Here is a 72089-nt window from a genome sequence, read left to right on the forward strand (position 1 = left end):
GGAGGTGGCCGGGCCGAGCCGGCTGCCTGATATGCCGGTCCCTCCCCAACACCTGGAAAGAAAAAGTGGCAGGAGGAGGAGTGCCCTAGAGGAGGCTGCCATAGGCCTCTTTTGGAGGGCTACAGAGGCCCTGGGAGCACCACACACCGTGGAGGAGGACATTGCTGCCATCATTGCCTCAAAAATGCAGAGGATGGAGGAGGGACAACAACTCATGTGTGAGTCGCTCATATTGGAGGCTCTTAATAAAGGTATGAGGGGCCAAATTACATCTCAGACACACCTTTGCGAACTCACAGATGGTCCTCCTCCTCCTCCTGCAGGTCCTCCTCCTCCTTCTCCTCCAGGTCCTCCCAGTCCTCCTCCTCCTCCAGGTCCTACTCCTCCTCCTGCCACATCTCCAACAGCACAGCCACAGCCCGGAATGAAGCGTGGAAGGAAGACCAGAAAGTGAGGACCCTAGATCCAGTCTGGTCGGCCAAAAGATGCAGCTTCTTGTGGTACCACAGCCTGGGGACACAGATGTCATCTGCTGCTTTCCGGATCTCTGGGACTTCTGGACCAGACTGCCCTCCCTTACATATGTACTCCTCAGGCCACCAATTTTGATGTTCAAGAATTGATGTCTGCCCTGGGGGTCCCAGGCTTCGCTAATTTCTCATGTTTATCCAGTGTTGCCTCCCTCTTTGTTTGGTTCTGAGCCCTTAATAAAGGATTTTTGTTTTGAATTATACTTGCCTATGTGTGTTTTACTTAAAAAAGGACAGTTTGTTTGTGAGGATTCAGGTACATATCAAAAATACAATGTGAAATTAACAAGGGACACCAACAACAAACAATCTCCTTGAGATTAAATAATAAAAGATATCAATGGTGTTGTGGTAACTTGACACACAAAACACACACAAAAATAGTCTGGAGTAAAAAAAAAAAAACATTAAACAAAGATCAGCCTTGGAAAAATACAAACATAAAATCTAAACCAAAAATGGCTTTAAAGCCAAAAAAAAAAAAAAAAAAAACATTCTGTCAGATGTGACAAATAACAATATATTAAGGGAATCCCAAGAAAAAAACAAAAAAATAAGTTTGTGAGAAGTGTGTGTGAATATGAGCAGCAAAACTACTTAATTTTTGTCACATTATAAAGAAGAAGAAAGTGCGCTGTATTAAACCATTTTTAACATTGCAGCGTGACGAAAGTACTGTATCCATTGCGAACGCTAATTTTACCAGACCGAGCTTTTCCGTGTCGAAATTTATTCTGAGCATGCATGGCACTTTGTGCGTCGGAACAGGCCACACACGGTCGGAATTGACGCGAGCGGATTTTGTTGTCGGAAAATGTTATCTCCTGCTCTCAAACTTTGTGTGTCGGATAATGTCCGATGAAGCCCACACACGGTCGGAATTTCCAACAACATGCTCCGATCGGACATTTTCCATCGGAAAATCCGACCGTGTGTACGGGGCATTATCCTGAATGAGGTTAAGGGAATCAATAAATTGTACAAAAACCTGCACCACATTCTTTCACTGCTACCAAATTGGGTTTGCTGGGAGCTATGAGTAAGTACTCTTGGCAGTGTGAAACGCGTTAGCCTGTATTGCTTTGCTGTGGTTTGTACAGTGTGATCCTGTTTTTACAATAAAAGGCATAAGGAACCTTTTTTCATTGGAGTGCGGCTGTCTAGAGTTGTCCAACTATCTTCATTTGTTATATGCATTTACCAGCACCTGGGGCTCTTCATTCTAAGAGGAGAAACTTTCATTTTGGTGAACCTGCCTGGAGCGGTGGTATCTCTTATCTTTATCTGGGTTTGCTGGGAAGCTGTGATACACTTCACAGTTGAACCCAGTTCTAAAGGAGCACTTACTGGGTCACTATGACTCTGCAGATGCCCCTAATTCAAATTGTTGTGTTGCAAGTGATATAAGTAGCAAATGTCTACTAGGCTGCTTTTTAGTGCAAATTAAAAACTTACTGTCAGAGACTAGGAATTGCTGGAGGAGCAGATTTTACATTATTTGCTTTTTTTTTAAAATTAACCTAACATATGAACCTTTATAAACTTTTGTGTAACCCCTAAACATATCAATTGACCTCAACCTACCTCCTTAACCACATTCCTAACCAAAAACTCATCCCCTAAATCTAACCTTGTACCTGAACCTTATCCTTTGAAATTTTATTTGTAATCCCTTGTATCTCTTGACCTAACCAGTAAACTTCCTTTAAAGGAAACATGTCATAAGGGGAGCATCGAGATTGCCATTGCTGATCTTTCTTACTAAATATTATACCAGAATACCTTTGTGCTGTACACTGTTGCCTAATTTTTGTTTTTTTAGGCAGATAAGGACTTTTCTCCTACTTTCCTTAACTGTGTGCTTTTTCCCAATAGTGACTGAAGTATAGATGTGCAGAACAGATCATCTAGGGTAACCTCTGTATTTGCTCACATAACAGTTTACTTGAACCTGAAGATACTCCTAAACCAAACCCTTAAACTGGACTCCCAATCCTAGTATTAAAAGGATAAAAATAATATTATCACAATCAAAGTAATACTGTGAGAGTAATATCTGTGCTTGGTAAGAACAGCAACAAAAAGAAGCTAAGCACTATAACCCAGATATTAGGCACAAAATGAATATGTAATAAAAAGTGCAGCGCTATAAAAAATAAATCAGTAACTATTGTACAATATTCATGTAAATACAACAAAGTGCAAAAATAGGAATAATTTGAAATGCAAAACAAATGTTAGATGGAGTGCAAAATACATATGAAAAAGTTCATTGGTGATGAGGGTTCATAAGAAGAGATCCTCATAAGACATGGATCCAATAAGTGAAGTCATGTGAAGAGTGAAGTATAAACTTGACCACGTGAAACCCATCACCACAGACAGACAAGAGGCTCACTGGAGAGCCAGTGACCACCCTTATTCAGGGGGGTCATAAGGCGCTTTTTGGATCTGGGATCGTATGGAAAGATATCCTGGTCCTGGTGCATCCCCCACTGAAGATCCTCACAGATACCGAGCAATATTCAGATCCAATACGATAGCGTCAAAGCCAGAGTGCAAAAGTGCAAATATACAAAAAAGAAAAAACTCCAATAGTGCAATAATGTCTTTTAAAATTGCTTTAATGGAGAGAAATGCAATGCTGCATATAAACGAAGAGACCCACAGACGAGTCAACCGTTAAAAATGTATGAAAATGGAATTCCAAATGAAAATAAAATCACATGATAAGGTCAGGGATTTAATTTAGAGTTCTCACTTAATATGATGCCTACATGTAAATCTGTTTTTAACTTTTTGACTGTTGAACCCAATTGAAGCTGCTTTTGTTGTCTTGTAACTATATTGCCATGGTGTTGAAGCTTGTGTTCGTAACCCAGGTGACTCCTGTTGTTGTTTACCCTTGCCCTGTGTGGGGGGGGGTTGTGCTAATGCTATTGTTTGTATAAAAGGCCTTGGAAAGATTAAAGAGCAGCAGTCCATTATGCTGAGAACTTTGATACAGACATACTTTCTGACTCTGTGTCTTAATTCCTATATGAAGCAATAATTTGGCAAAGCAATATAAACTTAAGCAACTTATTTAACAGTTGCATTTAACATTTTGGCGCCTGAACAGGGACTCACCGATGATACTACAAGAGGTGGATGAGCTACGCTGACGGAACAAAAGGCAGGCATTCCGGGAACCACAGATCAAAAAACCTGCGCAGGTAAGAAAAAGCTTTATTTTTCTTATATTCTGTGCTCCCCTGATTTGTGCCTATCCGTTCTGTCAGTTACGGTTCTCCTGGTTTTAAAACACCAGCCTCTGTAGTGGTGAGTCTAGAATTACTGCATATTTTAGTTTATATTGCTGGAATTATTTGTTTGTTTTTGTTATCTGTGTTTGTCTTGTCTGTCTTGTTGAGAAAGTGAATGAGCCTTGTCAAGGATGGTATGAGTTAGAAGGGGATTGCCGAACTAAGCAACGGAATGCGCCTTACCTCACACGATTGGGAACCTGAGGGCTTGTGAGCTTGGGGGTCTGACGCTTATGCTTAACCTCACATCTAACTCATAAACCATAGACGGGTTGAGAGTATAAGCCCTGTCTGCTCCATAAAGCAGGGATAAGAGTGTATGAGAGGGATTCCCAGATACGGGGAGGGAATAAGGTCTCAACAAAGTCCCGAGATCTAGTCGGATACCTGGCCACTTAAAGGAATGCTTGTATATGTTGTAGCCGCATTTTTGTATATGTTGTAGCCGCATTCTGGTTTGTTATTGGGCTAGCATATAAAGTAATTATTTATTTTTGGGCTAGCATATAAAGTAATTCAGGTTTCAGAAATCTCATTCCGGAGAGGTTTCTAGAATTCTAGCACCCTAGGAGGAAGGCAACGAGGAACTAGTGTAACTTAGCTGGTTTGCTATTGGGCTAGCATATAAAGTAATTATTCATTCTTGTATATGTTGTAGCCGCATTATATTGTACACTAAGTGTCCCACACGCTACCTAGGCAGGACTGTTAGAATGGGCCAGAGGAACACAAAACCCCGTCAGGGAATTGTGGCGCACTATACGGTGCCACAGATAATTAAGAACATTTATGGGAAAACCGAAGCACAGGACTTAAAAGATGTCCTTCGTAAATTTAAGGTGAAAGGAGCAGCGGGCTTAGACCCGGATGTATGGAGTGAAATAAAAAGGGACAGACAAGGAGAGGTGTTAGAGAAGCAATGGATGCGTCAGGTTCAGTGCTTAATTAAGGTCTCAAATAGAGCGAAAGAAGAGGGGTGGAAATATAATCCAGATTGTGATGGTTGGGATATGAAAGATAGAAGAACAAAATATGTCGAGGCTCCCAGCTCAACCATCCCACCCCCATATACTGACATAGAACGTAAACCACACAAGATATGTCCTGTACTTAAGGGTAGAGAATGGGTTTTTTCAGGTTTGTGGAGTATAAGAATTTCATTCAGAAACTGTAGCTCCCGTACGCACTGATACATGCATTATAGTAAAGCCAGCTGTTTTTTTGTAGATTTGTGACACAGTTAATGAATACACATGAAGCGACCTGGCAGGATGGGGAGGATCTATGCAGACACAAAATGACTCTTACCCTGTTTAACCAGTTTATGACAGAAATAGGTCCACACAGACCTGCAGGACAAGTTGATGGGGATGGCAATTTAGAGTCAGACATATAGACTCAAGGGCCCCTTTTATTGCTAGATTAGAAGCTTTTTGTCAGGCAAAACAACAGGAGGGGGGGTCAATATCACCCATGAAACAAATTCCAGGACAGACTGTATCAGACTTTTACTTATCTATAGAAAGTATGATGGCAGATGAGGGAATGGATTTAGAGCTGCCAGTCACGATCTGAGCCTTCAATAGACAGTTTATGGAAGGATTAATTCCACAGATAAGTGAAAGACTGAAAGCTTGCACACCACCCTTAATTTGTTGCGATTTTTGGCAGAAAAAGGTTGCAAGGTTAATAAGAAAAAGTTACAAGTGTGTCAGGAAAAGGTTATCTTTTTGGGACATTGTATATCACAAGGTACAAGACATCTCACTGAGGAGAGGGTTCAAGTGATAAAGGGAATGTTACCCCCATGGAATTTCAAACAATTGCATATGTTTTTAGGTATCGTGTCATATTGTAGACAGTGGATACCACATGCTAGCGCTTTGATGCAGCCATTATACGATTGTTTGAAAATTGTACCGTATATGCTTACAGAAATAGCTTATGAGTCGTTTATCACTTTGAAAAAGTTGTTGATTTCTGCCCCGGCTATTGGTATACCAGATTACACCAAGATATTTAATCTGTACATTGCTGAGATCACTGGACACGCCACAGGTGTTCTGACACAGGCACATGTAAAACAAAGACCAGTCGCTTACTTTTCAGCAGCATTAGATCCAGTATCTAGAGGTTCACCGTCTTGTGTACGGGCGGTAGCTGCAGTGTCAATTATCATAGATAAGTCATCAGAGATTGTTCTAGACAATCCAGTCGTAGTGCATACCACACATGACATACATGCAATCTTGTCTCAGGTACAGCCCAAACACATTTCAATGGCTAGGCAATTAAGGTTACAGTGTACTTTACTCTTACCTCCAAATGTTACTTTTCAGCGCTGTACAACCTTAAATTTGGCCACCTTTTTGCCTCTTCAGTCACCAGATTTGGCAAGGGGGAATGATAGTACTAATAGTACTAGTGAGAAAAGAAATGAGGACACTGACACTCTTTTGTTTAAAGAAGTAGATCAGCACGATTGTTTTCAGCTCATGGAACAGGAGACAATGGGATTCCCACATGTTACAGATACACCGATTTTAAATGCTGAGCACACCTTGTATATAGATGGTAGTAGGTTTGCTGATGACAAGGGTAAATATCACACAGGGTATGCTGTAGTGACTGATACGCAGGTAATTGAAGCACAGGCCTTACCAGCCCACATGTCAGCACAGGAAGCAGAATTAAAAGCTTTAGAACAAGCCCTAGAATACTTAAAAGAACGAGAAGGGAATATTTACACTGACTCTGCCTACGCTTATGGTGTAGCGCATGATTATGGCCATATATGGAAGGCTAGAGGTTATCTGACAGCAGCAGGTACACCTGTAAAACATGGAGAAGGGATTAAGAGAGTCCTGAACAATCTTCAAAAGGTTAAACGAGTAGCCATTATGAAGATAGCGGCACACACGAGCGCAAAAACAATTGAGGCAAAAGGAAATGCATTTGCAGATTTGACTGCAAAACAGGCAGCTCTAGGGGAAGGAAGCCCTGAGACCTTAGCAGCGGTAGAGGTGAGTATCCCAGAACCAACATGGCAGCAGCTGAGTAAATTACAGGAGCAAGCAGGGGAGAGCGAGAAAGATAAGTGGGTCAGAATGGGAGCAGCACCAGACCTTGACAATGTATGGAGGGAAGGGGGCAAAATATGCCTGCCTGCCTCTCTGTACCCAGCAATGGCAGTGGCAGTTCACCTACCCACACACGTCAGTTCCAATTCCATGTATAGGATTGTGAACCAAGGATGGCTCGCCCCCGGATTCAGTAGCACTGCAAGAAATTACTGTGCAGCCTGCCAAATCTGTCTCCTGAATAACCCAGGACAGAGAGTAAAAACCCCACGAAGACACCAGGTCCGGGCCCAATACCCCTTCCAGAGACTGCAGATTGATTACATACAAATGCCTAAGAGCGGCCCTTTTGAATTTGTCCTCGTGTGTATCGATTTATTCTCAGGTTGGCCCGAAAGTTATCCAGTAAAATCGGCTACAGCTAAAGCCACAGCTAAGAAACTGATCACTGAGTTAATACCTAGGTTTGGTCTTCCTGAAACCATAGAATCAGATAGGGGGACACACTTTACAGGAGAAATCATGCAGAATGTGATGACCATGTTAGGGGTTCAACAAAGTTTTCACACCCCTTACCACCCACAGAGTTCAGGATCAGTGGAGAGAGTAAATGGGACAATAAAGTTAAAAATACAAAAAGCCATGCAAGAGTTAAACAAGCCTTGGCCAGAATGCCTGCCTTTGGCTTTGTTCTCTATAAGGTACACTCCAACAGGAAAGACAGGATTATCCCCATATGAGATACTTTTTGGGAATGCACCTAGATTGGGTTTATACTTTCCACAGAGTATGCAATTGCAATGTGATAGTTTGACTGCATATGTGATACAATTACAACAACGTCTAACTAAGATCCACAAAAGTGTGTATTCTTCTCTTCCAGACCCTAATTCAATAACAGGTACACATACTCTGCTACCAGGGGATTATGTATATGTGAAGAAACACACCAGAAAGACATTGGAACCCAGGTTTGAAGGTCCTTACCAAGTACTCTTGACCACAGCCACCTCAGTAAAGCTGGAAGGAAAACCTACCTGGATACACGCATCACATTGCAAGAAACAACCCGAGAAAACAACATGATGAAATATCTACTTACATATTTTTTGTTGAAGATTGTTGTTTTACAAATATATGCATGGACTCCTGGTATTAATGTACTTGAAGTAGAGGAAACAACAACTTTCAAATGGGCTATAGATGATCCTAAAGTAGCAAATTATTATTGACAAAGGTAGACTAGTACATCTTTGCTCACAGATACAACAGGATACTGCACCACATTGGTGGGATATATTTAGTGGAATGTCTTCTACAGCAACCAATACCTTTCACTGGTTGTTAAGTCCAATGGTAATTATTATTCTAATATTAATATCACTTACAATCACGAATATATGTGTATACAGGAAAATAAATAGGAAAATTAGGAGAATAGACAGGGTATACCGATAAATGTGTATTGACATCACCCTACTCCTATAAAACTCCTCTTCTTGAATTTTAAGATGTTGGTAATACCTAGGGAGATGGGTTCTACCCCTCTGACAACTCGCGGTCAGGAAAAGGACTCTGGGGAAAAACTGACTAGAACTTATTCATGAGGACCCAGGGGGAAGGAGAGGATGATGTCAAAGGGGGAAATTGATAAGGTCAGGGATTTAATTTAGAGTTCTCACTTAATATGATGCCTACATGTAAATCTGTTTTTAACTTTTTGACTGTTGAACCCAATTGAAGCTGCTTTTGTTGTCTTGTAACTATATTGCCATGGTGTTGAAGCTTGTGTTCATAACCCAGGTGACTCCTGTTGTTGTTTACCCTTGCCCTGTGTGGGGGGGGGTTGTGCTAATGCTATTGTTTGTATAAAAGGCCTTGGAAAGATTAAAGAGCAGCAGTCCATTATGCTGAGAACTTTGATACAGACATACTTTCTGACTCTGTGTCTTAATTCCTATATGAAGCAATAATTTGGCAAAGCAATATAAACTTAAGCAACTTATTTAACAGTTGCATTTAACACACATCAACATGTGAAGGCAATCGCGCATGTGCAGAGCGTGTGTGCGTAGCATCCTGACGATCGTTTCATCAGATATGACGTCATCTTGTCTCTCGGTTTCATGTGGTCAAGTTTATACTTCACAGGATTTCACTTATTGGATCCATGTCTTATGAGGATCTCTTCTTATGAACTCAAATCAACAATAATCTTTTGTATATGTATTTTGCACTCCATCTAATATTTGTTTTGCATTTCAAATTATTCCTATTTTTGCACTGTGCTGTATTTACATGAATATTGTACAATAGTTATGGTTTATGGCACATTTGCACTGTATTTCCAGTTTACACATATTTATATTATCTGATAAATTTTTTATAGCACTGCACTTTTTATTACGTAAAGTAATACTGTATTTATCATGTCAAAATATTTTGTGCTTAAATAAAGGACACAGAAAAAGTTTCAGCATAAACTTGAAAACTGTATCAATGCTCGAAAAGTCAAACAATTGCTGTTCAAAAATTGAACACATTACTTTAACATTGCTCATCATTCTGTTAGCACTATGTGCATTGTTTTCTTTATTTACTAAAGGCAATCATTCTTGCTGATAAAGCAAATAATTAGTCATACAAATAAATTAAATTTTAATTGGATCAGATGAAAAAATGTCCAATCTAATTCTGTGTTGAAAATTTAAAAATGTGCTATAAATGTAGAATAAAGGCAAAACAGGAAAAAATGACATTTCCTTTTATTTTACTCTATTGGTGTTCCAGTTTAAAAGAGGAATCTATACTTTTTGAATGAACTTACACAATAATTGTAGGTACTAGAACAAACTGATAAATTATGTCAGAGACGAACCTAAAGTTGGGATACTTTTATAAATGTATATGGCAAGGATACAGTCATATAAGTATTTCCATCAGTTTTCCCCAAAAACTTTTAATGATTTCTAAATAGTAATTATCGGTCTGAGTCCTCATAAACTGAGTGATAAAGCTGTTTTCTTGTAAGTTCTATTTGCTGAACTAGCGTTTGCACAAGCTAGGACCTAATGTGCTTATCATTAAAGGGGTGTTAAATGTCCATATTTAGCCCATTCGTTTTGCTATCACTGATTTGCTAGCAGGGCGCATAATCTTTTTAACACATTCGGCACCGGGGCATGTCTAATCTCCAGAAGGGTTAAGTGCATGTTGTTTGTATTTATGAAGCAGTCCTGGAGAACATGCTGATGACAAGCATTTAAAAGCTCTGTCTTTGTGTATCTAGAGGATTATGGGGAGAGGAGCCTTAAATGGAAATGCCAGGCACAGAATGGCACGGATAACTATGAACCCACAGTGAGCACAAACAGCTATTAGAGATAAGAGGAAAGCAGTGTGAATAGCAAAACATCAGGTGTGGAGAGAGATAGGGCCGAGTTATAGGTATTTAACTAATGAGCGGAAAAAGCAAACACGGGAAAATTAATAGTGTTCAATAAAAACAGCTTTCAGGCAAACCTTATCGCCTTAATAAAGATTCTGGACACAAGCCTTATTGTGGGCTCCCTTGATTTTCCCTTTATTTCTTCTTATCTTATGTTCTTGGTAGGCTTCATGCCTGTCTGCAACATTTCCCAGAATGCTTTACATCTGAAAGAGCAACATAACTTTAAACCCTTAAAGCAAATGACCACCCAGGAAAAAAATCCTTATAAAGCTCACTCTTTCCATCTGGACAGGGTTACCAGCTGGGCTAATCTGAAATATGAATTTTCCTCTTGGCTGTTTCTCATTTCCATAATATCCTCTTTTTCAGTTACTGAACCCATGCATTGGTTATGGTTTCAGAGGGCAGAAAGCACAAACTTATTGTGGATTGGGACTGCCACATACAGACTTGTATAATCAAAACCCCATGTAGCAATTACAAATGTCACAGTCACTGCTTGATGTTGTTAAGATTTGGTGTAATGGTTAATAGAAGTCAAGGAACCACGCTATTGACATAGTTTACTAGTGATGTCTCTAAACAAACTGGAGAAGTACCATGCAATCATTTTGTAATTTAAGGTCAAAGATGTAGCTATCCACTTCCTATCTGCAAAGATGATACCTAGGAGTAAGGATTGTTAAGACTGTAGTTGGGAACATGTGCTATAGTCATATCACACTAGAAAAGATCTGCTGTCAATCGGCCTCTATGAGTGGAAGAAGATGCAGTGAGATATTTCATGAAGGTTCTGGCACCAGAAATGGTGCAGAGAGTGTTATTTTATAACAGTGCCCACATTTCGGCCCATAGGAGCAGTGGCCCAATTAAGAAACAAGATTTAGTGCCTGATATATAGAGTAGAGGATGGCTGCAGAAAAATGCTGAACAGAAAAGGCAAAAGAATTTGAGGTTGAAATTGATACAAATAAACAAAAATTCCTTGACTTCCAATATTAATTTTGCCTGATATCACTAATCCATAAATGTAACCCCTAACACTAACCTCTAAACCTAATCCATAAGGTCAAATAACATCATTGCTTTCTGGTGCCATCATTTGTCATGGCATTCCACTGCACTATTACAATTGCGGGCATTGCACTTGCACGTGCCATGAGCTGTGGTGTGCTGCATTAAAAAAAAGGTCAGATCCATCTTTTAAGTTAAGTTGTGCTGCCAACCCATTAAAATGAGTAGGCTGTCTTAATGCTGCATTTTTAATGCACGATAAAGCACTACATCATCCCTCAATGCATTATCAACAAACATTTCAGCTGTGGATGTTTGTTTTAACTTTTACTTTGTCTTAAGTTTGACAATAAGATAGACTTTAACTAGCTCGCATTCAATTTTTGATCACTGTGCTGGAAGTATAACTTGTTTTCCATGCCCATAGCAATGTAGGACTCCTTTATCCACCTGGAATGTGTGCATGGGCGAATCCATTTGTTTTTTTGTTTTTTTGCTGGCAAATTAAAAAAAGATTCGCCTCTGACCAGTTTAAGACTGTAAGCAAGGAGGACTCACATCAGTAAAAGGCAGTGATGGGAGTAAGTCACACATGTGCAAGTCACAAGCAAGTCTCAAGTCTTAACCTTCAAGTCACAAGCAAGTCCCAAGTTACTGTGGCGAAAAGCAAGCAAGTCAAGTCGAGTCCCTGCTAGAAGTCAAGCAGGTCAAGTCAAGTCATTTATTTTGGTCAAGTCACAAATTAAGTCAAAATACTGATCTACCCCGAAGCCGGGACTCGGGGGAGCTTTCTTTTGTGGGGGGGGGGGGGCGGCTTTTGCCTAGGCCAAGACACAGCACTGGTGGTGTCAAGTCATTGCAAGTCATTGCAAGTCAAATAGCCCAAGTCAAAGTCTAGTCGCAAGTCATTAGGGACAAGTCAAAGTCAAGTCGAGTCATTTATTTAATTTTGTTAAGCAAGTCGCAAGTCCTCAAACAGGTGACTCGAGTCTGACTCGAGTCAAGTCATGTGACTCGAGTCCCCCACCTCTGGTAAAAGGAAACTAGTGTGGGCTTATGCGTGTATGCATATCTCTGCCCATACCTCTGTGCATAGGGTAAATGGCGGATGTACATCAGTGAGTGAGTGTGCACATTAACGAGTTTGTGTACCAAAATGAACGTGCACATTCGGCATTCGTGTTGTCACCCAGTGGCCTATTTAAACTGAAGCACTACAGAAGAAAGTTGCTGTGTGGTCTTTGGCTTGTCATTTTTTACCTGAGACCTGATCTACCGATTCTGCCTTACCATATATGACCCGGCTTCTTTCCTGACTTGCCTCAGGGCTAGGGCCTCTTTGTTGTGGTCTTGGCCTGTCTTCTGGACTCTGCTTACCACCTTCTGCTTTGTACTTTTTTTTTGCCCGAAACTTACTAACCTCTACTTGCTTCCTGGACTCATCTTTGCCTCCTGATTTGATACTATGCTTTCTGGCTCTGCCTCTCTTCCTGACCTTGACACGAGCTCCAGCTCAGCTTCTGTCTCCTGATCTGTTCCTATGCCTAGTTCTTGCTCCGTGATGCTCAGCTCCCTGCTCTACACATCTAGCTGCAACACAGATCTGGTATGGCCCACATCTTCAACACTTATGCCACACTGTGCCCTCACACTATCTGTCATCACCTTCAGGAGTGTTGGACAGGAGGTAAAAGAGGAGCCCCCCACTCTACTTGGCCTCTGCCAGATACATGAAAAAGACAATTGGTGTATATATGATCTGCACCTTAAAAGTCACACAATTGCTTTCTTGTTTTGGATAGCATATACGGGGGGAAGCAGTACACCTGATTAGAACATGTGGAATCCATTTATAACTGTTTTATAACAATTATTGAAACTTCTTATTTACTCAATTTAAAAAATATATATACTTATGAAAAATATCATTTTTTTTTCTGACCAGTTTTACTTAGATGTGCTGTTGGGGGTGGCAAAAATGCACAGTTGAGCTGCATTTTTGCCACCCACCAACTACCCTCCCCCCTCCCCCCCCCATTTAGCTGCAATAGCTGTTTACAAGCTTCAGGAACAATGCTTCATGCTCACAGCAATATGTACCCGACATCTAGCCCCCATAATCTACACCAGTGTTTCTCAACTCCAGTCCTCAAGGCGCACCAACAGGTCATGTTTTCAGGATTTCCCCCAGATGAAACGGCTGTGGTAATTACTAAGGCAGTGAAAACTGATCAAATCACCTGTGCAAAATAGTGGAAATCCTGAAAACCTGACCTGTTGGGGCGCCTTGAGGACTGGAGTTGAGAAACACTGATCTACACAATCAAGTAGATGGAAAAGAGCGGTATTGCAAGTGGTTGCAGTGTGTTTTTCAGAAAAAATGGGGTTAAAACCGGCAGTAAAGAGGCGTTGCATTGCTTCCTCACCTCCTCTCAGTAGCCCCTGAAGCGCGATCCGAAATTGGATGGGGTTTTGGAGGATAGAGAGATTTAGACACATATCTAAATCTACACTAATAAGCGAAGAAAGCAAATATGTACACAATCACCATACATTTCCTTTAAAGACCTATTTTGGGAAAACCAAGGAGGCTATCACTGCTAAACTTCTTCTAAGTATTTTCGTTGCCTGACTGCTTCTGGCTTTAGTACTTTCCTGACTGCAACAAGCAAAATCAGAACACTTGATCTGTGTGATTATTCCAGGCAAGTGCATCAGAATGCTTTGAGATTACTCGACCAGCTTAAAGGACACCTGTGCTGACCAGGAGCACGTTTTAAATGCAGTGGGACTGTGTGCAAGATCATAAGTTGGGCCCACCTGCCTGAGCCAATGAAAGTGTGCTGTGGCAACAAATCGGTGTAGTTCTTATTGTGCTGAATATTGGGTGTGGCTTAAAAAGAAACAGCGTGCAGGTGATTAGTAGTAAATTATGTAAAGTTCAGGGGTCGGTAGTAAGTGGTGCAAAATGCAGGGGTCAGTAATAAGTGCTACAGAGTTTAGGGGTCAGCAGTAAGGGTGCAGAGTTCAGTTGTTAGGAGTAAAGCCTAGTACACACTTTTTTCATTCAACCCAACTGACAGCTCCGGTCGAAGCTGCTGTACTAACAACCCGACGTTGAGCTGTTACGTTCTGACAGGGGGACAGCCCCCACCAGAACACTCCGATCAGCACTCTCAGCTACTGACTGAGAGCGCTGATTGGGAGCCGGACGGCTGCTGGTTTTCCAGCATGCTCCTCTGACAGAACCGGTGAACCACCTAACATACACATGGGTCGAAGGTCGGACAGTTTTTATTGAACCGGCCGATGTCTCCTAACATTTTGCCCATGTGTACTAGGCATAAGGCTGGCCATACATGCATCTGTTTTTTTTCTGGTCAGCCAGTAGAAATATATATTTTTTTAAATACAGTTCAGCAGGGAATAGCTCTACAGTAAGGTTTAAAGGGCAGAAATAAAATTAAACAATTTGCTCAAATAACATACTTGGGGATGCCTTGAAGTGGTACTAAGGCAAAAATTATATTTACAAAGAAAAATGAAGTAAAATTGCTGCTAAATGAAATTTCCAGGCTGCTTCATACTGTTTGTAAGTGGTTGGGATTTCCCTGAACATCCATACCAGACCCTTATCCTAGATGAGGGTCTGGTATGGATTGTAAGGAGGACCCCCAAACAAAACAATGTGGGGGTTCCTGAAAAAATTTCCATACCAGACCCTTATCTTTTATGGGTCTGTTATAGCTTTTAAGAGGGATGCCACGCAAAAAGAAAAAAAAAATCTAAAAAAATCCATACTAGAGTCCTAGCAAGCAAAAGCCATCTGTTGCTAGGATGCAGGTGGATGGCCCACACAGTTTCCTTGGTTGCTACAATGCAAACAGTCACCTGCATCCTAGCAACCAATGATGCTGTGCAGCAGCTTGAGTCCTAGCCACCAAAGACAATGTGCAGTCCACACAGTTGTTTTTTAGTGGCGGTAGCAATGCTGGCACTACATTAATGATTTTTGGCTACACTGGCATGAATGAAATCAGGCCAGTATTTTTGCTTTTTAGCAAACTGCAAGCAGTTGACGTTCACAGCAAACTTGAACCTCATTGTTAGTCCTTAGCTAATTTGCTTTTTATTTTTCAGGCTAAGAACATTTTAGCAAGTACAGAAAATACCTGTTCATGCCGTCGAAATGCAGTGTTCTTTCACTTTCTATCAGTTGAAAAGTAAGCATCCTTATCTTCCTTCTGTAAGCTACTAATCCTATCAGCATTATGTGAGATGAACAAAGGCAGACATATTACAAGTCTAGCCTGGATGGCAACCATGGCTCCCTCCATATATGCCTTCAGGGATCGTTCATGTACAGAGACCTGCCTTTTTCTGCACTTGAGAAAAACAGGTCTCTGTAAAGGCATACAGAAAACAATTGTTTTCTACAGTATTTGCACCATTCCCACCACAATGGAGGTGAGAGGTGAGGAAAAATCCAACATGTTTGCATTTTTCTGCACTGCACTGGAGCCCTCCTGAAATTTTATGCAGGCCATAGGCAGAGCGAATTTCTTTCCTGTAACCAGACAGTGTTGACAAGGGAACAAGGGAATCCCTCCAGCCAAACCATTGTGTTCTCCCAGCGGGGGGGCATCCCCGCTGGGAGAAGACAGGGGTTATTGCTAGCGGCTATACCAGTTGCTAGCAATAATCGCATGAAAAATCCGGCAGGCTAGTTGTACCCAAGTTGGTTGATCGATCACCCTGGTACATTAAGCCTGCCCATACACAGTTCGAACCTCAGCCGGTTCCTGTTGAACCAGCCAAGATTTGAACCATCTATGGCCTTTGTCTATCCATGCATAAAAATTAATGACATGAGGCATTCCAATAAAGTAAAGAAAAACAAAGAAAACATAAATGAAAAACAGTGCCTTGAGTGATAATAAAGCAGAGCACTGCCCCCACTGCTCATAAAGTATGGACACAAGCCCGCCTAAACACTAAATGGCAGTTAGGCAATTTTTTTTTCAAGTTTTGGACAGGGTGGAGATGGATTAGAATACTTATAAGTTTTTTTTTTTCTTATTATTGTTTATACCCTTGTTAGAGAGATTCACTCTCTCTGTTTGTCCTGTTTACCATTATCATCAAAAGTGAAAGTAAAAGAGAATCCCAAATTTTCGGTTGACGTCAGAACACTAATAAAGGGGAAATCTTCCAATTGGGACAATTGGGAGTTCTGGTGCCCCTGGTGACACCCAAGGATTCCTCACTTCATGTTTTGGCTATGGACAGGAAGTGAGGGAAAAACTTCTTATAGGGGCACAGATGGCAAAAAAAAAAAACTGACACAGGTTATAACCCTTCCATACTCTATCCAAAATGAAAATGATAAGTGATACCTTTAGTTACACCCTAATGCAACATTAAACCCAAAAACAAACATTTATTATATTCCAGCTTAACAGGTATTGGTTATAATGGCTGCAATAATTTTATTTTTTAGGCTTTCTTTCCTTTTTTTTCATCTGGTGATCCAGCTAGTAAGAATAATGCCGCGTACACACGGTCATACTTTTCGTCTACAAAAGTCCAACAGACGCCAACGGACCAAATCCGGCAGACAATTTGACCATGTGTGGGCTTCATCGGACCTGCAGCGGACTTTTTCGGTCGAAAATCTGACGGACTTTAGATTTGGAACATGCTTCAAATCTTTCTGACGGACTCGAGTCCGGTCGAAAAATCCGCTCTTCTGTATGCTAGTCCGACGGACAAAAACCAACGCTAGGGCAGCTATTGGCTACTGGCTACCAACTTCCTTATTTTAGTCCGGTCGTACGTCATCACGTACGAATCCTTCGGACTTTGGTGTGATCGTGTGTAGGCAAGTCCGGTCGTTAAAAAGACTGTCGAAAGTCCGCCAAAAGTCCGTCGAAAGTCTGTCGGACAGGCTGTCGGACTTTTGTAGCTGAAAAGTCCGACCGTGTGTACACGGCATTAGAATAAGCTCTTCTGCAAATATATCAGTTATCAGAGTGTTGAGACAAACCATTTAACAAAAAGAAAACAAATGTAGCCACCACATATAATGATTGGTAAGCTGCAATATATTATATTTTTGGTTTTGGGTTTAATACTGCATTGATAATATGCACTGCAGGCTATTTATTATAAAAGATAATTAAACTAGCAAGACTATCCTCTAAGGTATTTTGTGCTTATGAATTTCACTTTACCTTTTAATGTACACTGTATGGTTTGTATTTCAATACAACATACATACAAGTATAGCGCTACCCCTGCAGGAGCGACTTAAGTAGATTTGGTTCTGTACTCTGCCTCTCAACCCCAATAACAGTGTCAGCCCCCTCTGGCACACCTGGCAATAATGTAAGTACAAGGACCAATGAGAAACACAGAAATTGTCTTTACTGCAATATTTCTGTGGAAAAGTAACAGACAGTAACAGTCTATATTCAAGTAATCAACTGGAGAGAGATAACTGAGATTAAGAGCAATATAGCTCAATACTATATTCAGGCTGCTTTCAGGGGATTCCAAACCTGAAAATAACCCCAAGAGCAGAGGCAAACACTTCAATAACAATAAATCACAATATGGCAATCTTACCAGATTGGTTAACTTTACTCAGGTCGGCTCTATGAGTCCAGGCTGGAGGAGAGCAGAGGAATTACCCTCTTATGTCAGGCCTCTCTCTTCTGTCCCCTGACACCACAGGCCCAGCTACAAACACTCAAATATTCAAATCACTATTTAATGGTTTAACTTCCCAGATAAACTGTCCCACACACGCATTGCATATACAGAGCCCTGAGTATGTGTGTGCATGACCATATCGCACTAGTAACTTCAGTCCATTCGAAGAAGGATGAGGCTTTGTATCTCCAGCTAGCCACTCTCGTTGGTGCACTTAAACTTATGAATAGCAGGGCTAGACAACACAACTGGCCCAGACTATCAAGTAAAGAATGCAGGATCTTCCTCAGCAAGGTGAAAGGACAATTGTGTTTGTATACAGTGTCTCTGTGAATGGATGGCCTTATCCTTTAGCCCTATGGCACTACAAGTGTCAGCAAGATGACTGACAGTAATGATGTGTGTATACAGTGTCCATTTAACACAGTCTGTGTCCAGTGTCCTTGTTTCCTGCAAATGGACGAAAGCCCTCTCACCCAATCCTGTGGGCAAGGCCCAAATGAACATTCTGGAACAGGCAGGCTCTTCTAGGGATACAAAATTATTATACTCAACGCTGCTCCAAAATATACAGATAAATATATACAATTAGTGCTGTGCAAATATATAAAGTGTGTCTTCAGAAGATGCCCAGTGGGGGGGCGAATCACGTCAAGCAGGGATAAATAAATCTTAGCAATATTATGCTATGTGCACCTCTCTCTTCATTGGTACACTATATATATCCATACCATTGTAATGGAGACCTGGCCATAGATGTGATAAAAGATCTTGGAGTCCTCTAAAGCGTGTTGTTGGAATGAGACATCCTAAACCATTGATGTAGGACAAAGACAATGCAATTTTAAAGCTTACTGTCGATGAGTAGGGACCCAGGAGGGGCGCATGGAGTGGCACATGCATTCTCACAAGCAGAAGTGAACACGTTTACTTGCGCTGAAGGACTTTATTATTTGATTGCACTTTATATATTTGCACAGCACTTCAATTGTATATATTTATCTGTATATTTTGGAGCAGTGCTAAGTATAATAATTTTGTATCACTATTTGTTTTTTTTACCTTACATGTTAGCAGCAGCTCATTGTTTAATTCATTTACCAATTATTATTTATTAATTATCACTATTATACACCATAGTGTGGGCACTTATACCTTTTTTTCAGGGTCTTCTAGGGACCCGACTGGTCACCTCACACTAGAATGCTTCTCACCGTTGGTGCAGGTGTGTCTGGATATGCACCTGGCAACCCCCTCCCTCAGGCTGGATGTCCCGACCGGCTGTGGATGCCTGAAATCACGCGGGGGACTGTCCTGGGAGGCAGCACCTCTCCCCTAGGTCTAATCTCTTCCTCTGAAGATATAAAAAAGGAAAAGAAAGGCGCCTCTAAGTGCAGTATGCAAAATTTAATAAAGTGCACAAAGGGTTAAAAGCACTTACAAGATCGTTGATTGTTAAAAGACATGATAAAATCAGTAGTCCTCATCTGTGGCATGGTGGTAGAGAGCAGTGTAGAATCGTCCAGCAGCTGTAAAGCGTTCTCATACGTGTTGGAGTGAGGAGGCAACAGGGAAGCCTGTATTCACTGCGGGAAACACAAGGCTGATGGTGTCAGTGGAGAGAAGGGGGCGGTAATGTGTTTCGGAGCATGTGCGGCTCCTTCATCTGATTTTACATACTGCACTTAGAGGCGCCTTTCTTTTCCTTTTTTATAGCTTCAGAGTTGCTTCTCCTCTAACCAAAGTGCTGCCAGAAGTGCCATTCCATCACTATCATCCCTCTGACCAGCTATCCACCTCCACCAGAGCGCCCTTATCTCCTCTCTGTTTTATAATCTCTTCCTCTGCCTCGTAGAGTCTGAGAAATCTCCTCAGATCAGCAAGATGGAGTCCCTAGTTCCTTTGCTCCCGGAGCAGGCTGGCTCTTGTAGTTCTGTCTCCATAGAAAGCTATGGGATCGTTTTAGATGGGGACTACATATCGCAGAATCCTTTGCAGCTGCTACTTGTGAAACTCCTCATTTGCTCCTGTAATTGCTCTTGTAATTGGCTCTCCTCCTCCTGCCAATAGGGACACAGGGGAGGATGCAGAGTGAGCAGCCCTGTGTGTCTGTGTGAAGAGAAAAAAAGGGAGGTGGGGGGATATCCCCCTCAGAAACTGACCAGACAGCAGGATATGTGGGGCACCTGCTACACAAGAGTGAAGCCATGTTTTCTCATTACATAAGAAAGCTCTGCTTCTTAATTTACATTGCTACACAGACAATAGACTCCATTTATGAAGTTTTACACAAAGATAAATATCCTTACATTTCAGCCATGTGACTGTAATTTTCAAATATTTGAACTAAGAATGACTGTCACTTTTTTTTGAAAATAAGGATCTTTAGCCTGGTGTGTTAGCTTTGTGAATTGAGACTATTGTGTTTTACTATTTACCAAACCAATGCAAGATTATAATTCTGCTTGAAAACAATAGTCTCAATGAGGATATTTTATTAAGTGAGAAGAAAATTATCTCAGCCCATTGAATGTGTGTTCACTTTGAATACCCAATTATTTGCAGGGGAATTTTTTAAAAAAATATTAACTTCCCTTGCATGTGGATGAATGGTTGAAGTGAAGAGAACTTGCCAAGAAATCATTCTTCTCTTTTAGTAAATCATCCCTTTTATGTGGCTAACAGAGTTTGTCTCAACAGCTGTTCAGCACAGATGGTAATTACATTCCCTGGCTGACAGACAACCACTAGAGGGAGAACTAAGAAATAAGTATATGAAATGCTATAATGAAATATGGAACAGCAAGTATGCAAATATAGCTCAAAATCTGTAATCATTTAAATACTGTACAGTTCCTTTCAAAGACTCAGTTAACACAACAGAGGTCAAAGCTCACTTTGAAAGGTGTACTTCTGTGTCCATTAACCTTTTGGTGTACAACAAAATAGTAAATTCACTAAAATGTATGGATTTAGCTAGGTATAAGTGAACTCACCAGCTTGACCTAGGATTCGCAGAATGTTCTCTCGGGGGGTTAAAATATTGTGTGATCTATAGTCAGCCAAATTTCTCATCAATGAACTCATAAAGGGGTCATTGGAACAATAAAGGCTGCCATCCCCTATCCTACAGAGATCCTTCCTGACACTCTAAATTAACTAACCAGCTCCCCATATGTATGAAGATAGCACAGCACTTCCAAGAAGAGTAATTTGACATACAATTTTAGCTAGATAAGTATTTCATGTTAGTCAAAATGTGAAAAGTTATGCAGGGCTGTATTTGGCAGATCACCAATGGAGCAAATCTGGTAGAATTCACATACACATACACAAATGATAAAATATATATATATATATATATATATATATATATATATATATATATATATGTATATATATATATATATATATATATATATATATATATATATATATATATATATATGTATTTTTTTTATTAAAACTATTTTTATTTTATATATTCTATAAGGAAGACAATATATAAAATGGTAAGGATCCAAATGTATTTTGATTAGATTGAGGAAATCTCTTGTAGCAAACAAAATGATATATAAGCTGTAGAAGACAGACATAACACCCTAGGCAGACAACAGATGTCAGTGCACTCCATCAAAGAGTCTTCCTTAATAACAAATAATGAGATACATATGAAAACTGCCATTTTGTGTGTGGTCCTTTTTTCTTCTATGTCACCGAGTTATATAGCTGCTGACTTGTATACAGAAGACTAAAGTTTTAAATTACAAAAAAATGAAGACGTTATAAAGCTAGACAAAGTGATAGTAAAGAGGAAAAACATGTACAAGAAAAAAGGAAATTAAAAGAAAAAAAAAAAAAGATGAAAATGATTTCATGCTTTTCTTTCTTTGTGTAGGCTGAATGAAGCAGAAGGAGAAAGTAAGGTGTAATGTTGTTCATATGTTATAACAAGCCAGAAGGTTAATAATAAAATGAGTCAGAGGATAGAACTGTAAGGAATTTTAATAGATTTGCTTTATATCCATTTTGTAAAGTGCTGCACAAACTGTTGGTTCTATATAAGACCCCTTTCACACAAGCGTTCTGATCAGATCCTCCTGACAGTTTTCCAGGAGGACCTGATTAAATGGTCCATTCACTTCTGTGGACCGGCAGGTGTAAAGTAACGTGTGTCCGTTTACACTCGCCTACCTCCAATCCAAGCCGGTCCAAAAGGAGATCCGTCTTCCTCCATCTAGGTAGATCGAGATCGGAGGGAAGTCGGGTGTAAATGAACAGTGGAGGCCTTTTACACCCAGCCACCCAGAGAGCAGAGCGAGCTCTGTCCATGTCCGCTCTGCAGAAACTGAATGGACACGGACCTGTCATCAGCCCGCTCTGCTCTGATCAGCACAGGAGTCTACCTTATGTGAAAGGGGCCTAAATCCTGAATAATAAGAATCGTAATAATATACAGTGCCTTGCAAAAGTATTCACCCCCCCCCCCTTGGCTTTTTACCTATTTTGTTACATTACAGCCTTTAGCTCAAAGTTTTTTTAATCTGAATTATATGTGATGGATCAGAACACAATAGTCTAAGTTGGTGAAGTAAAATTAGAAAAATATATACATAAAACTATTTTTCAGAAATAAAAAACTGATAATTGGCATGTGCGTATGTATTCACCCCCTTTGTTATGAAGCCCATAAAAAGCTCTGGTGCAACCAATTACCTTCAGAAGTTACATAATTAGTGAAATGATATCCACCTGTGTGCAAGCTAAGTGTCACATGATCTGTCATTACATTTACACACCATTTTGAAAGGCCCTCAGGGTGTCAGGAAAATGGCCGTAGGACTGGTACCCATCATGGTCGCGCCGGGCGAATCCCCGTGCACATGCACCAGGTGCGCAACGGTGGGTGCGCGCAGACGCTCGCGCGCACTATGACAATTGTTGGCGCCCTCTGGCCAGATGCATGCAGGTTGCTGGATTATCGTCAGCTTCCTGTGTCTCATGTACCTACTACCTGCATCTGATTCCTGTTTACTACTCAGCTTGCCTGACTTCTCCTGCTCTCCGTCTGCACCGACGCCCGGCTTGGATCTGACTATCCTTCAGTCTCCGCATCTGTACCTTTGCTTGTCCGCACGGTGTTTGACCCCTGGCCTGGCTACCGACTCCGTTCCTGGTTGTTCTGCTGTACCTCTTCTCGGACTGATCCTGTTGTGTTTGACCCCTGGCCTGGCTATAAACTTTGTTCTTGTTTGCTTCACTGGGATCCCTCCTTGCACGGCTGCCCAATCAGCTTTACCAGCGCACCCCAGCTGCCCTTTGCTACCCAACTACCCAGCAGCAGCACTCGGCAATCCGTGCACCTTTGGGCACCGTACTCCCTGTCTTACTTCCAGGGGTACGCTGCACTTAGCCGCAAGGGGCGCCCTCTCAGCAATCCGGCCTTGCACCTAGGACTTGACACAGGGTTAGGTTATAAAAAAATATCAAATCTATCATAACCAAATGGAAAGAACATGGCACAACAGCAAACCTGCCAAGAGAGACGGCTGTACACCAAAACTCATGGAACGGGCAAGGAGGGCATTAATCAGAGAGGCAGCACAGAGACCTAAGGTAACCCTGGAGGAGCTGCAGAGTTCCACAGCAGAGAATGGAGTATCTGTACATAGGACGACAATAAGCCGTACGCTTCATAGAGTTGGGCTTTATGACAGAGTGGCCAGAAGAAATCCATTACTTTCAGCAAAAAACAAAATGGCACGTTTTAAGTTTGCGAAAAGGCATGTGGGAGACTCCCAAAATGTATGGTGGAAGGTGCTCTGGTCTGATGAGACTAAAATTTAACAAGAAAATGCTATGTCTGGCGCAAACCCAACACATCACATCACCCAAAGAACACCACCCCCCCAGTGAAACATGGTAGTGGCAGCATCATGCTGTGGGGATGTTTTTCAGCAGTCGGGACTAGGAAACTGGTCAGAGTTGAGAGAAAGATGGATGGTGCTAAATACAGGATATTCTTAAGCAAAACCTGTACCACTCTGTGTGTGATTTGAGGCTAGGACGGTGGTTCACCTTCCAGCAGGACAATGACCCCAAACACACTGCTAAAGCAACACTTGAGTGGATTAAGGGGAAACATGTAAATGTGTTGGAATGGCCTAGTCAAAGCTCAGACCTCAATCCAATAGAAAATCTGTGGTCAGACTTAAAGATTGCTGTTCACAAGCGCAAGCCATCCAACTTGAAGGAGCTGGAGCAGTTTTGCAAGGCGGAATGAGCAAAAATCCCAGTGGTAAGATGTGGCAAGTTCATAGAGACTTATCCAAAACGACTTGGAGCTGTGATAGCCGCAAAAGGTGTCGCTACAAAGTATTGACTTTAGGGAGGTGAATAGTTATGCACAATTACAAATATAATTTTATTTATTTAGAATGATTATAATGGTTATAAAAAATCGAAGCCAAAGTTTCACATTTCTGTTGCCATTTAGGGTTTGTGCTGTCTTTAGTAAAGAAGAAAACACTGAATTTTAACTAATGTATGTAAAAAAACACTTATTACAAACATGTGGAGTTAATAGAAGAGTATAAGTTAGACATCGAGTTACAATAATGCAATTAAAACAGAATTCTTACATGTACTACCCCAAAGCAAAATAACTAATTTCAATAATTGCATTTTAAACAGGAATGATGTATCTTTTTTTAATGAACAGCTGCAGGATCTCTGATTTGCACATATCCAGCAGAGGGATAATTGATAAACTCTGTGATCAGGTGAATCGCAAAGCCATTAAAATCCAAAACTCCAATTTTAAACTTTGCTGGTAATGTTACACTTTTAAATACCTAGTTTGGCTCATTGACCTAAGAAAGGTAATATTTAGATTACAGCACTTTTACAATATTCTTCCAAATTATAAAAATGATTAGTACAACATTTGCTGCTTGATTGAATACTGTATACATTATTTGATTGAATATTGTTCATTTTAAAATGTACTTTACTGCTAATATCTTGTACATGTTTCCAGAAAAACCTTTCACACATCTACACCTAAATTACATGTGGAATTCTGTGCCATTGTTTGCATAACTCATACATTTCATGTGCTTCATGTGCTTTTAATCTTTCTCCCTGAGGCTTAGCCATAGTTTTAAGCAACCACATCTTTCAAAAGAGTGAACATGCAATTAAATGTTCATATACTGCCTTTACATGCATTTTAAAGAAGGTAGGAGTACATAAAATGTAGATATATCCTTCCCTTTTCAAAACATACTGTATGTTTGGAAATGGATTTTGTGTTTCTAAAACACACCACAGGAAAAATGTAGAAAAAAAATAAAAAAAACATAAAAAAATGTATGTTAATGTGAATAACTACAAGCAAATGTTGTACTGTCTTTTTTAGACTGCCCATAAAGCTCTGGGACACCAGTGACATAGGTACAGTACATCCTGTGTCAAATATTTATTTGTACCTATATATTTTTTCCTGTTATTTTTAATTTTATTTTTACAAACAAGGATTTCTTTTATTGTAACATATAAACATGTTACAATAACAGCTAGGATCAAAAGTGGTATGGTCAAGTTTAAAATTGGTACAAGCAATGTGGTATAAAGTTGATCCACACAAAGCTATAAAAACCACGCAAGTAAGGCACTAATTTATTAAACCTAATTATTGGTCACTACCACCACCTATTGTGGAGAAACCCGTCCCTATCTCAATTTAGATCTTTGCCTGACCCTCAAGTGTGGCTAAGATTTGGAATTAAAACATTGCAAGATACAATGTATCATGCCTGCTGGTGCGCTAGTGTCATTTCAGGACTCATACTCTATGTATAGATGCACTTCCACTACCTTCAATTGACGCATACTGGTTGGGTTAAGTTTCTACAACCTCCTGTGCTTGAAGCAGACCCAACTGAAAGTCTTTCTCTCAGAACTCTCTTCTGAAGCCCCTCTCCTCCCTGTAACTAACTCTTCTCTGTGTAGATTCTCCCAAGATTGAGAGATTGTGGGGACAACGGAGAAGACATAACTGGGAAGACTGTTTTGAGGACTGCTCTAAACTTTTTATTTAATCTAGAGATCAAAAAATTTAAAGTGTAGCGCTATAAGCTCAATAAATATATACAGTGAATAAATATATCAAAACAATATAAGGAATGAATGGCCATATGTAGTTAATCTGAAAAACTAATAGGTGAAACCATGGTACATCAAATAAGCAAATGTAACAGTGACTGATATGAAAGAAGAAAGAAACAATAACACTTATATGCATTCAGCACCTCAAGCAATAAGTGAATAACATCAAAAAATATAATAGTCCATATCAAATATGTGAAATATTTGTGAAAAGAACCAAAAGTCTATGGGGGTAGTGCATAGGCAATGATGGACGAATGCCTCCCAAATGCACAGGGGGATTGTTAGACCCAATCTGGCAGGTAAGTGGACGGTGGAAGGACCATAGGTGCACGGAAGATTGAAATCAGTGCCGGGACCATCACCAAAAAATGTGGAGGCTTACCGGAGTTTAATGGCCTGAAATGGCATATGCCATACAGGTCAAAAAAGCTTGATGACCAACAGGTCTGGGTAGTATGTCTGGTCAGATGTCATCACCACACGGCAGGAAGGAATATCAGCACGGCTCTACAAACAAGAGCATCCTCCGGCACGGAGCGGGTCCCGGGGTGACGATGATGACACAGAGGGGAAAGGAGGGTCCCGGCACTGATATCAATCTTCCGTGCACCTATGGTCCTTCCCCCGTCCACTTACCTGCCAGATTGGGTCTAACAATCCCCCTGTGCGTTTGGGAGGCATTCGTCCATCATTGCCTATGCACTACCCCCATAGACTTTTGGTTCTTTTCACAAATATTTCACATATTTGATATGGACTATTATATTTTTTGATGTTATTCACTTATTGTTTGAGGTGTTGAATGCATATAAGTGTTATTGTTTCTTTCATATCAGTCACTGTTACATTTGCTTATTTGATGTACCATGGTTTCACCTAGTAGTTTTTCAGATTAACTACATATGGCCATTCATTCCTTATATTGTTTTGATATATTTATTCACTGTATATATTTATTGAGCTTATAGCGCTACACTTTTAATTTTTTGTTGTTATTATTACCCTGAGTCTACGGGTGTGTTGGCTGCTGCTCTAGTGCTCTCCCTTTTTTTTAGCGCAGCGCTGTACTTACCCCTTTCATCATTTAATCTAGAGATAAATTGATCCAGACCTAAGCCAGCCATAGATGGTTCGAATCTAGGCTGGTTCAGAAGGGACCGGCCAAGATTCGATCCATCTATGAGCAGGTTGATTGTACCCAAGTCGATCCATTGATTGACTTGGGTACAACCAGCATGTTGGATTTTTAGCATGCAATTATTGACAGTGTGTCAGGAACCATGAATCAGACCGAGACAGAAGTATAGTTAAATCACACTTGTTTAATAATAATAATAATAATAATAATAATAATAAGGTAAACAGAGTAAACATAGTCAAAACAAGCCAGAGTTCAGTAACCGGATCAGGTAGTCAGCCAAGCAAATGTCAAAGAGCCAGAGAAAAATGTAGTAGCACAGCAAGCAGGATCAGGAGCCAGAAGGAACGTCAGCCGAGCAAGTCTTCAACAGGAACGCAGGAGAAAGTGTCTGTGATGTTGACAAAGGCGAAGGTCGAGATCAAGTGAGCTGGACAGATTTAAGTAGGCAGGACTGATGAGCAGAATCAACAACAGCTGGGTAACTGTGAAGAGAGATGGGAGCTGGCAATTAGCCGACAGCTGAGCGGCCAGCTCAGAGAAGGAAGGGCTGAGCCCAGCCTCGACACAGTGTCTTTAGCCACTAGCAGTAGTCACGGTATTCTCCCAGCAGGGACGGCTCCTCGTGTCGGGAGAACTCAATAGCTCAGAAGGAGGGATTCCCCTATCAACACTGACTGTGTTGATGGGGGAATCGAGAGTTTTTCTTTCCTGCAACCCAGGAAAGTAAGGGTAAGTGTGTGGATGTGGTTTTGCCACTTTTTTTCCTGTGTTTAAATCCCCCCTTTGTGTTGACTATGGTTGCCTCTGAGAGTCAATTCAGTGCTGTTTAGGTGTTCTGCCTCTCCTTTTCTCCCCTTCTTTCTGCCCCTCCCCCCCTTTTTGTTTCTTGCTCCCTTTCCTTTGTTGTTTTTCTCCCTTCAAATTTTCAACAGCTGCATGGTTGGATTATAGTTTTCTTTTTGTTGTTTGATAAATATTTGGTGTGTGATGTCAATGACATAATGTATTTATATTTTGTAATGACTGATTTATTGTGTCATTTGTTAGCTGTGAGATTTTAAAGAGTGAATAACGAAGTGGATCCTGAGGAAGTTTTTTTTTAAGCGAAACATATCAATCCACCTATCATCTTCTATGAGTGCTTAGATACATATTTCTTATACCAAATTGCAGAGGAGGATACATGTTTTAGGTGGTACTGATTTTAATGTTAAAATAAAAATATACTTTTATGGATTATGTTTATTTTTTTGTTATGGCGCAATACAATCCCATTTTTCCCACTATCCCACTTTAGGAGATACATGGGAAGTTTCTATATTTCTACATTCATTGGTTGAATTGTCTATAACATTTAGTTTTTAACTATTTAAGATATGTAAAATGTGTTTTTAACTTTTTTGTATATAAAAAAAAATCATGTGCTTGTATCAATAAAATTATCTAGATATACTGTATATATATATATATATATATATATATATATATATATATATATATATAAAGGTGCATCTCAAAAAATTTGAATATCATCAAATATCATCAAAAAGTTAATTTATTTCAGTAATTCAACTCAAAAAGTGAAACTCATATATCATAGATTCATTACACACAGAATGATATATTTCAAGTACTTCTTTATTTTAATTTTGATGATTATGGCTTACAGCTAGAGAAAACCCAAAATTCAGTATTTCAGAAAACTGGAACATTGTGAAAAAGTTAAATTAGGCTTTGGCAATAAAACCTGAAAGCTGATTAGTTTCTATGCAGAACTGCACCAGATTTTGCGCTCCCTCTAGTTTTAGTAAAACACCCCCATGGTGTCACACTCTAATGAGCTAATTAACTCAAAACACATGGAAAGGTTTCCTGAGAATTTAAATCAGTGGTTCTCAACCTCAGTCCTCAAGTACCCCCAACGGGCCACGTTTTCAGGTTTTCCTTTACTTTGCACAGCTGCTTTAAATCAATATCAATGACATGGTAAGAGCTATTTTATCTAAGGGAAGTTCTCAAAACATGGCCCGTTGGGGGTACTCAAGGACTGAGGTTGAGAACCACTGCTTTAAATGGTCTCTCGGTCTGGTTCAGTAGGTTACACAATCATGGGAAAGACTGCTAACTTGACAGTTGTCCAGAAGACAGTCATTGACACCCTCCACAAGGAGGGTACGTCACAATAGGTCATTGATAAAGAAGCTGTCTGTTCACAGAGTGCTGTTTTCAAGCATATTAATGGAAAGTTGAGTGGAAGGAAAAAGTGTGGTAGGAAAATGTGCACAATCAACAGGGATAAATGCAGCCTTGAGAGGATTGTGAAGCAAAAGGCCATTCAAGAATTTGGGGGAGATTCACAAGTAGTAGACTACAGCTGGTGTCAGTGTTTCAAGAGCCACCACACACAGATGTATCCAGGGCATGGGCTACAACTGTTGCATTCCTTGTGTCAAGCCACTCCTGAACCAGAGATAACGCCAGAAGCGCCTTACCTGGGAAAAGGAAAAAAAGGACTGGACTGTTGCTCAGTGGTCTAAAGTCCTCTTTTCGGATGAAAGTCAATTTTGCATTTCATTTGGAAATCAAGGTCTCAGATTCTGGAGGAAGAGTGGAGAGGTCCAGTGTGAAGTTTTCACAGTCAGTGATGATTTGGGGAGCAAAGTCATCTGCTGGTGTTGGTCCACTGTGTTTTATCAAGTCCCAAGTCAGTGCAGCCCTCTACCAGGAAATTCTAGGGCACTTCATGGTTCCCTCTGCTGACCAGCTTTATGGAGATACTGATTTCATTTTCCAGCAGGACTTGCACCTGCCCACACTGCTAAAAGTGGTTCAATTATCATGGCATCACTGTGCTTGATTGGCTGCAAAATCGCCTAACCTAAACCCCATAGAGAATCTGTGGGGTATTGTCAAGGGGAAGATGAGAGACACCAGGCCCAACAATTCAGATGAGCTGAAGGCCACTATCAAAGCAACCTGGGCTTCCATAATACCTAAGCAGTGCCACAGACTGACCATCTCCATGCCACACCACATTGATGCAGTAATTCGTGCAAAAGAAGCCCCGACCAAGTACTGAGTGCATACTATACTGTACATGGACATACTTTTTAGTAAGCCATCATTTCTGTATTAAAAATCTTTTTTTTTATTGGTCTTATGTAATACTCTAATTTTCTGAGATACTGAATTTTGGGTTTTCACTAGCTGTAAGCCATAATCATCAAAATTTAAAAAAGAAAGAAATGCTTGAAATATAGCACTCTGTGTGTAATGAATCCATATAATATATGAGTTTCCCTTTTTGATTGGAATTTATTATTGAAATAAATTACCTTTTTGATGATATTCAAATTTTTTGAGATGCACCTTTATATATATGTGCATTAAAGAGGAATTCCAGCTTGTGGGGGAAAAAAATTAAATGTCAGCAGCTACAAATAATTACCTGTCTAGGGAGCCCGCAATATGGGCATCCTAAGCTGATCTGTTCATCGGCTCCGGGTGCAGCTTCACAGTCTGTTTCCTACTTTTGAAATGGTCCCACTGTCTTCTGGGACCTGTGTGTCTCCAAGAAGGCAGCGAGGGGAAGGAGAAGGAGTCGGAAGTTTCGTAGCTCGCCGCACGACGATTGGGGCAATCTTACCCAGAAGTGGGAGCTGATACTTGGCTTTGACAGGTATCTGCTCCCCCCTTCCCCCTAAAAGGTGCCAAACGTGGCAGTGGAGGGGGGAGGAAGCAAATAAGCAGAGCTTCCCCTTTTGGGTGGCGCTCCGCTTCAACAAGGATTAAATTATTATTCTGGCCAATAGAATGCATTAATGCCAAACATGCAAACATGCATAAACGCTCATTAACGTGCATTAACACGCATGCAAAACGTGCCGAAAGTGGCCTTGGGTGGGTTTCTTCAGCTGTGGACATCTTTGCTCAATAGGAAGAAAGAAAAAGGTCTTGTGCATGAGGCCTTTGAAGGAAAGAAAGTATACAGATTGGAATTTAGGATCATTGCAACTACTGAATACCCAATTGTCTACAATCTGTCTGTAGTTTAAAAACAAGCTGTAGTTAAGGAAATATTCAATGTAACAACAATGTGTGGGTAGAAGTTGTCATTCTCTTCAGTGATAATCTGGTTCATACCAGTGATGCAACAAATCCAATAACTATATGTTCCAACGTGATGATTTTCACAAATTTCTTTTAGAAAAATTAATAATACTAATTTCTGAATCATCTTGCCAAATGAGCTTTACAGTTTTATAATAAAAAAAAAATAAAACTATAGTGGTTGGACTTCTTTTGACATTTGTATCGTATAATAAATATAATATATAAATATTAATTAACTTTGAAATGGATGACTATAGCTGTTAAATAATACTAGCATTTTGTATATTATAAAAATTGAGGATGCTGAATTATACCAACTGAGAAAAAATTCAAATTCTGCAAAAAGCAAAGTTAGACAGAACTGAAAGATACATGTTTCAAAATTAGAAAGAACGTCAACCTCTCTCTAAGGCCTGTAGATGAATACATTCACTTGCACCTCACTCCTTGGAGTCTATAGATAACCTGTAACCTTTGCACTTTATACCTGGTATAGCACAGAAAACCTGATCTGCACCACTCCTTCTCTGACTATGGTTCATGAGCTGAGCACCCTGGGTGTGTTCTGTGCCATGCACCCACTCCCACATGGATGTACATTGGGAGCAGCATCTGTGTCCGTGGAACTGTAGTGTCTCACATAGCCATATTTAGATAATGACGTCACCGCTATCTCTGCACCAGAGGCCTGACTAGAGCCTTCAGGGCCCCAGTGCAAGAAACCGTGAAGGGTCCCCCTGACTCCCAGCCGGGGCCTTTCCCTCTGGGGGCCCTTCCCACTGATTCCAGTGACTTTTAATCCCATTGCAGGACCCTTTATTACGGTCCCACAGTAGGACCCTGTCACATGTTCTGGCTCCCATTGTGGCGGAATGCTAGGGCCCTCAGCTGCACAGAATAAATGGACAGGGATAGCTCTGTACAGAGAACCTGTTCATTCACAAACCGAAGCATAGTAAACACAGTTCAAACGGTATGGATCACTGAATCTGTCCTTTCAGAAAAGGAAGGAACTGGTAAATAACATTTACCGGCCCTTTCTCTGCTCTCCATTGTGACACATCCACAGTGAGAGAGGGCTGGGTGAGCACACAGGGGGGCAGGAGAGCACACAGGGGCAGCAGGCCCTGGATAGAAGGGGCGGCGGGGGTGGAGTATAGAAGAACCGATCCCCTCCAATTTCCTCCTTCAGCCACTGAATGCCTGCGGGAGGGAGAGGAGGAGACGCAAGCTTTCAGCAGCTGCATGAGGGGATCTGTTCTTCTATATGCTGCCACTCCTACTGCCCCTCCTATCCAGGTGTACAGGGGGGGCATGTGGCCCCCTGGAGCATGGGTCCAGGGTTACAATTGCCACCCCTGCAGGTACGCCGTTGCTCTGTTCCTCTGCCCCTTCCTTTGTATAGCTGAAAAGTTAATTGCTGGCTTCATAAAAAAAGGCAGCACACAGATCTCTCCAAACATCTCCCACAATACAAAACAGAACCTTAGAGGCCACTTAGATTTGCTAATCCCTATAAAAGTCATGGAAACTCCATTACTTACAAGTATTTTGAGAAACTAGCAACCAGAGATATTCCACACACCATCTGTACTGGTAAGACATTTACAAACATTTTGTACTATTGCCGCACAAGCAAAAATACATTCGTTTCCGCATTTACAATTAGCTTGTGCCTTATTGCTAGTGAGTGCCTGCGGTATCTGGTGGCTATAGTAATTTTTTTTTCAAACATAGAGTTTATACACCACTCCTTTTGTAAATCAATCCAATAATGAAAATAATGAGTTGAAAAAATCTTTTGTTAAACAGCAGGCTGCAAAAATTCCAAAATAGAAAAATCATTTTTGCTAGGCAGGTAGTGTTTATATATACATGATTTTCGATCTGATGGGGGCATTTTGTACACAGCTGGTGTACAGATCACCCCCAGAAACGTCATTTTCTGCTTCTGTAAGAAATTGTCACTAAGAAGTTAGGTTTTAGGCACCTTCTGCTGATTAAAACAAATTATTCTGACTTCCTGTCAGAGGGAGGGGCCTGAACATGGTGCCAACTAGGTGTGTTTGCTAGGAGCAACGAGGAGTGCCCCGTCATGGTGTGCTAACAAGCCGCATGCCCTCGCACTTGCTACCGCAAAAATCCCTCTGGAAAACTGTAAGCCCCCCCGCCTGAGACTCCCGCTGCGATACGGCCTGTGGATGGATTGACTGTGCACTTAGGGAGAAGAGCCTTGATGTGGCTGATGGGGTTGAACTGCAGCAGAGAAAGAGACACTCCAATGGAGTAGGGTTGGAAGGTAATGGATTGTAGCAGCTGAGAGTGGATGACCAGTTCACATGGATGTGTGTGTTTGAAGCTGAAACTCCCACACGAGAGATAAAAGCAGGAATCAATGGAGGGGGGTGAGTCTCTATATTATATACCTATATTATATACTGAACTTTGTTTTTATAATAGCTGAAGTGCCGGTTTAAAGACCATTTGAGAAGAAACAAACTGTTGTATAGCCCAAATGGTGCTGTCTCTAACTACTTGCGAACCGCCCGTCGTCATTATATGGCGGCTGTTTGAAGAGGGATACCGTTGTTATGGCAGCAGATAGCTGCCAAAACCCCGGTATACTCTTCAACGGCGGATGGTCCTCTTTCAGAAAAAAAAGTGGTCTCTGTGGCGGATTTGCCACAAGGGCCCCCCTCCCACCATGCTAGCGGCAGAGACCATTGGTCCTCTCCCCTCAACATAAAACAAATAAGTGCAGCACAAAAAGAAACTCATAAATGTCAAATATATGAAAGTCCATATGATCAGAACTATTAAATGTATATTATTTGAAAGTCCATATGATCAGAACTGTGGTTCAATCCCTCTTGGTATACACAGGCCAATCACTTTTCATATCGCAACAGATGTGGTAAGTAAAATCATGAGAGTGCGCTTACCAGACAGGGTGGGCCCCTTAATTACAGGGGGTCAGTAAAGCCTGAGTAAACCAATGACGAAAGGCTCCGCTGGATCTCATATGCAGGGAACGATCATCCGATATCCCCCATAAGGGAAGAGAAGCATCACCTCAGATCCCCAGAGAGGAAAAGGAGCGCATATAGACCATTGGTTGGTCTTATCCCCCAGGATATCGGATGATCGTTCCCTGCAGACGAGATCCAGCGGAGCCGTTCGTCATTGGTTTACTCAGGCTTTACTGTCCCCCTGTAATTAAGGGGCGCACTCTCATGATTTTACTTACCATATCTGTTGCGATATGAAAAGTGATTGGCCTGTGTATACCAAGAGGAATTGAACCACAGTTCTGATCATATGGACTTTCATATAATATACATTTAATAGTTCTGATCATATGGACTTTCATATATTTTACATTTACGAGTTTCTTTTTGCGCTGCACTTATTTGTTTTATGATTGTCATTGAGGTTGGTGAAATCCTTTAGTGTTCAGCTTGCATCCGTCATTAGGTATAGTTTGCGCTGATTGCCTTTGTTTTTTAACTCTCCCCTCAACAGCCTGTATCCAAGTAAGCGAAAGATGGCCTCCACTCAGCTCCATACCATTGGATGACGGAAGCGAAGTCAAACGTCACTTTCACCCAATGGTCTTAAAGGGGAAACTTTAAAAAAAATTTTAAAAGACATTTATTTTATTTTTAATTTTTTTTATTGCATTTAAGTGAAAATGTGAGATCTGAGGTCTTTTTGACCCCAGATCTCACATTTAAGAGGCCCTATCATGCTTTTCTATTACAAGGGATGTTTACATTCCTTGTAATAGAATTAAAAGGGACCCAACTTTTTTTTTTTTTAAAGATAGTGTAAAAAAATAAAATAAAGAGTAAAATAAATAAGAAAAAAAAATGTGCGCTTGTAAGACCGCTACGCAAATACGGTGTGACATAAAGTATTGCAACGACCGCCATTTTATTCTCTAGGGTGTTTGAACAAAATATATAATGTTTGGGGGTTCTAAGTAATTTACTAGCAAAAAAAATGATTTTAACTTGTAATCACCAAGTCTGAAAAATAGGCTCAGTCCTTAACTAGTTAAAGACTGTCTTAAGGGAAACATATTGCCGTATAATATCGCACAGTGCAGTCCATACCTGAAATCGCACAGTGCAGTTCACAGTTAAAAGCTGACTCGGAGGAAACACACAGCCGCACACTGTCGCACTGTTCAGTTTACAACTAAAAGCTGACTCAGAGGAAACATGCAGCTGCACAGTGTTGCAGGGTGCAGTCTATACCTAAAAACTGACTCAGAGGAAACATACAGCCACATAGTGTTGCAAAGATGCAGCCCATACCTAAAAGCTAACTCAGAGGAAACATACAGCCGCATAGTGTCGCACGGTGCCGTTCATAGCTAAAAGCTGACTCAGAGGAAACATACAGCCACAAAGTGTTGCAAGGTGCAATCCATACCTAAAAATGGACTCAGAGGAAACGCACAGCTGTAAAGGGTCGCGGTGCAGTCCATACCTAAGAGCTGTCTCAGAGGAAACACACAGTTGCACAGAGTAGCAAGGTGCAATCCATACCTAAAAGCTCGGAGGAAATGCACAACCGCACAGTGTCGCACGGTGAAGTCCATATTTAAAATCCGACTTACAGGAAACATACAGCCATACAGTGTGGTCCATATCCAAAAGCTGACTCAGAGGAAACATACCGCCGCACAGTACCGCACTGTGTTATTTAACTCCCAAAGCTGTCTCAAAAGAAATGCACTGCCACACACGATCATATAGGACTGCATATATTCAAAGGCTGACCGCGAGGAAATACACAGTTGTACAGTGTTGATTATATACTAAAGCTGATTCAGAGGAAACACGTTGCACAGTACTACTTATATCCAAGACTGACTCGGAAGAGACACACTGCCATATAGTGCTGCACAGTACAGCTCATACCTAAAGCCTGACGCAGAATAAACACTCCACCATGCAGTGTCACACAGCGGTGCTCACACTTAAAGGTTGACACAGAGGAAACATACCAACATATAGTGATGCAAAGTATGGTTTATGGCTAAAAGTTGATTTAGAGATAAGACACTGCCGTATAGTGTCGCTAAGAGGTGTCCATACTTAAAGGCAGACTTACAGGAAATATACAGTGTCGCACAGTGCAGTTATTTTTAAAAGCGGATTTGAAGGAAATACACTACCGTCAAGTGTCGCACAGTGGTGTCCATACACAAAGCCTGACTCAAAACTCAAAAGTTCAAAATGAGAGGTAAAACCGTAAAAGGAAGTGAGGTGAAAACACCAAAAGTGAATGCAAATACTAGCACAATTAAAAAATATATGACACAGAAGGAAGTCCTGGAAGCCCAGTAACAGAGAGACAACAAGAAACTAGTAAGAAAAAAGGGTCAGGAAAGAGTGAAGAAAAGCATATGAGGCAGTCGCTCGGAGAAACCTCAAATCAATCAAGAGAGGACTTGGGAATTGACAGTGACACTGACACAAGAACAGAGGAACAAGGAGCCAGCTCCCAAATGCCAACAAAAAGAGAAATAGCAGATATGTTTTCTAAATTAGAAAATTCTATAAAGACGGAAATCGCAGCATAACATGGAGATCTGGGCAATATACTGGCACCAGTAGAAGATACAAAGGGGAGAGTGGATAAACACGCCCATGAAATAACAAAGCTTAAAAAACAAGTGAGGAATGGATGAGAATGCTATACAAAATAGAAGATCGAGAAAATCGGAATAGGAGAAAAAATTTAAGGATTCGAGGTCTACCAGAGGTGGAAATGAAAGACTTGAAAAGTACAATCAACAAAATGTTCAAACCACTACTGGACAGACTAGTGGAAGAACTATTGAAAATAGAAAGAGTACATAGGATCAGAAAACCTTAAAGTGTGTGAGCAGAAGCCCTAAGAGATGTAATAGTAAGATTCCAGTTCTATGAAGGAAAAGTGCAAATTTGGGAGAAGATGAGAGGAATATCATTACTGGAACATAACGGAACATAACGGTGCAAAGCAAGAAGGAGACTCCTTAGACCATTGCTTGCACAGATGCTGGCAAAGAATATTAAATATAGCTGGGGTTTTCCTGCATGCCTGGTAGAACATAAAGATGGTAGATCAGCAAGCCTTAGATACCCTGAAGACTTACAAGAGTTCTGCAATAGGTTAAAACTACAAATACCAGATATCCCAGAATGGTCAGCAGCTGCGATAAAGGAAACATCTGCAAAAGAAGAACAATGGCAAAAATTTCTAAAAAGACAAAGAAATAAATGACAGTAAACAAACAACAGGGGAATACCCCTATACATTGATGATAAACTTGAAAGAACTTTAGTTATAAAATCACAGGGAATAAGAGCAGAGATGGGTGGGTGGAGGTAGGCGGGGGTGGGGAAAGGGAATAGTCCTCAGATAACTCATCTAAATTATCCGATTAAAAGGCATAAGATCCTTAAAGAAATTCAACATTACTCTGCAGGTGTAGTTTTTTTGCAAGAGACACATATATCACACTATACAAAAGTTAAACTTTACTCAAATAAATATCCTACATGGTATTATGGGGACTCAACAACGAAAAGAGCGAAAGGAGTGGCAATAGGAATTGCAAAAGACATAAGATTCATGGTGCAGGAAAGGATGGTAGATCCAGAAGGAAGATATTTATTCCTGAAAGGAAAATTATACGACACGAAATGCACATTTGCAAACATATACTACCCTAATAAAAATACAATAGTCTATATAAGACAGGCCCCGGGAAAATTTAATGAATTTAAAAGGGGTAAAGTAATAGTGGCAGAAGATTTCAATCTCCTCATGGACCCACAACACGCTATTTCGACCCATGCCCGGAGAAGTGAAGCGTTCCAACTTAAGTCACTTAAAAAAATAAATGCTATAACAATGTCAATTGATAATGGTTTCAGGGTATGCCTCAATCTGAGTAGTCTAGGAATGGGGGCGGGTACCATCTCGGACAATCTCGGAACCCAACAATTTAGACGAGAGTATGATAAAATATAACAACTTATTAAATAGGAAACATGATTAAAATGGGGAGGGATCAATATTACAAAAATTATACACAATCAATAGTTACAGCCGTGCATTGTTAGTTCATAATATTCAAAAAGGTTGATAAACCCCTTGTGTTTATTTGGGATTCATCAACCTTTCTGAATATTATGAACTAACAATGCATGGCAACTATGCATGCAACTATTGATTGTATATAATTTTTGTACTGTTGTCCCCTCCCCATTTTAATCATGTTTACTGTTTAATAAATTGTTATATTTTATCATACTCTCACCTAAATCCTTGGGTACCGAGATAGTCCAATTTTCTCCAACCCTAACAGGGGCATGTTTGGGGCAGCTCCAGGTATTTCCTTCCATTAGCAATGTCAATTGATAGATAGCTGGAGAATTCAAAACCCTAGAGAGATTATACATTCTACTCTTCTGCGCATAGGTCGTATTCAAGACTGGATTATATACTGGTAGAACATAGATTATTGGAAATAATAGGTAAAATGTCTATTGAAGCAATCACTTTATCTGATTATGCATCAGTGACAATGGAAATGGAGATTACAGAAGTACAGAATAAGACAAACATTTGGAGACTAAATGAGACACTAATACAGGATCAGGAGATAATAGAAAAAATTGAGAAAGAATTAGAACAATACTTTAAGATAAATAAGACTCAGGAGTTATCAGAGGCCAAGGCATGGGAAGCCTATAAGGCCTACATAAGGGGTATCCTGATATCAAATGGAACTAAAAAAAAGAAAGAGAGGCTGAATAAAATAAATTACATTTTAAAAGAACTATATGAACTAGAACAAAGGCATAAAACAGTGAAAGGAATAGATATACAACATCTGATAGTGCTAAAAAGAGATGAGTTAAACTCGTTAATGGAACAAGAGACAAGGCGAACTTTCAATAAATGGAGTAAAGAAAGATACCAGTGGGGAAATAAATCAGGTACGTTTCTGGCTTGAGCACTATGGAAAAAGAAGTCGGTAAGCTTTACAGAAAAAATGTAAAACAGCTCAGGGGAACTGGTATATCCTACATCAGAAATTGCAAGAGTATTCAAAAAGTTTTATAGCGCACTTTACTCAGTAAGATTAACAGGGGAACAAGCAAACGAATTAGAAAATAAGGAACATATACAAGCATATTAAAACAAGGCCAAATTACCTAAATTAAGTAAGGGAAATATGTTAGATCTAGAGAGAACCATAACGCAAGAGGAAATCTCTACAGCACTAAAGAAGCCACGGAAAAGAGTCCAGGGCCGGATAGATTCTCCGTAATCTACTATAAAAAATTTAAAGCCCAATTAGTTCCAAAATTATGTTCCTACTGGAATCCCATAGATGAAGGGACGGAAATGAGGAGAGAATCCCTGTTGGCTTATATCACAGTAATACCAGAAGAAGGAAAAGATATAATGCAATGTGTCAGTTATAGACCAATATCATTATTAAATGTAGACACAAAATTGTATGCCAAAATATTAGCCACTAGATTGTAGAGATTAATGCCGGACTGGATATATACAGACCAGGTGGGGTTCATACCTGGGAGAGAAGGAAGAGACAACGGAGTAAGAACATTGTTACTCCTACAAAAAATTGAGCTGGACCCCCAGCTCTATTCCTGTCAATAGATGTGGAAAAAGCATTTGACAGGGTAGAATGGGGATTCATGATGGCTACAATAGAAGAGATATAGATTGGTCCAAAAATGACTTGACAGATTAAAACACTATATCAACATCCAACGGCAGCAGTAAAGATCAATGGGATTCTATCTTAATCTTTTGAGTTATTTATTGGTACGAGACAGGGGTGTCCTCTTTCACCCCTGTTGTTTATATTGACATTGGAACCTTTATTGGCCACTATTAGAAATAGTGTAGATATAAAAGGATGGAAGGTAGGAAAAGAGGAACATAAATTGGCGGCATATGCGGATGATATCTTGTTTTATGTCTCCTGTTCAAGAACAACATTACCAAATATAATGAAAGTATTTAAAGATTATGGAGAACTATCAACCTTAAAAATTAACTCCTCAAAGTCCTGAAATCTTAAATATTAATATAGATAAGAAAGATGAACAACAATTACAAGAACAGTTTCTGTTTACATGGCAGAAAAAATTAAAATACTTAGGTGTAAAATTAACAACATCTCCAGAGTACCTGTATCAAAATGAATTACATACCATTATTAAACGAGATTAAAGAGGAAATAAAAAAATATCAATGAGGCCACTTTCCTGGATAGGACGTATAAATCTTATCAAGATGGGAATCCTGCCAAAAGTTCTCTATAAATTTCAGATGCTCCCTATACACTTTCCACAGGTGTATTTTAAGACATTGAAGAAGATGATACTTAAGTTCATATGGCAGCACAAAAAACCGAGAATACAATTTGCAGTACTAAGCAAAGATAAAATACACGGAGGATTAACTTTACCTGATTTTAAAAGATATTACAATGCAGTTTTGTTATCATGAGTTATAGATTGGACATTTAATTCACATGGGAAAAGTCGGGTTAAAATGGAATACACTTTAAGTAATACACTATTGAATAAGGGGATGGGTACCACAACAGTATCATATTTATTACCAATATACTTAATTATACATACATACATAATCTCTGGCAAAAAAAAGATACTGTGTGTATATATATATATATATATATATATATATATATATATATATATACTGTAAAGAGAGAGAGAGATACAGTTGTGCTCAAAAGTTTGCATGCCCTGGCAGAAATTGTGAATTTTTGGCATTAATATTGAAAATATGACTGATCATGCCAAAAAACTGTCTTTTATTTAAGGATAGCAATCACATGAAGCTATTTTTTATCACATAGTTTTTTGGATCCTTTTTAAATCATAATGATAACAGAAATCACCCAAATAAGGTTAATTTCCTACATTTGTGGATTTTGAAATCACAATTAGTGTCTGTGTATAAATAGTCAATGAGTTTTTTAGCTCTAACATGGATGCACTAAGAAGGCTAGACAGTGAGCCATGAGGAGGTAGAAAAGAACAGTCAAAAGGCCTGCGTAACAAGGTAATGAAACTTTACAAAGATAGGAAAGGCTATAAAAAGATATCCAAAGCCTTGAATATGCCAGTCAGTACTGTTCAATCACTTAATAAGAAGTGAAAAATGTGGGGATCTCTTGATACCAAGCCAAGGTCAAGTAGATCAAGGTTGATTTCAGCCACAACTGCCACAGGAACTGTTCTGGGTACAAAGAAAAACCCACAGGTAACCTCTGGAGAAATACAGGCTGCTCTGGAAAAGGATGGTGTGGTTGTTTTTAAGGAGCAGCCTGTATATGAAGCAAATTTGGACCAGAGCATTAAAGTGGTTGTAAACCCTTTTGTGTGAGTTTTACCTATAGGTAAGCCTAGAATAAGGCTTACCTATAGGTAGTGGAAATATCTCCTAAACGTGCGCCGTTTAGAAGATATTTCACTTGTAGTCCACAGCCTGAGCTGTGAAGAAACGGACCACTATGCCATTTCTTCCCCTAGCGTGTGCCGTGACTGATGGCTCCTGTGCGCATGCGCGGGAGTGACATCACGTGGCTCCGGCCAGTCACAAAGCCGGAGTCCGCGGCCTCCAGAAGGAAGAGGGGACAGTGATGGATTCGTTTGCAGGTAAGTATCACATAACGGGCTAGTATGCGGTGCATACTAGCCCATTATGCTTTTATTTTGCAGGCTTTGCAGGGAGCAAAAGAGGAAGTAAAACCCATCAGGGTTTACTTACTCTTTAATTTCTCCATTTCTACTGCATGGTGCAGGTTGGTAGGGCAGAGACGCCTGAAGTTGCTTCATTACTAGCTACAAGTGTATACTTACTGTGTGGTAACTCCTTTGTATTAAATGTTGATTAGCTTGGTGGTTATATTGGAATCCACCTGGTCACTTGAATAGTTAGCTTTTTTTACCTGCTGGTGCAGTCAACTTTCTTAACTTTTCTATTTTGTCCCATTAGGGATATGCACAGCTTGATTTTGGTCCAGAGCTGTCTGCCCCATATTGACAAGATATGTCCATACTCTCTAGAGCATCTATTTTAGCAAATAAGAGTTGGTAAATCTGCAACATAGAGTAGGACTGGCTGGAGAGGGATCACTTTGATGCAGTTGGTTAGCTTGAACATGTATTGCAATATATGGAAACTAAGAATCTCCATTATATAAGCAATAGTTTGGCATAGGAAAGGGTTAACAAGTGGTACTCCGCATTGTGCACATTAGTAACTATAAAGGGCAGGGATGCCTGAAGTTGCTATATTACTGGCTACAAGTGTATACTTACTGTGTTGTAACTCCTTTGTAATATAATATATATTATCTCTACCAGCCTTACACCTTTATTACATGTTATTTGTTAAACCTTTGAATGCAGCCTCTGTATCTAAATGGGTCACTAGTTTTGAAATCCTTGATATTTCTGATAAAGAATTCAGTAGAAACTGAAAATACTTTCTTGTCTGGTTAATAAACTTGTAGAGAGACAATTTAAAGTGGATGTAAACCAAATGTCATCCTTTCTAAACTACTGCCATAGTGGTTATCTATAAGGATATACATGCCTCCTGCATGTATCTTTACCTGTCAAATGTCTCCCCTCTGTCTGTTATTAGACCCAAAAAACTGCATATTCTGTGGGTGGGTCTGTTGTCTGGAGCTCGGTGGGTGGAGTCGTGATGTCAGTAGACTCTCCGCCCACCTCTACACTCCTTGTCAATATGCATTTTCTCCTGTCTCCTTTCTAACACTGAACTTCTGCTATGATCTCTAACATCCAGTGAAAAGACAGGAAAGTAACCACATGATTTCAGCATGCCAAATCATGCTGAGGTGTGGAACAGCCAATCCTTGCAGAGCTGCTGAAGAAAGGAGTGGGGGAGGGAATTAAAAAATAATGCCTGTGTCTTAGGCTGTCACTCACAGCAAGGGGGAGTATTTGACAAAGTTTTTCTCAGTTTGTCAAGATTTTTCTCACTGAACAATAAAAGAGGATTGCTCAGAGATGGATTAACTCTGTGTGACAAGACTGGGCTCAAATGATAGGAAATCGTATACTCTACAGTATGATATAAAAAAAATTAAAAAATTCGGGTTTACATCCACTTTAAATTGTTATTAATGTTTATTGGTCTCCTTCTATTCCATTCTTTGTCTTCTGTTAAATCTTACATTTACTGATCAGAAGGCTTGCTACTGATCATTTTGGTGCCATAAGCTGGACCAACCATTCTCAACCTTTTTACTCTAGATAAAGCATTAAAGTGGTTGTAAGGGCAGAAGTTTTCTTTTTTTTTTTACTTTGTTGCATTCTATGGCATGGCAAGGTAAAAAACCTTCTGCATGCAGATTCCTCTTCAGCCCACTAAATACATACCTGAACTTGATCCCGATCCATCGATGTGCACGAGAGTCGAGATTCTCTTAGCTCTCTTGCTCCTCATTGGCTTTGGCTCCTGCTGCTGTCAATTAGAGCCAGTGATGAGGGAGTGGGGGGCAGAGCTATGCCCTGCTCTGTGTGTCTTATGAACACACAGAGAGAGGCTCGGGAGAGAGTATGCACAAGTGTCCCTATAGCAAGCAGCTTGCTATTCGGCCACTTAATGGACGGGTGGAGCCAGGAGCACCAGCAGGGGACCCCAAAAGAGGAGGATCGGGGCTGCTTTGTGCAAAACCATTGCACAGAGCAGGAAAGTATAACATCTTTGCTATTTTAATAAAATAAAAAAAGTTGTACAATCACTCTAAAAGAATTTTGAGGTAGGGTGTGGCCTGGACAGTGATGAAATAGGAGTTGAGCTCCGCTCTCGGTGTATCCTGAAACCGATCTCCTGAGTGGCCACTACTGCATATTTGTCTATTCCCCAGATGGCTTGAGACTATCACACTATACCCATCATGTCCCTGCCAAAGAGGAACATTACAGCCTCCTCATCCCTGGACAGGTATCGACAGCAGGAACGGGACCACGAGGAGCAAGATGGCAACCCAGCAGCCTCACCTATGGAGCATGCTGCGGCTAACACAGCCAGGGTCCTGGAAGCTATTTCCACGTGCCAGTCCACCCTGACAACTAAAATAGAGGTAAAGGTGGACATATCCCTCATAAGGCAAGACATGACTAAACTCAGGGAGCGGGTCGCAGAAACTGAGACTAGAATTAGCTGTGCAGAGGACACCCTGTACCCCTCCAACATTCCCACGAGGACATGCAACGCCAACTACAACAACTGGCGGCCCAAAAGCACGATGACCTTGAAAATCGGGCTCGCAGGTCAAATTTCCGCTTCATCGGTCTCCCTGAGGGTTCCGAGGGCCCAGACCTGGCAACTTTCCTGGAGAAGCTCCCGATTAAAACATATGGCAGGGAGGCCCTTTCAACAACATTTGTAGTTGAGCGCGCCCACCGCACGCCGCCCTCCCGAGGGTGCACCGCCATGCACCTTTATAGCGCAGCTCCTAAATTACCGGGACCGGGATGCTATTCTCCGGCCTGACCTGACACAAGGGGAACATTTCTTTCCAGGCTGGCCACATATCGGTATTTTCTGATTTCTCGGCAGAGGACCAGAAACAGTGAGATCGCTTCATGGATGTCAAGCGGCGCCTGAGAGAACATCATTTAAAATATGCCATGTTGTTTCCGGCTCGTCTACAGGAGAAGATCGAGCACATTTTTTTGAGGACCCGGCGCTCGCCTTGGCCTGGCTAGATCAGCGAGACGCCGAGAGAAACCGACCTGCCTGATGGGAACTTCCACCTGCCATCTATTGTGGGTAAGCCTCTGTACACTCGCTTACACCACGGGAGCCTTACCCACATAGAGCCTTAACCTTGGAAATGAACCCATAGTCCACCTCCCGCATTGTACTACATATATGGTACTGTACTCACATTTTTAGTGACCCATATGTCTCCCATCTCCCCCCCCCTTTTTAAATCTTTTTGCTTATTGCCCGCGCCGTCAGCCCTCTGTCGACTCCAGAAAGATGGGCACCAAGATTATACGAAGTCATCAACCAATGACTCAGACCCATACTGATATACTTCATGTGAATACTGCACTGGAGACACTGTACTGAAACCGAAATGGGTTTTCTTCTCCCCTTACTTTCATTTTATTTTTATCCTTTTTCCCCCTTTTTTATTTTTTCTCGTTTCCCAAATATGGGGCTTTTTCTTTTTATGTTTTGCTAATAATTTGAACTTTTCCACCACATTATACCGTGAGTGAGCGTATGAACATTACCATCTAACCAACGAACGCTGGTAAATTACATAAGCCACAAGTCCTACAGCTGGATCTACAACCAGCGAATGTTCGCCCCCCCAGGAAGATAGACAGTCACCCACACTGCCTGGCAGACCCCCGTGGGTGATAGTATGGTTAGTGCGGATTAGTCTGCCCTCATAGTTAGTCGTTAAGACAAATCCGCACAGGTTATGGGATCTATGCTCCAGCTAAGTTGGGAAAGCTGAGGGCTGGGTGGGGTGCAAGGGCAAACTGTAAGTTATGCTTAAGGTTAACAATTTGTAATGTAATGAGTTACATAGGACGTAAGTATGCATGGTACACTTTGTTATTGCGATGCTCAGGATTGCACACATGTCAGGATCTAGTAGGAGGCCGAGATGCTGAGAGGGCTCCCCTTGCGGCCGAGTGCAGCACAACCCTGAAGATGACACAGGGATGCGGTGCTCACAGAAGCACGGGTTGCCTGGAAGTAGAAGCTGGTGTTGGAAGCTTGACAGAACAAAGTCACTGGAGGCAATGTGCTTAAGGTCCAGACTGGGGGAGCAATGGAAGTCCAATAGAAAATCAGAAGCCAAGCCAGGGGGTCAAACACAGTAAGACAGTCCAAGAACCGATTCAACAAATCCAGGTACAGGAGACAGAGGGAAGCAGAGTCCGTTAATCAAGTCGGGTTCAGATGCAGGGAGCAGGCAGGAAGAGTCCAAAGCAAGCTGGTACGTAGAGTCAGGAGGTTCAGAGGAGTAAATAAACAAGCCGGGTCAGTGCACAGGAGGTCAGGAGAACAGGAAACTCAATCACAGGAACACAGGTAGAGCTGATGATAATCCAGCGATGTGGCACTGTCAGTGGAGCGTTTAAATAAACAAGGTCCCTGTATCATGTCGTGCGCGCACCGTTATGTTCGTGCGTACGCCTGATTGCGGTATTGCCACGCACGCGCATTCGCCCGATCGCGGAGCCAGGCGTTCGTCTAGTAACGGTATTGTACCTTCGTATACGCTGATGCGCGTTAGCGCGACCTTGCCTGTGCTGGTTAGCTGACCTTGTGGGACTGTGCATGGGGATGCGCCTGTTTCCCTGACAACACACCACTGTATTATGTAGATGACCCTGCTTTGGGGACTGATCCGCCAATCCTCCTAAAAAATACCCAACCAAATAACTCATGGCCACCATAAAATTCCTAACCTGGAACGTCCGTGGGATTCAGAACAGGCTCAAGCGCACAGCAGTGTTTGGTTGTCTCAAATCCTACCGGGCGGACATAATTGTCTTGGTGGAGACACACATCACTGACCAACTCCAACTTGCTCTTAAATGCCCATGGATAGGGTGGACGTATCACGCCACCCACACTCCATACTCCTGTGGCGTGTCCATTTTAATTGCTAAAACAACCCAATTCGGAATCATCTCGGTGCAAAAAGATCCCCAGGACGGGCTCATCTTTCTACATTGTACTCTGTATGGTATGCAATATCTTATCCTGGCCTACAATATTCCTCCGCTCTACAATTCTATTATGGTTAATGAGGGATTCTTGTACATGGCACAGCACCCCACAATCCCAGCCATTTGGCTTGGGGACTTCAATATTGTTCTAAGCCCAACCAAGGACAGACTACAATCGAGCCAGATTGTCCAGCTCCCTACCACCACCCGTTTGAGCCACACATTGACAGAATTCTCACTGACAGACACATGGCGCTTCAAACACCTGGACACTCAGGCCTTTTCATGTTTCCTGGCGACACACTCCATCATATCCCGTATAGATCTTATTCTGGTCTCAGATGTTCTACTCCCCCCTGCTTGGGGACTCAGTTTATCACACCAGGTCCCTGTCTGATCGTGCTCCATGTTGGGCTTCCTTAAGACTTGCACCGCCAACAGGGCCCCGCACATGGCGCCTTCACCCTTTTTGGCTGTCTGCTCTAAATGACCAAGATGATATACAGAGGGAATGGCAGTTGTATTTCAATACAAACCACATGTCCGATCCACCCTATCCAGACGCATAAGTAGGCTGAAAGCATCCTCCAAAATACTGCTCCAACAGGCCTCAGAGAAACTAGCATCAGCGACAGTCGAATTCATGACAGATTATAAGATGAAACAATCAGCACCAAAAGTAAAAAATATTGTGATGTTTAAATAAGATAACTTAATAATAAACGTGCACAGCTGCTAAACATTCCAAGTGGTACACCACGCTAATTTCAGAATGGATAGTAAATAAATAAATGTAGCGCTATGTGTAAAATTATAAATATAAAGTGCAAATCTCTAAAATAAATAAATCCTACATATAAATGAATAGTCCATAAAATGAAATAATTAAGAAATAAAACATGAAAAACTCTTCTTGTAATCAGTATATCCACACAATTCCACCACAGTGATTGTTAGTCCTCAAAAGGAGTGCACACCACCACCAGTAAAAATGCACGCTCACCTCCCAGATGAGTCAAAACTCATATGCAGATCTCCCCACGAGCTCTTTGCTCTCACTTCCTCTTCCCAATCAATGGTGGGTAATCCAGATGACTCTTTTCTTAATGGTAACTCAGCTCATTAATATCCAAAGAAGTGGATCATCTCCCAGCATGGCTCAATATTCCATGAGTTCAGTACATGTAAATAATAAGTATAGAGACCATAGTGTTCTCCGTATACAAATTTATTCAAAGCCGCTAAACAGACTTTCTCAGTAGATTTATTTATTTTACAGATTTGCACTTTATATTTATAATTTTACACATAGCGCTACATTTATTTATTTACTATCCACTTAGAATTCATGACAGACCCTACACCGGCCAATGTCTCCGCGCTTAAGTTCTAAACACACATAGTCGATCAACTACATTATGAAAAGGCCAAACAGAAGCACTTCTTCTGGAGGCGGGTGTTCAAACAGGGAGAGCGGGTGGGAAAGCTTTTGGCTTATTTGGCCCATCAGGATGCCAGACCACCAGTGGTGGTATCCCTGTTGGATCCACAGAACACACCCATCATCGGTGGCTGCGGCTTTCCGCTCTTATTATGTTAACTTATACTCTTCCCGAGAAACCGCCACTACACAGGAGACTCAGGCCTTCCTGCAAAGCATACCCTTCCCCCAGCTATCTGTAACCCAGGTAACAGACCTCGAGGCCCCCCTCACCATGGATGAAATTGCATTGGCAATAGCATCCCTGGCACCCGCTAAAGCTCCAGGACAAGATGGCCTACCACTAGACTTTTAGGCAACTTACTCGGAGGTATTGATCCCTGAACTACTGAAGCTATATAATCATATTTTTGAATCTAAATCCCGAATCCCTTCGACAAGCGGTGATTATCATGCTTCCCAAGCCAGGCAAAAATCCACAAATATCCTGATTCTTACCTTCCAATTTCTTTACTCCAGGTGGACTTAAAAATATTGGCAAAAGTACTAGCCACTCGCTTGAATCCAATAATTTTATCCCTTATCCATCCTGACCAAACGGGATTCATGCCTGGGAAAAACACAGCCATGAATCTTCACATGTATCTCCAAGCATGTCATGAGACAGTGGGAACCAGAGCAGTAATAGCGTTGGACGGCGCTAAGGCGTTTGATTCTGTGGAATGGGGATACCTTTGGGAGTGCTTGGAAGGCTTCGGGTTCGGTCCTAATTTTATCAAATAGGTGAAGCTGCTGTACTTCTCTCCAGAGGCCGTAGCAGTGAGCGGGCGGACATCAGACCCCTTCCCCCTAGGGCGTGGGACCCGGCAGGGTTGCCCGCTATCCCCACTACTATACGCTCTCGCCGCAGAATCACTTGCCATTTCATTAAGAATTAACTTGAATATCCATGGTCTCTGGTTGGGCTCCCTAATGGAAACAGTGAGCCTCTACGCGGACAATATGCTCCTATATTTAGAGGACACTGGCTCGTCCCTACAGACTGCCCTCCAGACCATTGATGAATTTGGAAGACATTCAGGACTGCGCATAAACTGGGACAAGTCACAAATTTTACCCATAGACCCCTCTCCACCAACACGCTATCTGCCTCCCTCCCATTGCACAGGGTGTCCTCCATTCAATATCTAGGAGTACAGATTACTGTAGAACCCTTAAAATATATTATAAACAATATAGAACCGCTATTCACTTACCTGAAAACTCGTATGCAAACCTGGGCATGACTCCCACTGGGGGGTGATGGGAAGGATCAACCTCACTAAAATGATCCTGTTGCCAAAGTTCTTATACATGTTTTGGCATTCTCCGGTACTAATCCCCTTAAAAACCTTCAAATTGCTTGACAGCATTCTTAACACTTTCATATGGAGACCCAGCAGACATAAGTTGGCATGGAACACTCTTAAAAACCCAACCTCCTCAGGGGGAGCAGCTCTTCCAGACTTCCATTCATACTATATAGCAGCCCAACTCTCCCACTTCTATCATCTCCACAAAACAGATGGACCTAGATATCAAACCCTAACATGTAATAAGCCACGTAGCAACAAATATTCTCCCTTACAAGTAATATTCAGAGGCAAGGGAGGCAGAGGGGGTGTTGACAGCCGAAATCCCCTACTATCTCACCGCAGAAGCATATGGGAGATCGCGCTTAAATTGAACGGCACTGACTTCTTCCACTCACAAACACCCCTGTGGCACAATCCCCAACTAAGGGAACTGTCGGTAATCCAGGGCATTGACATTTGGGCATCTAAGGGCATATTTATTTCTACACCAAGTAATTACCCCACTTGGAGTACGAAACTTCCAATCACTGAAGGAGGAGTTTGAGCTACCTCCACACATGTTATTTAGATATATACAAATAAGGCATGCCCTCCAAATCCAATTCACAGACGGCTTCCCAAACCTGCAAACTCTATCCATGGTAGATGTAATCATAGGTGTAGATCCATCTAAACTGATATCCACTTTATATAATATATTAAGAATTCATTCGGTGTCAGGGATTGTAGACACGGCCAGAGCCAGATGGGAGGAGGATTCAGGCCCCATGGAAGAAACAGATTGGGACGAGATTTTAGAAAACACTAAGTAGGTATCCCCCAGACTCTCCGAGCGCCTGACCCAATTATATATCATACACAAATCATACTTTACACTGGTAAGAATCGCCAAGTACCACCCGAACCAGAACCCACAGTGTTCAAGATCTGCAGGCCACCCATGCACATTCTATCACTTACTATGAACATGCCCAGTTATTCAGAGTTACTGGGCACAAATTATACAATTTCTGCATGACCACATGGGCTCACCCCTACAACTGGACCCTAAATCCTGTTTATTGGGGCTACTCCCGGATGTCACAATTGACAAATTCCTAGCCACCTTCCTGTACAAAACCTTTTTAGCGCAAGGAAACTAGTAGCCAAATACTGGATGAGGACAGCCCCCCCCCCCACTATCCAGGCCTGAATTGGGGAAATAAATTTAAATATACCATATAAAAAAGTCATATACGGGCACAGGGGCTGTCCGGCCAAATACAATAAAGTCTGTTATAGGTGGCTTGACTCCCCAGATACATGCATTGAGTAGGCTCATACACCTGAATGTAAACTGGGGGATGAGCGCTACCCCGATTTACATGCAAGAACCATACTATACTGCAAATTGTTAAATAAACAAAAGAGTCCCTAGTGCAGGGCGATGGAATACAATCCGGATTAGGATTGGATCCGATCTTTAGGGAACAGTTCACTTATCTCTGTTTAGATCTACATCAGTTACAGCAATTATATATCAATGCTATGCAAACATCTGTTTATAAATTACTTAGACTGCTTTAAAGTGAACCAAGCATCAGATATATATTTTTTCACGTTAAAGCGGTAATAAACCCCAAAACAAAAATGCAAAATATTGCAGTTTACCAATCCTTAAAGCGTAACTCCACTTTTGTTGAGAATAAAAAAACCATTCCCCTCTGGGTGATCTATGTACATCGCATGGATTTTCCCAAACTTTGTTGCAGATTCCTACCTTTTGCCATTGTGAAGAAATCACTGTTTGTTCCTCTGTGCTCCTGTGCTAAGTGAGTCTAATGCCCTGTACACACGGTCGGACATTGATCGGACATTCCGACAACAAAATCCATGGATTTTTTCCAACGAATGTTGGCTCAAACTTGTCTTGCATATACACAGTCACACAAAGTTGTCGGAAAATCCAATAATTCTAAACGCGGTGACGTAAAACACGTACGTCGGGACTATAAACAGGGCAGTAGCCAATAACTTTCGTCTCTTAATTTATTCTGAGCATGCGTGGCACTTTGTGAGTCGGATTTGTGTACACACGATCGGAATTTCCGACAACGGATTTTGTTGTCGGAAAATTTTATAGCAAGCTCTCAAACTTTGTGTGTTGGAAATTCAGATGGAAAATGTGTGATGGAGCCCACACATGGTCGGAATTTCCATCAACAAGGTCCTATTACACATTTTCCGTCGGAAAATCCGACCGTGTGTACAGGGCATAATGGGAGTGATTTCATAATTATCAACCAGCTGCTGCAGAATTAGGGCTCTAATGAGGAAAGTTGCAGGGTCTGCCTCCCTTTAGACGTTAGAAGTATCTTATCTAAAATTACATTTTTGTTGCAAGGGATGCCAAAAATTGGACTTGTATCTTAGTGTAGACTCCTGGGAAAATCTGTAAGCCAATCAGACAAGCAGGAAATCATGTTTCTGGGGGGGGGGGGGCGTTCTGTACACATTCTGTATACAGAACACCTCCAGGTAGCCATATTGCATTGCGCTTTACAGAAAATTACAGAACTGCAAATTGAAAAGGAAAGGTAATTATCAATAAAATTAATTTACAATATGACTTGTCGCAATTGTATTTGCTATATTATTTATTTTTATTTTTTTTGCTATTTTTTTAATTTTTTTTCTATGAAAGTGAAGTTACCCTTTAAACTTAACTCCTGATTTAATTTCACTTTAAATAGTTCAGTTTGGAAAGGCAGGCCCAAACAAACTATTTACATTACTAAGAAATTACCTTCCCTCTTAGATTATAAGCTATAAAGAGCAGGGCCCTCTGATTCCTACTGTATTAAAGTGTATTGTATTTGTACTGTCTACCCTCAAGTTGTAAAGCGCTGCGTAAACTGTTGGCGCTATATAAATCCTGTATAATAATAAGAAGAAATGCACCTGTAGTCAGTGCTGTATAAACTGTATGTAACCTCTACTACATACAGTATGCAGCACTGTGTTTCGGCAGCAGTATGGGGACTTCATGTCCCATTTCCAGAGTAATATTGAGTTGAGCTGAGCGCTGTTCGGCCATTCACAGGGCATTTACTATTTTGATGAATAAATACAAGGCTTCCTCTGATTGGCTGGGGTGGATATAGTGCCATCATCCACTTACCTCTCCACCTCGGCCAATCAGAGGAAGCCTTGTATTTCTTCATAAAAATACAAAGCTCTCTGTGAATGGCTGAGCAGTTCTCATTGTTCTTATTGTTCTTATTGTTTTTCTGGGAATAGGATGGGAAGTCCCCATACTGTTGCAATATGGCTAAAATACTTGTCAGAGAGAAATACGGGGGTTACCATTGCTAATCTCCAAAGTGCTAATTGACCTACTAACTTTTAGGCCGGGTTCACATATGTGTGGGCGGGGTTCCCAGGATGAGGTCTGGTACGTTTCCATTTACGGTTCAGGCGTGATTCAGGTCCGAATTTTGGTCTAAATTCGCACCTGAACCGGACCCAAATACGCACAGAACCCTTCTGGAATGTGGACTGCGGCCGCTCTGGGCCTGTGTGAACCGGCTCCATTGCGAGCTGGGCACACTCGCATGGCATGCGAAATGAATGCGGGGTAACCCAGCATCCAATTCACACATATGTGAACCCAGCCTCAAGCAAACCTGGTCAGTAATTCAAAATACTGAAGCAAGAGAGTCAGAGAAAAGCCAGGCAGCAAGCATTTTCAAGAGGAGAGTAGAAGCATCCTCATTGTTTCCCTTAATGACAGGCCTGTTTTACAGCTACAAATTTTGCAGAGAGACTTATAACTGACAGTAAAGCATTCCTACTCAAATGTCAAGGCCGTCCTGGGAAAACCTGTGACTTGCATTGTGGGTGCTTATTTATAATTTCTTATGTTGCATCACTTTCTCTCGGGAACTGTAACACCATACACATTTAAACAAAGTGCTTATTTCCCTCTTGGCAAAGTCCTGTGTTCTCGTAATCATGTTCCAGGTACAAAAAAAGTATTTAATGTTCCATCTTTATTGCTGATTCTCTTTGTACAGTGGAAACCTGAACTTTTCCTTATATACATTGTACAATTAAATGTTCTTGTGGCCCTAATGGCCACAGCACAAGATCAGTGACTTTTCTACCAGAATAAACAGTATGTTTGCATCTAGCTAAAATTAACTATGAACATATCAAAATGAAACAATGAATTATGCTGTTATTGATAAATAGTGAATGGCAGCATTTGCGACATGGAATTGAAACTTAGTAATGCAGCATTTTAATGAATCTCTAGAATTTAGATAAACAGATGGAGTAATATAGTTAGTATGCTCTTTTACTGGGTTAAAGAAAAAGATATTATTGCAGTATTTCTTGACTCCGTACTGTTTGCAAACATTGATGATCAGTTGGCACCAGATATATAATTTGGCACCAGTTCTATCTTAACCTATGGCTGTTTAGAAGTTTTCTCCATTCAAAGTTGGCAGTGCAATAAACATATGGCTACTTGCCACCTAGCAGATGTCTATGTGTTGGCGTGGACCATAGAATGCAGGGGGATTCCCAGGACCAGCCAGAGAGACTGCATTGCATAATTAAAAGGAAACATGTGTGGTCAATAAAGGAAAATATACATGTAACTGTATTGGATCACTCATGTACTATTAGCAAGGTAATGTGAAATACTACAAGGCCATGTTTCCTTTCTATCACTCATACACACGGTGGTCTGATAAATACATAGACGTATCCTTATGTAGAGTAAGCAAAATGCAGTTGAGGGATCTTGTTGCTGGGGTTCCAATAATATATAAATATATCAGAATGTGCTTTTGTTCCTTGTAGGACTCTTAGTGCCAGATAAATGTAGTGTTTAAAGCGGTTGTAAACCGCTGGTTGTTTTTTTTTTTTTTTTGTTTTTCTGGACCTGCAAGGTAAAGGCATAATGTGGTAGTATGCATTACATACTAGCACATTATCTGAAACTTACCTGAAAACCTAACTTCCTTCCGGGTCCATTGACTCTGGCTGTGTGACTGGCCGGAGCTGCGATAACATCACTCCCGCGCATGCGCGTGGGGAACAGTTATTCACGTCACAGGATTCTGAAGGAACGGCACGGGTGGCTGTTCCTTCAGAACGCATGACGTCAATGGCTGCATATATAGTTAATACCTCCTAAACAGTGCACATTTAGTAGATATTTACAGTACCTATAGGTAAGCCTTATTATAGGCTTACCTATAGGTACAAACTATGCATGGGACTTTACTTCCTCTTTTAATGTGCATATATGGCAATTTTTTTTTTTAAATAGAATAGGAAAGGGTTAAAACTCATGCCAGGATATCTTTTGCTGTTTCCCTAGCTTTGGAGAGATTTCCCTTTACTTCTTGTCCCAAAACACAACAGGAAGTCAGAGGAAATCTTCCAAAGTGAAGAGAATTTCCCTCTTAGACACCTAAACCTCCCTAAAACAGGTAATTCAAATGGAAGAACTCCTATCACTTTCTGTTCAGTGGTCACAGTACAAATAGATGAATGGATCTCCTCTACAAGGATATAGAAAGCAATAGAAATTTGACAGAGGATCAAAGTTAATAATTTTGTTTCATCACATTCATTATGTTAGAATGATTTGTTATTGGAATTTGTTTTGTATATTTGGATTTGTTTCATATATTTGTTATTTTTGAATTAAATTCTAATTTGAAAATTAATTTGAATTTACAAAGTAAATTTAAATTTTATATATAAAAATATTGCAATAAATACAGCAAGATATAAAAGTGAAATAAGATGATGATTCCTACTTGGGCTGCTTTATAGAAAAGGAAATAACAGAATAGAAAATAAACCAATAGAATAGATTAGAAAAAAGGAAATAGAAAAAAAAAGAATAGTATTAATAGAATAGAAAATATTCCATTCCATTCTATTCAAATATTTTCTATTCTATTCTGTTTTATTCTATTCTATTATTTCTGTTCTATATTCTTGTCTATTTTATTTTTTCTATTCTATTTCATTTCTTTAATTTTTTATTCTATTCTGATTATTTTCTATTTTATTCCATTCTATTCTGTCCTATTCTATTTTACTATATACTGTTGTTTTTTATTCTATTATATTCTGTTGTTTTCTTTTCTATTGTATAAAGCAATAGAATTGCTTTATACAATCGTATTGTTTCACTTTTATATCTTACTGTATTTATTGCAACATCTTTCCATTTCTAATTTGAATTAATTTTCGAATACATTTTCAAATTTAAATTCATTTTTGTTTCATTATACATCCGAATAACAAAAATGTTGTCTGAATATAAAGGCTTTAAAAAAAAATCCACATGCTGCAGGCTCTGAACTGCGCAAGTGAGCCATAGAGCCAGCGGAATAATGAACAGCTGTGGTTGGCCTCAGATCGGGCAGTGGGGCATGTGAATAAAAGTCATGCTTGGTGTGTGCCATGATATCACTGCACAGGTGACCTGTCCTGCTGCCTGATCCAAGGCGGAGCTCTGCAGTGCAGCATTCAGGGGGATGACGTCATCAGTAGTGGACGCGTTTCCTGGGCATGCGCACTTGGATGTACTGCAAGTCGTGCCCCTTTCTCAACAGAGAAACCTGGGTGGGCTCCGAGCGCAATGCTCTGTGCTCCAAGTCCACTCTATTTTGAAGCCTATGGCAATGGCAACAAGTGGATTTTTGATGGGCACGGGATTGTTAGAGAGATTTCTGTTGAGCAGCAGTGGGCACACATTGATCATACAGTATACACACACAGTATACACCAGTGGCAGCTGGTGCTCAAAATTTTTAGGGGAATGCAAACAAAATGGGAAAAATTCTGAAAAATACTGGTAAAAAAAAACATCAATTGCAGCCTCACTGTGCCCATCAAATACAGCCACTGTGCCATCAAATGCAGCTTCTGTGCCATCAAATGGAGCCACTGTGCCCATCAAATGCAGCCACTGTGCCCATCAAATGCAGCCACTGTGCCCAACAACAAGTAGAGAGGCGCCTCTGGTTGCAGTCGTTTTTATATAAAATAACACTTTAATAGCAAATCAGATAAACTCACAGTTAGCAAGAAGAAACAAGCATGGTATCAGATGTCTCGGATGGCGCTCCCAGAATTGTGCCATATGTGGTCTGTGCTGTGAATTTAGTTTAAAAGCTCTTCCGGATGTTGTGAAGGCCGGCTACGGAAGGTGGCCTCAGAGCGAGGCTTGAGACACAGGAGACAGCTGGCTGCAGGGGGATGACGTCATCAGTAGTGGACGCGTTTCCTGGGCATGCGCACTTGGATGTACTGCAAGTCGTGCCCCTTTCTCAACAGAGAAACCTGGGTGGGCTCCGAGCGCAATGCTCTGTGCTCCAAGTCCACTCTATTTTGAAGCCTATTGGAGCCTATGGCATTAATCAGGTGCTTCAAATCCCCCCCGATGTAATTCAGGCGCCCGGCATCCTGAAAGGGGCCGGACGCATGAATAAGGGCTGGCCACGGTGGTTGTGGATCGTTTCATGCTATACATGAATCTATCTATTATTCATATGGGGGTGGTGTGATAGAGGTGGTGGCGCCCATGCACCCTCAATGGATGGGCCCCCACTGGTATACACACACATGCACAGTATACATACACACAGACATACACACACAGTCACACATACACACAGTATACATATACAGTATACATATATACACACCAGCACTTTTCACCCAAAAATTGGCCTGATAGAACACACTGCTGCTGCCCCCATCTCCTGGCATGCTGGTACTTGTAGTGCCCCAGCAGCTCACAGACATTGGATGTGGTAATACAGGAGAGGAGGATGATGTGCCTGTGTACTGGTGGGCAGGTAATGAGTAGGGAGGTGTAGCAGGGATTGGAGGAGAAATTCAGAACATCCTTTCCCCAGAAGCAGGGCACTTCTCACACACAGAACATCGTTCTAACAGCAGCCTAAGAGACAGGAGGAGCCCTGCTAGAGGAAATACAGACCCCCCTGCTCACTGGGGTAAGCACTGACAGGAATACATTTCGTCCGTCCCACACTGCAGGCTGTCCCCTCCTCCCTCTCCTGTCCTCCAGCAGTCGGCATCTCCTGCTCCTATGTCAAAGAAGCCGCACTGGAGAAGGGGACGTGTGCACTGTGCTCCCATTGGCTGAGGAGGTAGTGGAGAAGCGGGGCAGCTATAATCTAGAGATTTGTAAAGCAAAAGCATGTCGGTTGTGGCCATTTCAGGGACAGATGTAAAAATACACTGATTTTTACGAACTGTCCCTGCTTATACTGAGGCTGGCAACCCTGATGGGGCCCCTAGTGGCCCGGGCCCTGGGGCAGTGCCCAAGTGCCCGAATGGTCAGTCCACCCCTGGTTGGGTGCCAGTCACTTAGGTTTCTTACCTTTTTATTGTTGAATTCCAAAATTGGAGAGAGGCTTTAGAGGTGCAAGATGCATGAAAAATAGCACAAAATGGTCAAAAGATGTACTAAATTAGAAACAAGCCCTTTAACAGGAGCCTCTAGGTAAATGATAGAAGCAAAAGAAGAGCCAAATAAATCTATGACCCTGTAAGAGCAGTCACAGTCTTTCTTTAGATGTAGCAGATAGTTTTAGTCACTTTGGAAGTATTCAAATCTACCTTGAACTGTAGGTAATAAGTACTTTACATAATGTCCAGATGGTAGCTTCTACCCAGCTCCTCTGCAACACTCCACAGCAAGATTATCCACTTCTCAGCCTAGCTTCCTTCAGTCCTTCAGAAAATTATTTCAGCTTTAGTTCAAGTTATTGGGCCTTCATCACGTGTCTCAGCCTGGGGCAAGTTCCAATGATCCTCCCAGGGAGAAGCCCCAGAGGAAATGAGAGTTTTGAAATAGTACTCCCAAACATTATCATCTCTTCAAGCCATACTCCTGAATACCGACCTGCAGGGATTGACTGGGTGAGATTAAAATTCATAATTCAGGGAGGTGATCCTTCCTGCACACCCAGGGAAGAAAATGTGTTTTGCTTCCCTGCCTCAGCAGCTCAAGGAGGCCACAACTGATGAGGCATAGGTAGCTGAGCAAGTGATCTGTGCCCTCCACATCCAAACCAGTGTGGTGGCAGTCTGTCCGGAGCCTAATAGCTTGTAGCTTCTCCAAAACACCCAGCTACTGTGGAGAGCACCCCCCCCCCCCAATTCTACCTGGGTACTGTAATTTCAGTGGGGTAGCGTTTTATCCTCAGGCCCTCGATTACTCCATCTTTTCACCAGAGCTACCCTGGAATTTACAGTGAGGGATGAAAAGAAAAAAGGGGTTTTTGGGACTTTGAACAAGATGCATGTTGCCATGCGTCTCCATCCCTAAATCTAGTACATAGAGGGGGTTTCGGGACTTTAAATGAGGTATTGTGATGGGACTCAACAAGTAAAACCAGGTAATAAGCGATGTGTTTATTGTCTAAAACACACAACAATGACATGCAGCAGTGGATACATAGAATCGTGTCTCCTGGTACTGTTAGACCTCAGCGCAGCATTCGATACAGTGGACCACAATACTTTACTTGTCCGCCTCGCAGAAGTAGCAGGAGCTACAGATTCTGCTCTAAAATGGTTTGCATCCTTCTTAGAGAATCGCTCTCAGATAGTGAAAATAGGAACATTCACCTCGAAAACCCGGGCAATCTCCTGTGGAGTCCCTCAGGGCTCACCCTTGTCACCAGTGCTATTCAACATCTACATCCGCCCATTCCTCAATATCATCAGAAAAACGGACCTCTGCTTCCACTCATACGCTGATGACACCCAACTCTACCTTCGCATCACCGGACAAAAAGACCTTCATCAGCAATTAGAGAAATGCCTCACTTTAATAGATGACTGGATGACCATTAGCTCCCTCAAACTCAACGGATTAAAAACATAACTTCTTCTCCTACACGCTAACAAAAATTCCAAAACTAAGACTCCGTGGACACCTCCCACCATCCTCGGACAGACCATCTCTCCAAGCACCAAAGCCAAGAGTCTCGGAGTCATCTTTGACTCAGGAATGACAATGGATGCACAAATAGGATCAGTAGTTAGCGGATCCCACCATCTCCTCCGCCTGCTACGTAGATTCATCCCCTTCATCCCAGAAGAGGACAAAGCGGCAGTTGTTGGAACAATCATCAATTCCCGACTCGACTACGCAAATTCGCTCTACGTAGGATTACCCCAATATCAGCTTGCGTGCTTGCAACTCATCCAAAACACGGCTGCAAGACTGTTAACAGGAAAAAAAACCCTGGGAATCCATCTCCCCATCCCTAAAGAGCCTACACTGGCTAACCGTAAAGAATCGGATCACATTCAAGACCCTCTGCCTCACCCACAAATGCATACAAGGAAACGCTCCACTATATCTCCGGGAGAAAATAAAACATTACACACCTAATCGCAGTCTTCGATCAGCTAACCAAAACCTCCTCATCATTACCAAATACCGCTACAAAGCAAAGGGAGAATGAAGATTCGCAGTCCAAGGACCTCAGCTATGGAACGCTCTTCCGACCTACATCCGCATGGAAGAAAACCATCAGGCCTTCAGGAAAAAACTAAAGACCTTCCTTTTCTAAGAAGCTGACAACAGAGAATGCATCTAGCCCCTTGAGGCGATTCAGTTCGCATTTGCAGCGCTTTACAAATCATTCATTCATTCATTCATTCATTCATTCATTCAGAGTACAGTAAACACATGAACAGCACATTACAAACCATCAGCATGTAATTGTCAAATCGTACATAATATAGTTGAAAAAATATTCCTCCATGAAAGAATCCTGATGTCAGGGCTGGGCTCAGCCCTCCTTTCTCTGAGCTGGCCGCTCAGCTGTCGGCTAATTGCCAGCTCCTATCTCTCCTCAGTTACTCACCTCTTCATAATATCCTGCTTGTCAGTCCTGCCTACTTAAGCCGTCCAGCCCAGAGGATCTCTGCCTTCGCCTTGGTCAAAATCACAGAGATGTTCATGCCTGTTTAACCACTTGCTGACCAGCGCACGCCTATGTACATCGGCAGAATGGCGCTGGTACGCAAAAGGGCATACAAGTACATCCCCTTTAAGAAGTGGTGTCACGGGTGCGCGCCTGCCGTGGTCTCCGTGACCTTGACTGCGGGTCCCGTGGACTCGATGTCTGCCGGGTGCCCGTGATCGTGTCACGGAGAGGAAGAACGGGGAGATGCTTTTGTAAACAAAGCATTTCCCCATTCTGCCTATTGACAGGACAGAGATCACAGCTCTCTGTCATCGAGAGCAGTGATCACTGTCCTGTGTGTTAAAGCCCAGCCCCCTCAGAGTTAGAATCACTCCCTAGGACACAAAAAAAAAGCTGCGCTAAATACAATGATACTCTATATTCAACAAATTGAACAAAGAATATGTTGCAATAAAATTAATGGAATAAATGTGAACCGTGGTGAACTGGTGAAGTGATGAAATATCAATAATTGATAATGGTATAAATCAATAAATATGTACTGTCACTTGAATACATAAATGATAACAACTAGAATGGAGTTCAAAATAATAAACTCTATAAACCAATCATGTGACTGAGTGAAAAAAGTCCATAAGGGATAATGATGATCGTATAAATTAATCAAAGACCATGACGTGTGAAAATAATTAACAAAAATCTGTGTAAAAAACTAGTGACTCTTCAATGGTGATATTAACGCTGGATTTCCCAAAGAAAGTGACAAGTGAAAATGCCTCCACCACAGAAAACACTGCCGCTTACCAGAACACAGTGGTCCCTTATTACAGGGGACCACACCAAGCAGATGGCTGTAACCCCAGCCCGGGATCTCTCTTGCACACAGTGGGCTCCTCAACCTGAATGGAAATAGTCTGCAGGTGGGTCAATTCAGATTCGTTGTGAAATGCCCATAAAACATAAAAGGCTCACATGGCATAAAACCCCCCTTTGCTGCCTTTTCCAGCAATGTCTACGCTCTACTTCCTCTCACCCGGAACTTCCTGTCTGTTCCTGACATCAGAAGCGATGAGGGCATGACGCAGTTGCATGTACAAGTAGAATCTATTTCGGAGCAAGGGGAACTCTATACACATATGGTCAAAGGATTTCACGTCTTGCCCCACAAAAAGTTGTGATAAGTGTTTAACTCTGGCAGCTATCCAGGTTGTACAATTTCCAAGTTTAGCCAGTTCCCTGTAGGATCTATTGCACCAAACGGGTACATGGAAGAAAGCCAAGCCAACCCAAGACCCAACCTGCGCTTCAGTTCCGTCCAAAGTTTCAAACAGCTGTATTGAGGGGCAGTGGGAAGGCAAGCTGAGACAAGACCGAGAACTCCACTAAGGATCGTATCAGTAAAGTCCTCGAGGGGTCCGTCACCATAGGGAGGTCCCAGCCAGTCAAATGCTGCAACTGGGTGGCCATAAAGTATGTGAGAGAATGAGGAACCGCCAGCCCTCCCTGGTCTTTGGGATATTGCAAGGTAGTCAGTTTAACTCTCGCTACACAATATTTACAAAGCAATTCCCTCTACTGTGAGTCTATACGGTCAAACCAATATTTTGGGATCCATACAAGGGCATTGTGGAGGACATACAGCAACTGGGGGGCCCAGACCATTTTAATGAGATTGGCCCTGCCAGTAACAGATAGGGGTAACTTACGCCAACTGGTGCACTTTTGCTTAAATTTTTGCAGGATGGTTTTAAGGTTCAATGCTATATATTCTACAACCTCCCCCCGTCACAGTAATCCCCAAATACTTGAATGAAGTAACCACATCCACCTGTGAAGCTATTTGAGGGAGAAGGCCAGGTAAGGGGTCCAATGGCAATAGCGAGGACTTATGCCAATTAATGGCAAAACCTGAATACCAACCAAATTGTTCAATAAGTTGCATGACAGCTTCAAGGGACCCCATTGTATCTCCAAGATATATCAGGGTATCTTCAGCATAGATGGAGAGTTTGTCTACCCTCTCCCCTCTATGGAAGCCCACAACCTCAGGGTTTGCTCTCACCATGACTACCAGAGGTTCCAGCGCCAAGGCGAAGAGCAAGGGGGACAGCGGGCATCCCTGCCTAGTCCCTCTGAGTAACAGGAAAGCCTCGGATAAAACCCCATTAATGCAAATTCGTGCACTGGGAGCCATATATAGCAATTCAATCCAGGTAAGAAAGGATTTCCCATCATTAAATTTACGAAGGACCGTCCATAGATAAAGCTTTGACAGCGTTGAGTGAGAAAACTGCCCTATTGCCCGGATAAGCTCCCGGTAGCTGTATGTTTAGAAATAGCCTTCTAACATTCAATGCCATTGACCGAGCAGGAATGAAGCCCGACTGATCAAGGTGTATCAGCCCAGGTACCACCTTTGCCAAGAGTTTGATGTCCATGTTTATTAATGAGATTGGTCTGTAAGAATCAGGAAGCAAGGGGTCTTTACTCGGTTTGGGCAACACTACAATGATGGCCTCTCTCATAGAAGCTGGTAATGCTCTCCTGCGAACTGCATCATTCAGAGTTGCCAAAAGCGTGGGCAAAAGAGATTCACTATAGCGTTTATACAACTCCACATCTGTTGGTCCCCAGGGACTCACTGTTAGCCCTAGTAGCAATGGCCTCAGTTAGTTCTTCAATTGTTATGGGTTTATTGAGTAGTTTATGACCCTTCGCAGACAGTGACGGCAAAGTGCACTGATCCAAGAAGTGCCCAAGCTCATCCTCTGTGGGAGTGACCTTGGATTAATATAGTTCCCTAAAATAAGAACTGAAAACCTGTATGATTTGATTTACATCCTGTACCATAGCCCCTGCCGGATTCCGAATGGCTTCTATTTGTGCTGTTCCCTGCTGTGCCCGAGAGATCACCGCCATCAAGTGCCCAGTGTTCTCCTCTTCCTCAAAATATTTCTGCTGTATGAAAAATTGCTTATTCTCTGCTGTGGTAAGGGTGACCTGTTGGTGCAATGTCTGTGTCGCAAGCCAACTTCTCTCGGAAGCAGGTGAGGGATTCATAATATAGTGCTCTTCCACTTTTTTTGCCTCACTGAGCACCAATTTTCCCCACTCCATGGTAGTCGTCTTAATGCTAGAAATCCGTTGGATTATAAGGCCTCGTATGTGCGCCTTAGGAGTGTCCCTGATTACTCTCTGTTGGGCAGAGCCCCTATTGTAGTGGAGAAAGGTTTGAGCCTCTGCAGGCAGTGGGTCTGTTGCTGGAAAGAGATTAAAATAAAAGGGGTCGACCCTCCATAATTTAGCACCGGAGGCTCCAGCAATAGAGATCTGTACTCTTACTAGCCAGTGGTCAGAGATATTCTTTGGAAAGTATTCAACCAGATGCACCATAGACAGTGCCAGTGAATTACTCAAGCATACGTGATAAACCCCTATATGTGGCAGAGTAGCGGGAATAACATTTCCAGTTCTGGTGTCTATTTCTTCACACACAACCGTAATTCAGAGACCAGTCTGGCAAATGGGGTGGGGCCCACCGAACCTGCGGCTCCGACCCCCTGCGGTATGAATTTACATTTACTTTTGTCCAGAAGATTGTTAAAATCTCCTAAAGCACATATAGGTATGTTAGAGTGGGAAGCCATAAATTGGGCCAGGCAGCTCGGACACTCTGGAGAGAAGGGTGGAGGAATATATATATTTTGCTATAATACACACTACCCCCGCAAGTTTACACAGCAAGAAAATATATCTGCCTTGGGTATCAACCTGGGATTCTATCAAGTGAAACGGGATGTTATTGGAAACAAGAATGCTAACCCCTCTGGAATTGGCGGTATGGATGGAGTGAAACTGTGTCAAAAAGCCTCGGTGCCGAAAGCGACGATATAGTATTAGATTGAAGATGAGTTTCCTGTAAATACATCACCACATTGAGGAATGGTTTCAGTGCAGAAAACAGTGCCACTCGTTTCACTCCATCACTCAACCCCTGCACATTCCATGATAACAGATCATATTTAACCGCCATAGTAACCGGTCAGCAGCAATGGCCTAGACAGGGAAGGATAGAATCCCACCACCAAGGCATCTAGAGCAGGGCAATACCTAAGCACACAAAGCAATAGAAAAATTAGTAGCAGTAGGCCCGAGGCTGACCCCATATGCAGGAGGAAGCCACGGCAGGTAGATTCCCAGTGGGATACCATACAGCAGATATAAGTTTTACATAGGCAATCTGTGTGAATATGTAGAGAGAGTACACTGCAGTAGACCACATAAAGTTCCAATGTAGCCATCCGTGGGTTGACCATGGGCTGGAGGAGCTCAAGCTTGCCTTAACAACAAGAGGTGGAAAAAAACTATAAAAACATCCTTGGGTAAAGGGAACAAAAACAGTAAGTCCTCGCAGGACAGTTATACATGGGGACCCCAATGTCTCTGGTGAAACCAGGAATCTGAAGGAACTTGCACGTCCACTAACAACAGTGGCTGTAACTTAAACAAAATACCATGAAGTATGTACTGCCTTAAAGGATCCAAGGCAAACAATGTAAGCAAGGAAGATATCCTCAGTAGTAGAACATCCCATCCTGGTGTGGAAAGGTTTAGGTTCAGGTCCCCACCAAACTTCTCAAAGTAGGTTTCATACGATCCAACCAGTCAGCAGCAGCATTCGGGTTGTCGAAAAAGTGGGTTTCGTTGTTGGCGGCTACCCTCGACCTGGCTGGGTGAAGCAAGGCGTAGGTAACATCAAAGCATCGCAATCGTTTCTTGACATCTGTAAATTTGGCCTTGCAGCGTTGTAATTCAGCTGAGAAATCAGGATAAAATGAAATCCAAGCATTATCCATTTTCAGTGCTTATTCTTTTGTTCTAGCCAGGTGCAGGATAGTGTCTCTGTGTTTAAAAGTTCAGTAATTTAAACAAAAAGGGTCTTAGTGGTTAACTTGCCCTATGGGCCCTCTCCACAGCAAACATCTGCGAGAAAGAATCCCTGCCAAATGTTTCCGTCAGCCAGCGATTGATGAATGCCTCAGGGTTTTTCCCCTCATCCCTCTCTGGAATTCCCACAGCCTGGACATTATTCCTTCTCAGTCCATCCTCCATGTCTTCTAGTTTGGCTGCATGTGCAGAAGTTAGTGATTGCACGTGGCGCACTTCACTCTGTAATGGTGCCACATCATCTTCAATAGTGCTCATGCGACCCTCTAGGGCCACTGTGCGGTCTCTTAACTTCTTGCCTGACCAAAGTTAATTCCAGTTTCACCCCCTTAATTTCAGAGGTCAGGGAATGCAAAGTGTGATTGCAGTAGGTTACTGCAGCAAAAGATTTCCCAGAGCCTGGGTTCAGGGTCATCCAAGCCCTCTATGTCAGGCTCCTGATTAGAAGCTAAGATGGCTGGGGTACTCACAGTGTCCCACATTGCGGGTTCTTCAGGGTCATCTGCCCAGCCCGGTCCCGGGTCCTCCGCATCAGAGATAGCCACCCCCCGATGTAGAGAGCTTGGAAAGTGGTGTAGCATGAGTGGCACAATGCTTTTTAAAGTTTGCTTTAGCAAACAGTCTCTGTGCAGCTGCCTTAGTCGAGCGGGGCAGCCGAGCACCAGCTTGGTACAGCGCTGCCATCTGATCTTTACCCCTTCGGGACATAACGCCGACGGGCGTTACAAGTATCGGAGGAAGGCCAAGTGCTTACTGTACCCTCTGAGACATGTGTGGATAAGGTACGGTGCCAGATATGGAGGCAATCAGGATAATTTACAGGAGATTCGGCAGAGCAATCAGTCAGCGCATCCTACTCTATGCGCCGCAAGCCACGCTCCCGAGGAGGATCAGTGTTACAATAGCGAATATACATTTGCTATTGTAACACACCTGGGTGGGCTTGGTTCGCATTTTCTGCTCCCCAAGCCCACCCTGTTTGGAAGCCAATTAGAGTCCCTGGCTCTAATCGGGTGCTTCAAAAAAACACCCCCCATTGGAATTCATGCATCTGGCATCCTGCAAGGGGCCGGATGCATGGATAGGAGGGGCGGCGCCCGTATGACCTTAATGGACGGGCCACCCCTGCTCTGAAGAATCCATGTTTGTGCAGCTTTTATGATCTGCTTTGTATTATTCTGTAGTATATGCATGCTCTTTGCCATTCTGACCTGTTTTTCATATAATCCTAGCTTTGCACCTGTTTAATAAACTGCAAATTACAGTTACTCTGTTTGTTCATTTGGCTGATTACCCATCCTTTTGCACTTGGCATTGTTTAACAGGATTGGCCATGTCAGACAACGGTAGTGGCATGAAAGAGGTACCTGGTAGAACAACTCCAGAGGGAAGCAGAAAACCTATGTTTCCTCTGATAATGACTCCCTTATTCCTGGCAGGAATCCTCCAACAATTATCAAGGTATACAAAGCCAGGTAATATGGAATCCTATCTGCTCACCATGTACAGTAGGCAGGTTGCATACAGTTTTCTAGCTAGACAGTGGCTGACCCAGGCTGGAAAGTGGCCATGTTTTACTGTGCCTGTTTTTGGTCCCAGCCTATCTGCCCAGTATTATAAAAAGGGGGAAGTCCGGGAGTCCGGTTTGTTCTCATTCTAAGGAATGATATGATTGCTGCAGAGGAGGACTGCTGTGACTTGCAGTCCATCAGAGGCATCGGGGATATCTGAGATCTACCAGTTCTGGTGAATGCCTTACATGGACTAGTACCTTTATGGAGGTATGCCTGGGGAGTCTGCTAGAGATAGTTAAGGACATTCTAGGCTTATTGTTCATGTTGGACTGTACTATGCAGATAATTCAAGTAAAAATCACATCAACTGTTCTAAGCCTGGTTTAGAGTTCTTGAAAGGGATGCATGGTGGATCCCGGCGTATGAAAGGACTAAGGTCAGGAAAGCACATGTAGGGTATGAAGCAAACCACTACAAAAGGTCTGCTCAGCAAGACAAGCAGGATGAGTAATGCAATTGCTATGGTTAACCAAGATCTAGTGCAAGGTACACTGCAGCCGGTCATAAAGCTTGGTACCTGGTGTAAATGACAGGTCATCCGCTAGCCAGTGGGTAGGTGTTGTGCCTTCCCCCCAGCTGTAAGTTCCCCACAGCAACCAGGACCCAAACCCACATTACGGAGAGCCATAGCCTGGTCACATGGTACAGAAAGGAAGGAGTTAACAATTGCACATGTTAAGTACAAAGTGGGATCCCATTCTCTTACTGGGAGTGAGGTAACAGAGGTACACTAGACTGGTGGAGAGGGCATGGGTTTAGCGGTGTCCCTCCTTAATGCAACATACATCAGGCTCAGGTGTGTAGTGACAGCACTTTCAGAGGATATCTGTACTTTTATTACCGCACACAGTGACATGGCTCATCTCTAAGTTGTGGAACTGCCTTAATGCTTCATTCTCACATGAAGCATTCTCCGACTGGTCCTGGGCATTGATGAGCATATGCACAATGAATAGTACCCCCACGTGCTGGGCAAGTGGCCCCATCCACAAGCGGGCAGAGCTGGTTATTAACACCTATGAGGGGGGAGCAACAGGTAATCCTGCACCAACCTGCAGAAGGCCACGATTTCCTTGACAAGACAGAACAGCTCAGAAGCATTGTATAGTGGGCCCATTTCATAGTGTATACAGGGAAATCAACTGTTAAACAAACTGTAACTCACAGATTGCTGTAATAAAAAAAAAAAGATTAGTTGCAGGGAGACCATAGAAAATGCCAGTGGCATAACTAGAACTTTCAGGGCCCTGATGCCAGAAACCTTGAAGGGCCCCCCTTACCCCCGGCTGGGGCCATTCCCTTCAAACCCGGTGGTGGAACACCATGTCCGGTTGCAAGTGCAACCCAGGTAGTTCCGCCACTGGTGTCAGTAGTTTTTGTTTTTTTTACAATATTTTTTCATAATTTTTTTCCATTATTTAGGAGCCTCATTGGGGGGCTTTGGTGAGATATCAGGGGTCTAAACAGACACAGCCCTCAATCTCCTTCTTTGCAGCCTCAGCTGCACTGAATGAATGGACAGGAATAGTTCCCTTCAGAGCTTCCCGTTTATTCACAAACAGAAGCATGGTAAACACAGTCAAGTATGGATCACTGACTTTCCTTTAAGAAAAAGAAGGGGCTGGTAATTACAGATTTACTTGGCCCCTTCCCCGCTCTCCATCCAAGCAAAATGTTACATTTTATAATAAACAGAAATGTTTTCCAATGCCATTTCTGGCCCTGCCATCCCAATGTGCTTTTCTTTCACTTACCTTATCCACAGGAGGTTTAAAATCTTGTCAGTCTATTTAACCACTTCCCGCCCAGTTATCCTGACGTGGTGGCACGCAGCGCGGCGATCGGTGGTGCAGTGTGTCAGTCTGACACACTGCTACACCGATCTCGGTAAAGAGCCTCTGACGGAGTCTCTTTACCACGTAATCAGCCGTGTCCAATCACAGCTGATCAGTATAAACAGGAAGAGCCGCTTATCGGCTTTTCCTCACTTGCATCTGACAGACATGAGTAAAGGAGAGCTGATCGGCGACTCTTCTGATAGGGGAGGTCTGCGCTGATTGTTTATCAGCACAGCCCCCCATGGATGCCCACACTAGACCACCAGGGACACCACCAGGACCACGAGGGATGCCCACCATACATGGATGACCAGGTATGGCCACCAGGGATATCACACAGTGCCCAAAAAATGCCCACAAATGGTGCCAGTCAGTGCCCACCACTAATGCCTGCCAGATGTCTACTCATCAGTGATGCCCAGCAATGCCATCTATCAGTGTCCATCAGTGCCACCCATCAGTGTCCATCAGTGCCACCTATCAGTGCCCATCCGTGCCCACCTATCAGTGCCCATCTGAGCCACCTATCAGTGCCATCCATAATTACCCACCATGCCGCCTATCAGTGCCCATCAGTGGCACCTATGAGTGCCCATCAGTGTCGCCTATGAGTGCCCATCAGTTCCAGCATATCAATGCCCATCAGTGCTGCATACCAGTGCCAGCTATTAGTGTCCATCAGTGCCGTCTATCAGTGCCCATCAGTGCAGCCTATTATTATTATTATTATTATTATTATACAGGATTTATATAGCACCGACAGTTTACGCAGCGCTTTACAACAACATTAGGGCAGACAGTACAAGTACAATACAATTCAATACAGGAGGAATCAGAGGGCCCTGCTCGTTAGAGCTTACAATCTAGGAGGGGGGGACTATTAGTGGCACCTCATCAGTGCCACCTCATCAGTGCCCATCAGTGCCACCTTATCAGTGCCCGTCAGTGCAGTCTCATCAGTGCCCATCAGTGCAGCCTCATCAGTGCCCGTCAGTGCAGGAGAAAACATACTTATTTACAAAATTTTATAACAGGGACAACGAAAAAGTTTTTTTTTTTTTTTCAAAATTTTTGGTCTTTTTTTATTTGTTGCCTAAAAAATAAAACCCCCAGAGGTGATAAAATATCACCAAAAGAAAGCTCTATATGTGGGAACAAAATGATAAAAAATTTTGGTTGGGTACAGTGTAGAATGACCACGCAATTGTCATTCAAAGTGCGACAGCGTTGAAAGCTGAAAATTGGCCTGGGCAGGAAGTTTAAGTGCCTGGTATAGAAGTGGTTACATTGTTTAAATGATTTTCAGATGCTATCACTTCCTGTAGACCGTCTCTCAGAATTTACTTCCTGTAGGTCATCTCCCAGAAGCCTTCACTTCCTTGTTGCATCACAGAAGATGGCGTGATAGGGTGTGTTTACCACTCTGGACTACACCTCTCTCATTACAACACCACCTTCTACCCACTTTCTATACAAGTTGGTGACCACCGCTCCAGGTAACTGGGTTTGAATTTCCCGTCCTCCGCTAGGTGAATGGTTGTGAGAGCTCCAGGTGCTGGCGATTGCTATTCCAATAGTATAGGTGCAATGAAAAATCTGGACTGCCGCACTCCGGATTGGAATAATAAAGGTAAAATCTTCTTTATTGAAAAAATGACATGATATAAAATGCGTACATTGCTCTGTTGAAGAGATACAGCATAACCGCTGACGCGTTTCACGCTACCATAGAGCGCTTACTCATAGCTGGTTTGTACAACAATGAAAGTCACTTATATACACATTATACGTCTCACACATGACCCCATACTGATTGTATAACTCTTAACAGCTGATCGTTAGATTGTATGGCCTCTTAACATGGAGTTAATTGGGTGTGTGTTTTATGATGGAGTGTTATTGAAGACGTGAATGTGCAGACAAGATGTTTCTATAGACAATACAAAAATATCCATAAATAAAAAGTTTATATTGCTTTTAAAAGTCTTTTGAAGAAGGAAAGTTAGGAAGATATAAAGTTTCCTTTCTTTCCACGGGACTGAGATAGGTGCTAAAACTAGCGCTTAGACGTATAAACATGTAAACCATTATATAAATGAATGCAGGTATATGTGAGCCGTATGGCCCAGCAGCCACAGCATAGTGTAAAAGGTATCATATGTCTACTCAGTTTACAACTGTTATGAAAATATTATATAAATGAGGATATTGTAAAGGTTCTTATGAAAAGACACTGTGAAAAACCACCACAAGCTGATTGTACAATCTCCTTTAGATCTCCCTTCAGCAATATAGTAGAAGGGCCTGCCTGATTTGATTGTACAGAGATTGTATAGTGTATGGCCATCTTTATACAAGTACATAGAAGGGCCTGGTATGGATTGGGGGGGACATCCCACACAAGTTTTTTTCTTAATTTTTCATTGCCTGCAATTCTTTTTTTAACATTCAGCTGCTAACAGCTGATGGCTCATCGGTTGTTAAGGACGTGGTGTCCGTCCGACCACTCCTTAACAACCAACCAGGGAGCCCTGCTGACAGCAGATGACTCATCAGCTGTTAAGGACGCGGCCGCCACCCGCTCCTTAACAAGCATGTTGTTTACTGGTTG

The sequence above is a fragment of the Aquarana catesbeiana genome, linkage group LG01, assembly GCF_042186555.1.
Source record: "Aquarana catesbeiana isolate 2022-GZ linkage group LG01, ASM4218655v1, whole genome shotgun sequence".
Taxonomy (NCBI): domain Eukaryota; kingdom Metazoa; phylum Chordata; class Amphibia; order Anura; family Ranidae; genus Aquarana; species Aquarana catesbeiana.